The 72089-nt window shown below is 40.3% G+C and overlaps 2 protein-coding genes and 4 long non-coding RNA genes across 21 annotated transcripts; 4 read left to right on the top strand and 2 right to left on the bottom strand.

Annotated features, from left to right (window-relative positions):
* The first annotated feature begins 1633 nt into the window (after positions 1–1633).
* On the top strand, positions 1634–6222 carry LOC133734536 (uncharacterized). Of its 6 annotated transcripts, none has more exons than XR_009858390.1 (12): positions 1636–2122; positions 2210–2285; positions 2449–2556; positions 2702–3008; positions 3520–3639; positions 3792–3863; positions 4106–4216; positions 4375–4494; positions 4651–4794; positions 5044–5130; positions 5587–5781; positions 5974–6222. It is a non-coding gene; the product is annotated as an uncharacterized LOC133734536 (long non-coding RNA). The 6 variants fall into 6 exon arrangements; XR_009858391.1 differs by having other exon boundaries at positions 3761–3863; XR_009858389.1 differs by lacking the exon at positions 3792–3863 and adding an exon at positions 5444–5491 and having other exon boundaries at positions 1634–2122; positions 2702–3639.
* Positions 6223–8831: 2609 nt separating this feature from the next.
* LOC133732587 (uncharacterized) lies at positions 8832–10765 on the top strand. 6 transcript variants are annotated; one of them, XR_009857198.1, is made up of 5 exons: positions 8832–9070; positions 9281–9407; positions 9495–9556; positions 9915–9984; positions 10499–10765. It is a non-coding gene; the product is annotated as an uncharacterized LOC133732587 (long non-coding RNA). The 6 variants fall into 6 exon arrangements; XR_009857200.1 differs by having other exon boundaries at positions 9915–10310; XR_009857196.1 differs by having other exon boundaries at positions 9915–10765.
* A 16055-nt stretch (positions 10766–26820) lies between these two features.
* Positions 26821–27686, bottom strand: LOC133733739 (heavy metal-associated isoprenylated plant protein 47-like). The gene is made up of 3 exons (XM_062161379.1): positions 27532–27686; positions 27354–27432; positions 26821–27233 (listed from the first exon to the last, which is right to left on the bottom strand). The coding sequence occupies exons 1-3, from the start codon at positions 27535–27537 to the stop codon at positions 26992–26994; spliced, it is 327 nt and encodes a 108-aa protein (XP_062017363.1). The 5' UTR covers positions 27538–27686; the 3' UTR covers positions 26821–26991.
* A 7054-nt stretch (positions 27687–34740) lies between these two features.
* On the bottom strand, positions 34741–35625 carry LOC133733738 (heavy metal-associated isoprenylated plant protein 16-like). The gene is made up of 3 exons (XM_062161378.1): positions 35452–35625; positions 35271–35349; positions 34741–35154 (listed from the first exon to the last, which is right to left on the bottom strand). Exons 1-3 carry the CDS (start codon positions 35518–35520, stop codon positions 34937–34939), a joined length of 366 nt encoding a protein of 121 aa, XP_062017362.1. The 5' UTR covers positions 35521–35625; the 3' UTR covers positions 34741–34936.
* Positions 35626–44044: 8419 nt separating this feature from the next.
* On the top strand, positions 44045–46068 carry LOC133729186 (uncharacterized). 2 transcript variants are annotated; one of them, XR_009856289.1, is made up of 5 exons: positions 44045–44253; positions 44534–44578; positions 44668–44787; positions 45567–45629; positions 45965–46068. It is a non-coding gene; the product is annotated as an uncharacterized LOC133729186 (long non-coding RNA). The 2 variants fall into 2 exon arrangements; XR_009856288.1 differs by lacking the exons at positions 45567–45629; positions 45965–46068 and having other exon boundaries at positions 44668–45093.
* Positions 46069–53028: 6960 nt separating this feature from the next.
* On the top strand, positions 53029–56671 carry LOC133732403 (uncharacterized). 5 transcript variants are annotated; one of them, XR_009857103.1, is made up of 5 exons: positions 53029–53685; positions 53794–54945; positions 55235–55304; positions 55830–55907; positions 56115–56671. It is a non-coding gene; the product is annotated as an uncharacterized LOC133732403 (long non-coding RNA). The 5 variants fall into 5 exon arrangements; XR_009857104.1 differs by having other exon boundaries at positions 53794–54949; XR_009857101.1 differs by having other exon boundaries at positions 53030–53497; positions 53608–53685; positions 53794–55304.
* Positions 56672–72089: the final 15418 nt, after the last annotated feature.

The following is a 72089-nucleotide window of genomic DNA, read 5'->3' as shown; positions in this document are numbered from 1 at the left end:
GCCACCAACACTAAGAGCCATCTAAATGACGCTTTCAAAGCGCCTCAATCAATGGAGTCTGAGCAAAGAGATGTATGTTCTCGATGTAGAGTATCCGGTCATTGGGCACACATTTGTAGAGATTGTGAAGAAATTATCACCACCTACAAAGCATATTGTGAAGCAAGAGAAGCTCACTATGTGGAACAAAAAGATCAAGAAGATTATCTAGAGTGAATGGTTGAAGACTACAAATCTGCTGAGATCAATAGATCGCCAATTCTGTTTAAATCTCTATTTTTCCAAGAAAAGTAATAGGCAATTGCCATATACTTTGCAGTAAATGTCATTGGTTTAGTTTTTCTTCACATAGGCTCATCCAAAATGAGTATAATGTCTAGGAAGGTTTTGAGATAAGTGGTACTTAAGCGAGCTTTGCTCCACCGACATCACTCTACTCACCTGGTCATATTTACTTTGGAGTTACCGAAAGAAGTCAAACGACTACCTTTGTTTTGCATTAGCTAGCATTTGGATTAGATTCTCCTAATGGTTAAGAGACAATGATGTACTCCGTTGGCTTATGAATAAAATTTTGAGTTCTTTTCATTATGACTCAATTTTGATTCTGAGCAAATTACTTTGTGACTACGATGGCTGGGTCATCAGTATTAATTCAAGGACATGGAATAGCCCAAGTCCCCCCTGCCAAATGACAACTTGATTACTGTCACAAAAACTCTCTACGCTCCTAAGGTAAATCGCACCTATGAATAGCCAATGGATTTCATGCAAAAACGCATGTAGAGAACCGAAATGAGTTCCTTTGTAATACCTCTAACAATTGTGAACAAATGCGCATCTTAGAGAAGTTTATGTGTCTCTCTAGTGGACCCTATGTAACTATTCGAGCTATTAAATCCAATAAAGTCATGAGAGAAGATCTCTTGGATTTAGACACATATTGGCTTAGTCACGACAGGATAGGTCATCCTGGTCATGATATGATGATCCGTTTACTAAAGACTTCACATGGACATCCTTTCTTTCGAGCGAAAAGAAGTATGAATCAAAAGTTGATTCCTGGACTAAGTGTGACCGCTGTCACTGCCTCCGGAGCCGCCGCCGTCCACCACCAGCCTAGGGCTGGCATAGTCCTTATCCATGACGTCATAGATAGCATACATCATTGTGATGACACCCTATCACTACACCAATTTAGGAATCAGACAACACATATCAGACGACAGCAAACATTTTAACTGTCGTCTGAAATAATCAGACAACAGCAAGAAATATTCTGTCGTCTAAGTTTTTGAATCCAACAATAGTTTTTTCTTGGCTCTTGTGCAAAAGCATTTCAGACAATGGTTGATTTTTTTGATGTTGTCTGAATGAGTCAATTCAGACAACAGTTATTATGTGATGTTGTCCAAGGTTCATTTATACAATGGTTTATTTTTGCTGTTGTCTGATTATTTTCAGTCACACAACTGTTTTATTTTATTTTAGGTGTCTGTTGTCTGATATCTTTTAAGTCAATGCCTGGTGAAAGATGTTGTCTGATTGTTCTGATTCACACAATAGTTTTTTAGTTGTCTATTGTGCTACTCTCTTTCAGACAATGTATTGAAATTGATGTTGTCTGAGTTTTAGGTTTCAATATGTTGGGGCGCGCTGGTTAATTGACTCAAATTTTTAGCCAAATTCTAATTTCCCTCTATCCTAGAAACTGACGCCAAATTCTAATTTAACTCTCTAGAGTCCAGATCAACTCTCCATTCTTCTCTTCTTCTGTGTTTTTTTTTTTTTTTTTGCTTCTCAGTCTCCACCAAAAATAGAGAAAAAAAAACCCAAACCCTCACCCCTGGCTTCGATTAACCATGCAAAAGCCAAGCCGGTGTCTTTTCCAGATTTGAATATATGCAAGTCGACTATAAGAACTGTTTACGGCGTCAATCTCTTCTCTTCGGAACCGAACTCGCCGCCGAGAGAAAAGACTTCTCCTCCGCTCAGATCTGCAGTCTTCGTCCCACAGTCCCACTCGATCTCAGCTCGACCATGCTTTCGTCAGCCTCATTCTCTGCAAAGCCGTCTCCAAGCTCGGTGAGGCTCGTTGTCCGCGCATTTCTGATTCTGATTGGTACGCCTATTTCTCTTCCCCTCTCAGAGCTTCGATTTTTCTTCGAACCCTAGCTGTTTATGTTTTCAATCTTCCATTTCTTGTTAGAGTTGGGATTGAGATTCTGCTTCGTACATTTAAGCTGTCTCACAGAGAGTGCTACTTTTTGCTGCTCGATCTTAAGGTATGTAGTGGCTTTTTTTATTTATTTAAATTTGCATTTCGTGGATGATTGGTTTTGGTAATAGTGGTGGTGATAGGATTGGGGATAAGAATTAACTGTTCATGATCAGAAACTATATTCAATTAAATTTATGAATTGATTTTTTCTTTCTTTTGTTCATTAGTGCAATCTGCAAGAAGGGATGGAGGGAAATCCTTCTGCTAAAACCATGAAGAATGTTTCAAGAGGCATGGCTGTTCTTACAGTTTTGTTTACCATGGGCTTTCCAAAGGTACTTTGGCTGACTTTTAGTTTCTTTCACGATGTATTCTGTACGAGCATCTTTCTTGTCCTTTTTAGAATATATGTGAATAAAGCCTTGCAATGTCAAGCTGATGGCTTTGAACTTAATGGCACCGCGTGTTCCTTGAAACCAGAGTGGAGCATGAGTTCCAAGGTTCAATTCCCAAGAGCTGCGTGCATTGTCAATTTATGTTCTCAAAGCATCTTGCACTGCCCGTTGAATTCAATGAATTGGCTATGTGGCTGTTCATATCTAGATAAGTATATGAAATGTTTCAGTTGTTATAAATATTGTTCGGTTAATCTCTGTTGGAAGTTATGCTAATCAAATGTGTTGAATGCCAAAATATTCCCCAAGGCAGTTTCATCTTTCAATCGCATGGCGGTTAGTTCCACAAGGAGGGCGATCACCTCGTGAAAATTTTCCCTGAAAATATGCAGGTTTATACGCCAGGAATTATCCTAAAAATTGTTAAATGTTGTTGTTCCTTTCTTCGATTAGTTTGCTTTATTTTTCTGTATCTAGCCATCTTCTTGTGAAAATTTGCAGGTTTATACACCAGGAATTATCCTAAAAATCGTCAAATGTTGCTGTTCCTTTCTTCGATTAGTTTTCTTTGTTTTTCTGTATATTTAGCCGTCTTCTCGTGAAATTTTGCCCTGAAAATTTGCAGATTTATGCGCGAGGAATTATCCTAATTCTAAAAATTGTTAAATGTTGCTGTTCCTTTCGATTAGTTTGCTTTATTTTTCTGTATCTTTAATTACTAAATTTAAGGGTCTTGATTTTCAAATGAAAAAAGAAAAAAGAAAAAAAAAATTGTTCTCTGTTTCTGGTTTATTATATATATGACTCAAATCAAGCCCTTCCTTGCAATGCTACAACTAGAATGATCCTATGTTCGTGTCTGGCATTCCATATGTGTAAAATGCTCTTTGGCCATTGCTGCAGGACATTCCACAGGATGAGAACTCCAAAGATCAGTTTCTAATTCAATCCAAGTCAGGGGGTACCCAGGTTTTATGGAATAATGTGCAGAAATTGAAATCTGAGCCCGTGTACAAGAATTCTGTGAGTTAACATCCTACCTTAGTGGCCATTAATGTCTTTTCCCATAAATCTGACTGATTAATGTGAGTTAACATCCTACCTCAGTCAGATTTGTCTTATGTATATGCATTTGTATGCCAAGGGTTAATGGTCGTATCTGCTTCCTGTTACAGTTCGTGACCGAAAGCGATAGTCACATAATGGTCTGATACAACTCTTGAATTCTGTTGCATGCATTTTTAAAGGTTGTAGTGGTGTCCATTCTGGTATCTGTTCTATAATATTTCTCTGTTAAGTCACTTTGATAGTATTTTATTGGTGTCATAAGCTGCAACAATATCATTTTTTTTTTGTTTTTGTTTCCAATTAGTAACAATATCATGCAATGTACTAATTGATAAAGTCACCAGAATTTGATTAATTACTACATCATTGGAAACATTAGGCATTCATTCTGTGACCTGATTAATCTCATTTTCTTTTATAGGCTTGTGGTAGTGGTCGGAGTTTATCAGTTTGGAACCTTCCTGCTTCTGAATGCATTTAAAGGACTTCAACTTGTGCATATGTACAGGATGTAGTATTTGATGAAAATCAAGTAAGGTTCCCCCCCTCTATTATAATTTGCTGCTATTGCTACTATCTAGTGTTATACAAAAATAGAGTAACTTTCTTCCATATTTCTCTGAAAGAAAATTCCATATTTGTATAGGCTTCATTTTACTCACTAGGCATTGTTGCTTTTCTCCTTCCCAGATATTAGTAGTTGGAGCAGAGCCTCTACTTAGCCGTTTTGAGATAAATGAGGCGATTCTTTCACAAATGCAATGTGCTCCTCCCCAGTCAGCCTTTTCTGTCTCATTACATACATCTGGGGTAAGAACTTGGCTTGATCTTGCACTTTTACTTAAACAATCTTTGTGCCTGCTCATGTTTCAAAATGTTGGTCACTGTGGTAAGATTACAAGAATACTTGTTAGTCATGAAAATTTGTTCTCTGGTCTCATGCCACTGCACCATTCTTCTGTTCAGGTTACAACAATAGGAGGTTATGGAGGAGTTGTGGATGTTATTTCCCAGTTCGGAAGCCATTTGTGCACGGTTGGCTGAAATGTGTTTAGATAGAGCTCACTCTTGTCTTCAGATATGGTGTGCTCAAAACCTGAAAGCAGCGGAGTAAGCCTAAAGAATATTGAAAACTTTCTTGCTCCGGTGTTGATTTGTTCTTAAGCCTAAAACAATGCTCTTGCTGTTAATGAACCTTGAGCTCTTCCTTGGAGTGGGCATCAAACCACCCAAGACATGTTTTATATAGTATTGCTGACTTCATACTATTAGTGACATGTTCAATAATTTTATCATGCTTACCCTAGTAATGTTATCATGCTAAGAAGTCTTCTTTCTTATTTTATTGAATTGTTCCAGGGTGTTCTTCTCTATGGACCCTCGGGAACAGAAAAGACATTGCTAGCCAGAGCAATTGCAAGCAACATAGATGCTAACTTTCTAAAGGTTAATTATTCATGTCTGTGGATTTTATACTGAGGTTTTACTTTTTATGCAACAGAGTGCTTATTATTTTTGTTTGCTCGTGTATACTATTTCATATGAGAGCTAAATATACATGTAGAATATATATTTAGCTGTGTGTTTGACGTAGAGTTATGCAGTGATTTGCAGGAAATGAATTGCTATGCAGTATGCAGTAAATGTTTGGATATTGATTAATTTTGATTATCAACATTCTTTTGTTTTGTTTGTTGTTCCAATTGAACTCTGTTTTTTTATGAAGTTGAGATTTTGATGATGATATTTGATTTCACAGAGTTCTGGAACAGTGTGCACTCAGATTTTTGTAATATTTCAAATTCAAGTATGGTTATATAAAAGACTATCTGATTTATTGTGTCCGCTCTGTTTGTTTTCTGAAATTGAACATAACTTTATATCTACTGGTTTTCGATGTAGTTATGGCACTTGATATGCGGTCCAGAAGAGCAAAGAGATTATTAGAAGAGCATGATGGTGAGAATTGTAAAGGTGAAGAAGAAGTGCAAGCAATGGACAATTGTCACAGACTTTGTCCACTGATAGCTGAAACTGGAAATATTGGTTTTGCTATGCAAGCAATGCATCAGAGTAAATCAATGAAATCAAGAAATGGTAAGTAGATATTAAAAGTGAATGTATTTTAGTAGTAATGAATTGAAGCTGAATAATGTTGTTTGGTATATGCATTCTCCTTGATTGCTGAAAAAATGTTGGAAATACTTGCCTAAAATATACTTGCAGCTGGTATATGGATTCTCCTTTATCATTAGTCTTTAATTGCAACATCTTTGCTATCGTTTGCAGATGAACCACTTATGGGAAATTTTGTATCAAACTGCTCAAGGCTTTGAACTGAGATGGTGGAAATGAAAGGCAATGTGCAGTCATTGGGAGATCAAGCTTGGAACACCCAGCAAGTTGTATTATTATTTATCATTATGTAAACCTTATGAAATTAGAAAGCTTGTTAAGCTAATGAAATGGATTAATGCTTTATGAAATTGCCTTTGTTGAATCTATTGGAATTTATTATGAAAGTTGCTTTTAGTAAAATATTAGAGTCACTTTCATACCACTCTCAACTGAGTAAAAACAATTGTCCAAGGGAGCTAATACAACTAAATGGATAGCATAAACTGTTGTTGGAGCCATTACAGCACAATAAGACTCTACATCGAAACCATTGTCCAATAAAAACTCAAACAACAGTTTTTTTCAGAAACACGCAGTATCAAATACAAACAGATAATGCTTTCTTCAGTATTCTGTTGTCTTGTTTAAATCCAGTCCATAGAAAACAACTAGTTAGATGATGTACAACCTTCATTCAGACAACAGTTTATTTACAAGCTAATGTTTTCTCATTGTTCTTCACAAGTTTCTCTCTTCTAGCAGCTGTTGTCTGAAATTGATTTGCACAAGAGTTAAGATACTCATTGCTGTTGTTCTTTCTGGTGTTCAGTCAATAGTTATGTAAGTCGTTGCTGTTGTGCAAAATTTCCTCAGACGACAGTTATGTCCTATTGTCTGATTCACCCATCAGACGACATTGAGATAGACAACAGCAACGTGCCTTATCAGACGACAGTGAAAAACTGTCGTCTGATTCATTTTTTGGTGTAGTGTATGTGATGTTACAATCACCAACTTTGCTTCAAATAGCGTTTCAGACGCTTAGGCCCCACCAAAATCCTCATTGATTGATTATAAGGTCTCTCACTCGTTTTACAAAGCCCGTTCCTTAGGGAAATTAGGACTGAGACGGTCCTATGAAAATGATATGAAAATACTCATTCTGTTCTTACATAGATCCGTCGGGATTTTGTGGACTATTTCAACCAACTTGGACGTTTAAATATCTCATGATGTTGGTTGACAAGCAAACACGCTGGTCACATGTTGTGCCATTGTCCACTTGTAAATGCTGCTTATACTACACTCCTAATACATATCATATGACAACGGGCTCACTCCCCGAATCATCCTATTCAGTCAATTGGATTTGACTATGCTAGAGAGTTTACATCGAAGATTTTCTATGGTTATTGCAATGAGACTGATGTTGGACATTATATTCCCATGTACACACCCAAATGGTCTCACGAAAACAACTACTATGGTAGTCAGGACATTGATAATGTGCACCAATCTCATTATATCTGCTTGGGGTGATGCAATATCGCAAGTAGCTATGCTAATTCGTCTACGACCCACCGCCACTCAATCTACCTCTGCATTACAGCTAGTGACTGGGTACAAGTATCGTACTTACGCATATTTGAGTGTGTCATTTATATGCCAATTGCGCCACCACAGCGCTCTATGATGGGTCCTTACAGACGAATGGGCAACTACGTTGGATTTGAGATTCCAACAATCATCCACCACTTAATGCCCTTGCTAGGCGATCTCCTTACCGCTAGATTTGCGGATGTCACGTTAATGAAACAGTCTTCCCGTCGTTAGGAGGAGATAAGAACACGAATGTTCAGCAGGAACGACAAGAATTGTAGTGGCTTGTCCCCACTATGTCTCATCTCGATCTCTGTTAAAGTGACGAGATCACACAAATCTGCTGCAAATATGTCTACAAGGATGGACGTTCCTAAGAGAGGACGTAGTGCCACCCTACACGGAGGTAGGCATGGCGCCAACGCCAAAGAGAGTGACACTCTGGCATTATAGGCCATGACCCCAGCAATATTGCATGGGAGTCCCGTGCGTTCGAAGGATACTTTGGCACAACCCAAGCCTTTGATCATCGACACTCAAAATCCGTCTCATGAGAATCTTTCGGATTATGGTTATCGTTGGGGGACGCCTCAACGTCAGAACCTATTCCTGAGAATATATAGCTCTATGAAAATTACACTAGTGTACATGAGACGTGGGATATAAACTCCATCATAATTGATGATGTAGTTGCGCATTTCGTTGCGCAGAGTTTGTTGAGTCCGATGATATCGAACCACGCTCCGTTGATGAATGAATGTCAACGTAGAGAGATTTAGCCTAAATGGAAAGATACGATCCAGGTTAAGATAGATTCTCTAACGAAGAGGAAGGTTTTCGAGCCAGTGATGCCAACACCTCCTAACATAAAACCTATTGACTAATAGGTCTTCGTTAGAAAGCTTGATGAGAAAAAGAGATGGCAATCTCGCCTTATGGCGCAAGGCTTCTCACAAAACGCCCTGGAATCGACTACAATGAGACATATTCTCTCGTAATCGATGTCATTGCACTCCACTGCCCTGTCAGTTTGGTAGTTTCCGATTAACTGAACATGCAGTGTGAGCCCCGAGAAAAATTTAAGGAATTAAGACGAGATTAATTTTTTTATTATTATTATTTCTTTTTCGATAAGTGATAAAGACACGGGGAATTTTTTCGGAAAGTTTTACGGAAGTGAATCTTCAATTTGTTGACTCGAGTGTAACGTACGCGTCACGACGAGTTTGTGGTAATTTTCATGAAATTTTTCAGACGTCAAAACTATTAGTTACGAAATTTGGAAGTCGGGAATTGAGAAATTCATTTTTCGAGTAAAGGATTTAATTTCGATGCGATCTAGGCCGTTGGTTTGACGCCACTTCATCCTTACCTTCAATCTGAGTTTATAAATTACTGGAGGTCAGATCAATAGGTCGAGAAGGCTCCAGATTTTCAGAGAATTGGTGACCCATTTCTTAGACCCGCGTCCCGCGACGAAGACCCGACAATATCTCCTCCTTCCGGCCATTTATCGACGGCGTACCACTGGCGCTAGGATCGTCTCGACGTCGCGACCAAGCCTATAGCTTGGGTTTCCACCGACGAGCTCCGACGAAGCCAATTCGAAACCAAGAAGTTTCTGCGGTTTTCTTGAGTTTCCGACCGGCGACCGATGATGACATGCAAGGTATGAAATTTGGTCTACTCGTTGAGCTCTACGTGAATATATAATTGCATATTGGTTTCGGTTGAGATTTGGGAAATTGATATATTTGGTGGGTTGAACACCGTATGTTTTACTGTGCATGGCAATGGGTTTGGTTCTTACCCAGTCAATTCCCAATCTTAAATGAAGTGTCTGAGCTAGAATTAATTCTTGAGTATAACTTAAATGCAGAATGATCAAGATGGTGAGAATCTCAGAGTTAAGCTATCTCTGTTTATGTAAATAGAGAACAGAGTAGCTTTTGTTGGCGTTAATCAGAATGGATGAGATACACCCCAACTTCTCAAATTTGAAAACTGTGGGTAAATGGTTCTGTCCTTGATTATTTGGGTTTTGAATATGTATGGAGGTAAATTATGACGTTGGCCTATGTTTCTTTTTCAAGAAAGCTGGAGGTTGGAATAGCCAGTGCACATGAGGAAAATCTCCCTCTGATAACTAGACAAGGTGAGTAAGTATTATATATACGTTGTATTAAATAACAACATGAGGAAAGAACAGTGAGTTGAAAGAGTGGAAAAGAGTATGCACTGTGATATTGGTATCAAGTGTAGTTATAAAAGTATAAACTTGAATTATGTCTTGGAAATGGATTCATTCTAGTAATGGTTGTCAAAATACAATGAAGGTGCTGGGTTTGAAATTTATGTCGTAAAGGTGAGTTGGGTGTTTGGATTAATTGTAAAGCTTGAGTTCGAAACATATTTGGGTATTGAGTAATAACGGGAAAGGACAGATTGTTGCCATTCGATAAGAGTTATTGGTCGGAAGTGCTAACACTAGTTCTGTCGGACTAGGACTCCAGTTACCCAAAACATGAAACGTGGTGGTGTTGGCCTAGGAAAGCAAATGGAGTCAAAGCTGCAATATTCCAGGTAGGGGATTCTAGACCCGCCTCAGTAACTTTTATGCATATATTTTAAGGAAATTAATGATGCATGAAAAAGAATTTGGTTTTTATTGCATTTTCTATGAGTTATTGTTTGATGACCTGAGAGTGAGAGGAGCATAGCGACTTCCTTGGGCTTCGATCCCCTAAACCTCCGGAGGGGCTGTATGGACTGAAGAGTGTCTGACATCCGTTGAGGTGTGACACTGCTTTTAGGTGATACGGCGTAAGTGGACACTCTCGCTACACCTTGCCGGTGTAAACGATATTAATCGTGGTAAGGTTGTAGTTGGCATAGCGATCGGTCATCAGGTCTGTTTCATTCTTTTGGGCCCTACTATATTTTTATAAACGAACTACAGTTTATGGTTTCGAACATTTTTATCTATACGCATTGTTTCTCACTTACTTTGCCGGCACCTATATTTTAAATTATTTTCGCACCTAGCTGGGGTAGAGTCTTATTGAGCAGCGAGGACGAAAGCTCACCCCTACAACAGTTTGTGGATGCAGGTACTGTGTACGAAGACGGGACAGTTGGATGATGCTAATTGTGGCTTAGTTAGCTTGTACTTTAAATGGTCATCGACGGAGTTAGATCCGCGTGACAGGTTCTCTTAATTATTTTCTTTACTCCCGTGTAACTTGTTTATCGAGGTTGTGATTATTTGTAAAGTACCACTTTTGTATATTTTTCGGACTTTGGACTTGAACTGGACGAACATTCGATAATTGTTTTGAAATGACTTGTATTTGTTTTCTTCAAAGGATTTCTGATGGTTTTATAGTTTCCATCTCACTTAAACAACTGCTTCCATGCTCAAGTTTTCATAATGTATTTTCTAAAGCATTTTTAACTTCCGCGTGTTGCCTTGCGGGTTCTTAGGACTTGAGTTAAGTATCTTAGCTTAGGTTCTAAGGGCACGCGGCACTGTAATGTACTCGGTTTGAAGAGGTGCAAATCGGGGCGTTACATGCAGCTTATAAATGTGGTCACGACGTATCTCTCTGAGGATCTAGATACGGAATGTACATGAAGGTTCATGATGAACTTCATTTACCCAAGTCAAGTGGCTCTAGACCATGGAGAGCGTTTATAATAAGGTGAAACGCTCACTAAAGTGACTACTTGATTGGGAAGGGATATGTCTGCGCGTTTCCATAACAAGTTTCGGATTCTATCACAGTTCATGTTCTTCATTGGAAGCCCTTAAAGAGTTAAAGGAAACCGCTGAACACTTGAAATCTGAGTTTGAGAATAAGGATTTTGGGAGAACACGATTATGCCTCGGTTTGGAACTTGAGCACCGTGTTGATAGATGCTTAGGCATTTTGACAAGATCAAGCCTTCAAGCACCCCCATGATTGTCTGTAGTCTTGATCCTAAAAAGGATCATCTTCGTCCGAAGGATGATGATGATTAAGATGTGCTAGAGGCAAAAGTGCCCTACTTAAGTACAATAGGCGCATTATTGTACTTACCCCAATGCACAAGACCGGACATCTCATATGTTGTGAACTTGTTAGCTAGGTATAGCTGTGCGCCAACGTGACGCCATTGGATTGGTGTAAAAGATATCTTTCGGTACTTGAGATGTACGATTGATATGAGCTTGTTCTATCCCTACAAAGAGACGATGGATTCGGACCCATCACATACCAGGAACGCCGCCAACACTGGCCTGCGTCCTCTATCCCCATCCCAAAACAACATGTGTTTTGGAAGGTTTTGCTGATGTTAGGTATCTCTCTGACCCACATAAAAGTCTTCCCAAACTGGTTAAGTGTTCACTATGGGTAAAGACCGTGATATCTTGGAGGTCTACAGAACAGACCCTAGTCGCTATATCTTCGAACAATGCAAAGATTATTACTCTTCACGAAGTGGTTCGTGAATGTATATGGATTGTATCCATAATTACACATGTTCGAACAATTGTGGTTTAAAGTCTACCACAGATGAGCCTACGAGCATTTAGGATAATGCTGCTTATTTTGAACAAATGAAGCAATGCTACATCAAAAGCGACAACACCAAACATAATCAGCAAGAATAGACTCTCCTCAAGATCAAAGTGAACTAGGTTCGATCTGAGGACAGTGTGGCAGACTTGCTCACTAAGTCATTGTCTAAATTCCACTTTCGAGAAACGTGTCGGTAGCATCGTTTGCGAAAGTTATCCGAACTCCTATGACCGTAGTCATCAGGGGGAGATGTCTACATGTAAAGTCTTGAAACGTGAAGGGTGTGTTGTGCTCTTTTTCCCCTTCGACCGAGGTTATTTTTGTCCCACAAGGTTTTTGTTACTCGGCAAGGTTTTTAATAAGGCAACTAGAGGAGCACCACATTTGGGCGACACAAGGGGGAGTGTTCAAGTAAATCCAGAATATGTGTCTGGCCCAAACTCTAGGTTACTTGACCTAGTTCTTGACCTAGTTGTAATAGAGTTTTGAATTAGAGATATTCTCGGAGATATTCATAGATATCCGATTAATTGTACTATTATCTTTCCTTGAACAACTCTGATTCTATGTTTTGTAATCCTCTATATAAAAATGCCCCTATTATCAATGAAAGTACGACTCAATTCTCTTCCAATTTCAATTTTCCTTAAACAATTTTGACATTATTTATTACTTGTTTCTGAACAATATTACATGTCAAGAAAGAATGTGTTGTTAATATAGTAAAATTTATTTTTAAGAATGACACATGTCAACATTTAAGTGGGCAACCTGTTAACCGGTTCAATAGGTTTCCACTATATTAATTTATTAAAAAAAAAAATAATAAGGGTATGACATACATCAAGGTACCCTAGACGACCCCTTGAAAATAAATATATAGAAAATTACAATTTTAGGGAAGCCCTTTACAGGGTATGTGTATGCAAAATATTGTCAGAGAATATATATATATCGCGCCCTTAATGTTTAATTTGCTTGTTGCTGGTTTCTCTTAGATCTCATTTGGTTCATGAAATTAGAGTCTTAGAAAAAGAAAACTCATTCATTTCTTGTGTTTGGGATGCAAAAGGAAATGAAATATTTTTTCTCTTCCTTTCAATATATAAGGGAAGGTGGCGCCTGTTAGAATACATTTAGTTTGTAGAGACTCCTGATATCATTTCAGAATGTTCTCTAGATACTTATTGTAACCAGGAGTACAGTTTAGGCTCATTGTCCCTCTCTTGTATTCGGCAGTTCCATTAATCAAAACTTGAGAGCAGCCGCACCAACTCTTTATTAAAAAAAAAAAGTGGGAAAGTAGTTCCTTTCGTAGACCCAATGATTCATTTTCTCCCCTTATTTTCTTTGAATTTATTACTCACTTTCTATTATCTTATTGCATTAGCTACAAATTTTTTAACAACTTCTGATAACTTTTTTAATGTTACCAAACACCGAAAATGAAATTTCGTGGGAAGTTTTTAAAAAAAAAAAAAAAGCGAAAACGAAACGAGGCCTTAGAATGGTTTCGACTATTTTTCAGATCCTCTATCTTGCTTTGACCAGTTTGCATGTTATGAAGTTGGGCCATCTAAATCAGATTAGTTTTTTCTTTCCAAGCCCATTTTCTTTTGGACAATCAAGTCCGTGTGGGTTGATCGGCCCTTCTTTCTCAGGCTTTAGTTCTTTATACTAGCCTTCTTGCACGCGCATACACGCGTGCAGAAGGACTGCGCTCGCGCGTACGCATTATTGTTTCTGATTTTGAGTTGTACTTATTAAATTCGTCTCTCTAACCTTTGTTTTTTATTCCAAATTTGTCTCTCCGCATGTTAAGGACAAATTTTTAATAGTAAGTTGGAAAAACTTATCCTATTGTGTATGTTAATGGTATTACATAAGTTGGACAAATCTTTGCATTTCATATCAAGTATTATGTAACCAAAAAACGGAAAAAAATTTCATTTACGTACATAAGTAACAAAATAAAAAAGATACAATTGATTGCCTAGTACCATTTACCACAAAGAGCATAGATATCTTATAAGTTTGACTACCAATACATTGCTTTAGTTCCCATCTCCAATAACTGCTTGAAACCTTTTCCCTTGGCTCCTTGACTTGATTATAAAAATATGATATCAAATGGTTCCAAACCATATCTTGACAAATACAATAGGTAGTGTGCTAACAAATCTATTAACAGAATTCCAAGAGACAATTTGTACTGAATATACAGTATATACGACACAAATAATGTAATCTGTGACAGAAAATAGTTCTTCAAAAAATAGAACCAAACTTGTGGCACAACGTCTACATTCGCTGCGCGGCTGCAGTAAAACCTAAGCATTACAGTAATGCCATGGTCCCAAAAAAATACAAAAAAAGAAAAGAAAAGAGGATCCTTAAGCTTTTCTTAGAGAACCCGATTGGGACGAATCCTCTTAGCTAGAGAGATCGTGAATATGGAAAAAGGAAAAACTATGACCAAAAACTATCAATCTTCTCTAAATTTGTGAAGCTGCTATTGAGAATAAGAGAGAAGGAAAAATTGGAATCACCGTAGATAATTACAACACTACGGTATCTGACAGGAATTTCATAAAAGACACTACAGTATCTGAAAGTGATTGTTCAACTTAATCAAACACTAATTGATGTTTGAGAAAAACAAAAAAAAACAAAAAGAAGAAGCTATTTGAGCCAAGATAAATAAAAGAACAGACTCAAAATGAAAAGAAGGGAGCAAGTTTTATCACTCAGTTTATGCTTCTTCTTCCTTTTTTTTTTTTTTTTTGGTCTTCAAATTCTTTGTTCCTTCCCTGCAGCATCATAATAAGCAAAAGCTCTTTGAAAACCAAGAACCAAGAACCGAACCCTTTATATCTGAATTAGTAAAAAAGAACAATTAGGAAGCAAAGAATTAAGGCAAATTACTACTTGCAGAATTTGAGGAAGCAAAGGAATATACCGTTCGAATCCAGTTCTTTTTTTTTTTTTCCGTCGAAGGACATTGAATTTTCAATGATGCACGAATCAATAAACTGTCATGAACAACGAACCCAGATATTGCGAACAATGGATATTGAATATTAAGGACATGAAGAGAACTCATGTTTCTCCCCTCCCACAGCTTAAAAATATAATTCAATAAGCGAAAAAAAAAAAAAAGGAGACTCAAATCAGCAACACTAAGCAATTACATACACATTCATCAGATAACCTTGTTTTTTCCTTCCGCATAGTGATTGCAATGGATCCATTGCTACACATGGAATCAAAATCATTCAGTAAGCAAATCCAAATCAATTGCTAAACTAATCTCTTTCTTGCAGTGATATATATTGTCCATTCACCTGGTTTGAACCCCTTATATAAATTCCAAATCTTCAAGACCTGAAAAAAAAAAATGTTAAACCTTCAATTGCAGGACTCAAACTTTAATCTGCAATCTGCATAAGCATGCCTTACGCCCTTACCATTGTATTGCTCAAGTCTTCCTCTTTCTGTTTCAGTCATGACAATTGCAAGTGAATGGACCCCTGCAAATACAGACCAATGCATAGCAAATCAATTGCATACTAAACCAAAAAGTATAATGTAAAAGCTCAACCAAACAGCTTAGTAAGAAGGGAAAGACTAAGCTAAAATGGGTCAGGATTTGTTCAAATTGTTCAGGAATTGAGACCAATTGAAAAAAGAAACCACAGGTCTTTGGGAAACCAAATTTAGTTCAATGGAGAAGAACAGAGGGGTTACCTGGAACCATAATTACTCAGATCCTTGCAAGATTTAAAGAAAACCACAGGAAAACATCAATCTCCAAAATCTTTTGAAAACGAAACCTCAAAAGTTTTCCAAAGAACAAATAGCGTGCAAAAGAAATAATACCATATGTATTTAGTTTTGTATGAAAAAAAAAAAAAACTATAGGTAGAGTAATGTCCAAATCAAATGACAGGGGAGTTAATTGAATATCAAAGGAAGAAGATATGATAAACATGCTAAACACAAATGAGGTTTCTGATTCTTCCCTTGCAGTTCTAAATGCAGCAAAACTTGACACACTTGTTCAAATTTGATTAATTCTTAATATTTTTGTGGAATCACCTCATAAAACAAAATCTACATCCAAGTAATCTGCAAGCTAATGAAGAACATCTTAACTGAGGAATAGACTGAAATCTCAACCCAAAGCCTATAAGCCATATTCAACCCCAGCAGTTAATAAACTTTCAACAACAAAAACAAAGGAAGAAAACTAAGTTCTATGAAGTTCAGAAACAAAGCAAACCAAAATTTCAAAATTGAAGCAGCTAAGAAGTTAGAACCCAAGAGACTATCCATACATTGGCCAATCAATTCTTAGTTAAGATAGCCACAAAAAGGTAATACGGTATGGAGTACTCTGTGAAGAATTGAAGAAATTAAAACAAAGATGCGAGGACAGTGATGATCGTGTATTGTGTAAACAAAATGAAATTAAATCATTTAGAAAGAACAAAAACTACCTTTTACAGCAAAATATGAAATCAATAAAAGCTTACCTTCTTGCAACCGAATACCCGTAACTCCAAATCTTCCAGTGCGGAAGCCTGCTTCCCACTCAAATGGGTTACCAAAATATTACTTGAATACAAAAACAAAAGAGGAAAGCCAAACATACCTGGAATCAATAATAGCTAGACACCAACTTCCACGTTATTCAGAAATTACTCATATATTCAACATATATACCTGAGAAAGTTGAAAGAAACCCATACAAAACGAAAACAAAAATCAATCAGCAAGGAAACCCATATCAAAGGAAAAAGATACCACACAATTACCGGATAACAATTAGCTAGGTTCCTCCGTTAGGTAAAATCTTTAAACTCTGTACCGATTTTGATATCTCTATTTGGGTTTAATGTTGCTTTTCTGCCGTTCCGGGTCGTGTTTCTCCGCTTGTATTAACTGTAAACTGAGATACGGGTGATTGGGTGAATAGAAGTGAGGCCATATCTACTCCCACAGTCCCATGTTGACACAATTCTCGTTTCTCTTTGAGATCGTGCGCCATGGGCAGTTTTCTTCTTCTTTTTTCGCCGAATGGTTCTCTTAGTTGTTCACGCGTCCTATATTTTCACGCGTCCTAGTGTTTGGAGACTGAAAGAACGTGTTTTGATCTGGTAGGAGGAGGGAGGTTTTTTAGTTTTCCAGTTCAAGGAGCAGGAGGGGAAGACCCATGTCCTCAATGGCGGCCCTTGGTTTTATAACAATTTGATGTTGTTGGTGGCGGATTACGATGGTGTTCGTGCTGTAGAGGAGGTACCGCTGTGCTACCTAGAGGTTTAGGTTGCGGGGCTTCGTATTGCTATGTGCAATGAACGATCCCTAACCATACTTGGAAACGATTTGGGGCGGTTTATACGATTTGATCAAGCGATGATGGTGAGGAAGGATCCGATGCAGAGGATCCGAGTGATCTATGATGTACGACGTTGGATATGGGCTCGACGCACGTACAACTTTTCATCGGAGGTGGCGGTGGCTCTGGAGTTTAGGTACAAGAGGTGTGAGTTCTTCATCTATGGGCAGGATGGGTGTGACAAAGGTCTTGAAGGGATGGCAGCGGCTCTGGTGGCGGTGTCAGACCGAGATGGCCTGGAATCAGGCTTTAAGTTGGCGCCCAGTCCGCAGGCTTCTGTGGCGGTGGTGGCGGGGCCGGAGATGCTCCCTATGGAGCCTGCAGAGCTGGGCTTGATGTTGGAGATGGCTAGAGATATGGTGGAGGTGGATGGACCGGCGCCGGGTGCTGCAGCAAGTGCATATGTGGCTGCTCCGGAAAAACCGACTGGAAACCCTAATTTTGAATTAGGGTTGACCGCAGGTTTGACTGGGCTGCACACCTTTGGGCCAGGCGATTCTAATATGGTTGTGGGCTCTGATGGGTCTTCTACTGGGCTGGCGGTTAAAGGAGTCCCAATGTTGGATTTGGGTGTGAGAAAGAAGATCTTTAAGCCTAGTTTGGCAATTATACCCCAGGTATTCCAGCTTGGTGAGGGTGGAGGTTCCGATTTCGATGTGGTCAGCTCCAAAGAAGAAGAGGGGTCGTCCGTCTAGTCGTAGAGTTAAGAAAGTGGAAGGTAAAAATGCAGGTGTGGAAGGAGCTTTTTATTGCTTAGCTGTTCTGTTTAGGGTTTAAGCCTATGCGAGGGTGAGTAAGTTTCTATGAAGTTTCTAGTTTCTCTTTTGTACCACAATTGCGTGATTGGCAAGTGAGGGCTAGTTGCATGATTTCTTTATGTATGAGGCAAAGCTTTGTCATTCTTGGATAGACTTGCTTAATTGTGAGCTTCCCAATGATATTAATTAGTTTGCTTTAGTTTGAATAAGTTTTACCGGATTTTCTTGGCGGAACTCTTATGTAAGTTTTGTAAGCTATGGCCTATTAGCTGTTGGTTATTGAATAACAATCAACTTCTATTAAATCACTTTTTTTTTAAGTTCAAGGCACTATTCTCTCTCTCGTGGAAGAGGAGGCCTACGGTTTTTTCCAGTTTTCCATCTCTGCGTCTCGTCCGGCGGCTCCCGTCCGAGGCAAGCCTCTGGCCTTGTCGAGGTCTGGTGAGTGCAGCCGGACGGGGCTTCTCTTAAGGCTATGGCTCGGCAGGTTTTCGTGGGAAGGTTGTTGCTCTATCTCTCGGCTTGGTGGTTGGGGTGGAGTTCTTGACACCTAATCTCTGATGCGCGGGGCTGTGGTGTACGGTGGTGGAGCTTCGGCGCTAGTATCCAAGACTCGTTGGCGATGAGATTTGGATTTGGCAGGTCGTGAAGACGATGAGCATGACGGTGCAAATGGCGGCGCAGGAGTGGCGGCGCGGTCGTGCCGGCATGGTCGTGGGGCCTTGATCGATCGGAAGTGATGAGGCAGCTGTGCGTACAATCGTCGTGCAGAGGAGCTTGGTTTCTGGGCTTGGGTCAGACCATGCTTATTGGGCTGGGATGGTGACTTTCCTGGGGTCTGTTTTGTTGGGCTTTTCTAATAGTTAGTTTTTACTTTCTAATAATTTCCTTTGTTTTAGGAAGCTATGCTTCTAGGTTTTTAGTAGCGTCATCGAGTCTCGTTTACTCTGCCTATTTACTATGTAGTAGTCAATAGTCTATAGGCTTCCTTTCTGAGCATGGAACCGTCAAATGATTGGACCTAATCTATGTATCACTGTGCTACTACCACAAACTCTTTATCTACCCCATGTTGGTAGAGGGAGGATATGTAATGGCCCTTTCTGGCTTTCGATGAATGACAGTCACCCTATTTGGGTTTATTCAAAAAAAAAAAAAACAAAAAAAAAAAATCAACTTCTATTAAAAAAAAAAAGATAATATTTTCAATTTTTTTTGTCCAGACAATTTCATTTAAAGTAGTGGCCTACGATTAAAATGTGGGGTAAAAACTCCAAACGGTACCTGTGAACTTCTATTCATACCTCTAAAATTGACATTTAGACCTCCCCACTTAATAGACTTCAAACTCATTTGTAAAATCAAATAACTAATATGTTGTCAGACATGCAATACAAACGTGAGAGAGACGGTAGAGACGAATTACAATAACTTGAATACAACAACAACAAAAAAATTATCACATGGTTGTCCACTATGAAATATCAATTGCAGTTTTAACAAACCTACCATAGCAAAACTCAACTTTGCTTGCTTGTGATGTATACGGAACCAATGGGACGAGCCCAGATTGCACATGTACTGCAAGCATCTAATTTTTCTTCTATCCTTTGAATCGAAACTTGTATTTGCTCAAAACTTGTATTCCAAACTAAAGGTACGGAACACCATACCTGCAAACTACGTATAGTTCGTAGAGATAAAAAGAGATGTTTTGTTTTTTTCCCCTTTTTCGTGTCCTTTTTGGTAATTTGATATAAGTTGTCAAAGTCGACTATTACTTAAAAAATGAGAGAGGTCCAAATGATAATTTTGGAGGTATGAATAGAAGTTTCCATGATATCTGAACTATTGCGAAAGGTATTATTTGGTATCTACAAATTTTTTTACCCCAAATGATACCGCAAGTATTGCGCAGTTACCAAATATAGTGCTGCCATTAACTTTTCTGTTAAAGTGGCCTACGTGGCATTTATAAAAAACTTCAAATGGTACCTAAACTATTACGAAATGTATTATTTGGTACTTACAATTTTTTTCTTTACCCCAAATAGTACCTCAAGTATTGCACTATTACCAAATATGATATTTTCGTTAACTTTCTCGTTGAAGTGGCTTACATGACATGTATTTGGAGGAGCAAAATGATATGTGCAACCACACATACTAATAATCCAAGCCATCATTTGCTTACCAACTCAAAATTGGGGGGGGGGGGGGGGGGGAGCTAAAAATTACTTTTTGTTAAAGTAGAATGACAATTGGAATTGGTCTACTCATTTCATTTCATAGTCCCTTTATATAGGGATAGAATTACAACGGAAATATTGATTACATTAATGATACTAAATGCTGATTCATCCGTAATTGTGCTGATTGATGGTAATCACTGATTCCTTGATTCCCTCTTCGTCAGTTGCTTTGATGAAGGCACACAATATGTTTTTCCTTTAACACTCCCCCTTGTGCCAAGTCAAAGCAAAATGGTGCATGAGTTGTTGCCTCACTAAAAACCTTGCCAAGAAACAATAAAAACCCTGTGGGACAAAAAATACGCCTTGGTCGAAGGAAAAGAGCACAACGCACCTTTTACATTTGAGGATGACATGTGTGTGTGTTAGACTCCCCCTGACGTCTTCACCTCCCCCTGATACTTACATTAATCAGGGGAGCTTGGAAAGTCTTCGCATTCCTATGCTTTTAACATGTTTCTCAAATATGGCCTTAGGCAATGATTTGGTGAACAAATCTGCCATATTCTCCTCAGACCTTACTTGATTCACTTGAATCTTGAGGAGGGTCTGTTGTTGCTGATTGTAGAAAACTTTAGTGATATGTGTTTTGTATTATCACCCTTGATATGCCCTAGCTTCATCTGTTCGATGCAAGCTGCATTATCTTTATTAATGCAAGTCGGCTCTTCAGTGGTAGAACTCAAACCACTAGTCCCTCGAATATGTGTGATGATAGCTCTTAACCGTACACACTCACGAACCGCCTCATGTAGAGTAATGATCTCTGAGTGGTTCGAGGAGGTAGCCACATGGGTTTGCTTGGTTGATCTCCAAGATATCGTCGTGTTCCCATTGGTAAATACATAACCAGTTTGGGAACGACCTTTATGTGGGTCAGAGAGATACCCAGTATCAGCAAAACCAACCAAAATGTCATTTGGCGTTTCGGTGTAGGGAGTGGCGCTTTCGCCATCAACATTTCCTTTAGGGATTGCAGTTCCATCTGCGGTCCCTCTTGTCTCTCGGTAGGGAAAGAACAGTCCCAAGTCAATGGTTCCTTTTAGGTATCGAAGATGTTCTTGATACCATTCCAGTGACGCTGCGTTGGCGCTGAGCTAAATCTAGCTAACAAGTTCACTGAGAATGCAATCTCTGGTCGAGTACATTGGGTTAAGTACAATAATGCGCCTATTGCACTTAGATAGGGAATTTCAGCTCCCAACACTTCTTCGTCATCTTCCTTTGGACGAAATGGATCTTTCCTTGCATCCAAGCTTCGACCGATCATGGGAGTGCTAGCAGGATGCGCTTTGTCCATGTTATATCGCCTGACTTTTGGACATGCGCAGACTGGTGGATTAGTATTCCACAAACTCGGTGTTCTAGTTCAAGGCCTAGATAGAATCGAGTTTTCCCAAGATCCTTCATCTCAAATTCGGATTTCAAATAGCTCGCGGTTTCTCTTATTTCGTCAAGAGTACCTATTATGTTCATATCGTCGACATATACAGCTACAGTTGCAAATCCGGAACTTGTTTTCTTTATGAATACGCAGGGGCATACTTCATCGTTCTTATATCCCTTCCCAATCAAGTAGTCACTTAGACGGGTATACCACATCCGCCCGGATTGTTTCATTCCGTAAAGTGAGCGTTTCAACTTAATTGCAAACGCACTCCGTGGTTTAGAGTCACTTGACTTGGGTAATGTAAGGCCATCAGGCATTTTCATATATATCTCTGAATCTAGATCCCCATAGAGATATGTAGTAACCACATCCATGAGCTGCATTTCCAGTCCTTCGGAAATTACTATGCTAACTAAGTAGCGGAACGTTATAACGTCCATTACGGGAGAGTATGTCTCCTCGTAGTCAATTCCAGGGCGTTGTGAGAAACCTTGCGCCACAAGGCGAGCCTTATACCTCAGGACTTCATTCTTCTCATTACGCTTTCTGACAAAGACCCATTTATGTCCTACAGACTTTACACTTGGTGGGGTTAGCACTACCGGACCAAATACCTGTCTCTTTGTCAGAGAATCTAATTCTGCCTGGATTGCTTCTTTCCATTTAGGCCAATCTGCTCTTTGTTGACATTTTGCAACAGAGCGTGGTTCGATATCATCGTGCTCTATGATTCCTTGAGCGACAGTATATATCATCAATGTGTATGGAAGATCTTTCTATCAACTCATACGCACTCTCATAATCCTTTGAGATTTCTTTGTTCTCTGGAATCATTTTTAACATCGGAGCGTCCTCCAGTATTGATTCATGGACATAACTATAATCAGAGACAATCTCATGAGAGGGATTGTATACATTGATGATTGGTTTGTGCCTTACTCGCCCTCTTCTTCCTTGGGTGAGTGTCAATCGAACCAAGTGGCCTCCCCCTCTTCCTTGGGGAGCCACGGCCTCAACCATACCTCCACTAAGTGTGGCTGCAGTGCCTCTATCTGCGGCACCGTGCCCCTTGTTGGGGACTTCTAACCTTGCAGGCACATTTGCAGCTGGTATATGTGATCTCGTCACTTTTGCGATATCAGTAAACGCATCAGGCATCGAATCTGCTACGTTCTGAAGATTGATTATTCTTTTCACTTCACTTTCACTTTGTGAAGTGCGGGGATCAAAATGAGACAGAGTGGGGACAAACCACAACAATTCCTGTCGTTCCCTTGGAAAATCCTTTTTCCTATCTCCCCCTAACGACGGGAAGACTGTCTCATCAAAGTGACAAACCGCAAATCTAGCGGTAAAGAGATCGCCTGTCAAGGGTTTCCAAATAGCGGATAATTGTTGGGGATTCGTATCCAACATAAATACTTAATCGTCTCTGATGACCCATTTTGGTGCGCTGTGGGGGCGCAATAGGCACATATACTGCTCAACCAAATATGCGTAAGTGTGAAATGTCAGGCTCATATCCAGTTACCAACTGGTACGCAGAAAATGGTTGGCTAGCAGTGGGTCTGAAACGAATAAGTAAAGCTGCGTGCAATATTGCATAACCCCATGCAGATATAGGCAGGTTGGTGCACATAACCAATGCCCTTGCCACCATCTGTAGCCTTTTGATGGTGGCTTCTGCGAGACCATTTTGTGTATGCACATGGGGTACAGGATGCTCTATAACGATCCCAATAGACATGCAATATTCATCAAATGCTTTTGATGTAAACTCTCCAGCGTTATCAAGCCTTATAGACTTGATAGAGTGATCAGGGTGGTGAGCCCTTAAACGTATAGTCTGTGCTAGGAGTTTTGCAGCATTTCTTGTGGACACTAAAACGACATGTGACCAGCGTGTCGAGGCATCCACCAGAACCATAAAGTACTTGAATGGTCCGCATTCTGGATGGATAGGTCCACAGATATGTCCTTGTATCCTTTGTAAGAATGGAATGTTTTGTTTTGTATCTTTAGCATAGGAAGGTCTCGATCCTGTTTTTGCTAAAGAGCAGGCTTTGCAAAATGAGTGATGTGCCTTTGAGATAGTCAATGAGGCATAATGGGAGGGAGGTAGTGCTTCTGGTACTTCAGAAGGCAATGACTGCATTTGAGCAATACTAGAACCGACACCTTGCAGTGTGACAGATTTTTGTCCCATTTTATGTTTCACTCGAAAGAAGGGATGTCCATATGAGTTCTTTAAAATACGGATCATCATGTCACGACCGGGGTGCCCTAGGCGGTCATGTCAAAGCCTGTATGAGTCAGTGTCCCACATTTCATTGTTGGTGACAGCATAGGATTCAATGATCCGAATCGTAGTGAGGTACAGTCCACTAGATTGACTCATAAGTTTCTCTAAAATGCGTTTCCTTCCACATTCATTAGAGGTAATATAAAAGTATTCAGTTCCATTCTCACAGTTTGTTTTTACATGATAATTGTTGGCATGAATATCTTTGATACTTAACAAGGTTCGATTAGCTCTTGGTGCATACAGAGCGTATCTCATATTCTTTAGAGTATTTGTATTTATGTAGAATGATAATTTTTTCATCCAAATCATTTTTTCTTTTTCTAGATGTATTGCTTTACATCTTTATAGTGCAATTTCGAACCATATAAATATGTGTAGTAAATAAATTTGAATAAATTCAGTGCTTCAGAATAAAATTCAAAATTATTAATAAGCCAACGATAATCAAATCAAGGTCTTGTTCTAATTCATCAAACCAGTATTGAAATAAACTTTAAGACCAAGTTGTAGTCTAATTAAAAATGAGGCATTATGCCTTCACAACTGTCTTTGGAAAATAAATAAATAAAGCAGATCAGTCAAGATTGAGAGCATCCATTGACTTAGCAAGTTCCTCTTTGCCATTGAAGTCTGCAATTGTAAGGTTGACGTCTAGGTCATGACCTCCTTCTTCCATATAGTGAGCCTCTTGTTCTTTAGACTCTCTATACCTCTTGTAATTGGCTGCTACTCTGTTGTTTGCTTGGCAGTTCTTGTACCAATGTCCAATGATTCCACACCTATAGCATGGTTCATTGCCAACTCTATCCTATTTGACTGAAGGGTTCTTAGGTGCCTTTTGCACCTTGTTAGATAGTTCATCATCTTTGGGGTCGGTAATGGTGGCAATGTAGTCTTTTGCCACAAAGGCAGTTTCCATATCGGAAACCCAACGATGATACTCAAGTCCTTCTGAGTCCAAGATGTCAAATTCAGGTCGAGTTGGATCAGCCATTTGGTTTTGAGAAAAACAATCCTAACGCACGCGCGTGTGATGCAGGCGTGCGTAGCGATGTTTTTTTTTTTCGGGTTCTGCTGGGCCTGCTGATTTGTTGGGCTGCAGGGCCTGTTTTTTTTTTTCGTTTCTGGGCCGCACAATTTTTCTTTTCTGGGCCTGCAGGTTTTTTTTTTTTTTTTTTTTTTTCAATTACCACTTTTTTTTTTTTCTAGGCCAAGGGCCTTTTCTTTGGCTTTTTTTTTTTTGTGTCTGGGCCGCAGGGCCTCTATTTTTTTTTCTTTGGAGCGGCTATTACTTTGGGCCGGATAACCTTTTCTTTTTTTTTCTCTCTCTCTTTTATTCTTCTTTTCTCTCTTCTTTTAATTCTGTTTTTTTTTTTTTTTTTTTTTTTTTGGGCCGGGGGGGGGCCTCCTCTTTTTTTTCTCTGGGCGGGACCTTTTCTTTGGGCCGGCTCACTTTTTTCTCTTCTTTTTTTTTTCTTCTTTCGCGTCTTCTTCCTTCTGGGTTTCTGCTAGTTTGCTGGGTTACAGGTTGCTCCCTGGAGGTTGCAGCGGCGACGAGGTCAAGGCTGAGGCTGCTGCAAGGCGTGGTTTGGCCGGCTGCAAGGCGCGGGTGGGCAGCTGCAGACGCGGGGTGGGCTGCCGGGAGGATGAGGCCTGCTGTGAGTGGGTTGCTGGGCTCCGTGTGGGATCTGCGCAGGCGGTAAAGGGCAGGGGCCGATCTGACCGGCTGTGGAACTTTGCGGTAGTTGAATAGGAGAGGCCGGTGCAAGCTGGAGTCGGCTCGGGCTGCGACAGGAGATGCAGGCAACGTTCAGGCCGACGCAAATGAAACCGGGATCTTGTTGGGTTCAGGCCGGTATAGGGCTGTAGGCGGGTGGGCTGACCGGTGAGGTGAAGACCAGCTTGAGAGGGAGACGAAGGCCGATCTGCAATTTTCTTTTTTTTTTGAGATGGTGGCGGCAGAAAAAGAAGAAAATATTTTTTTTCTTCTAGGGTTTTTAGTTTTTTTTTTCGACGGAAATAAACAAGAAAACTAGAGTTTTTTTTTTTCTTGGCTATTGGCTCTGAGCGTGCTGATAACGTGTTAAAGTAGAATGACAATTGGAATTGGTCTACTCATTTCATTTCATAGTCCCTTTATATAGGGATAGAATTACAACGGAAATATTGATTACATTAATGATACTAAATGCTGATTCATCCGTAATTGTGCTGATTGATGGTAATCACTGATTCCTTGATTCTCTCTTCGTCAGTTGCTTTGATGAATGCACACAATATGTTTTTCCTTTAACACTTTTTAATAAATGAATAATGGCATAGGCTTAAAAGTGTTATTGACATCATGTACTAAAAGTATGTCGCGTTTTGAAGGCCATGTATCATTTTGAAATTTTAGAAACTGAATGTACAAAAGTTCAGAGTGGCCCATTTGTCGTATACTGTTCTTAAAATTTTCCCTTTCGTGAAAGTAGCTTATGTGACATGTATTAAAAACTCTAAACGATACCTAAACTATTGCAAAATGTATTATTTGGTACCTACAAATTTTATTTTACCCTAAATGGTACCTCATGTATCGTGTCCTTACTAAATATAGTATTTCCGTTAGTTTTCTCGTTAAAGTGACCTGCGTGACATGTATATACTGTAATCTGTAAACCTTGGTTGTACATATATCATCACAAAGGTTCAATAACAAAAAACTGAAAAAGTCAGAGAAGAGCAGATCATTCATGGAGGAGACTGGAGAGATGTACAAAGATCGGTTATTCATCATTGGACACTTTCTACTGGCATCGTATATGATGGGCCAGCGAGAAAAGTAGAGTAATATCAAACATGCATATACCACGAGTTCATGGAAAAAAATTGTATTTTGACAGCGGAGAAAAATTGAACGTTGCTAGAAGTGCTTAAATTTGATCACCAACGGTACACAACATCATAGTGCATGGGATAGTGGACATAGCTAGATGTCCATTGAATTGGAATACTCTCAACTTCTGGCTTCTTTTTTTCATCGGGCTTTTTCACCTCTTCAACACTTACTATTTCGACGTATCGGAGCTTCTTCCTTAATGACTGGGTCAAGCAAACCGAGTCAACTCCATCTCCGATCACCACAACTTGGTCTTTACCTGCTTCTATAGACACATCGCTCACACCTGCTTAAACAATTAGCAACTCATCAGTATTTAAATAATTGCTTATCATATATATCAGTACTTGGGTTTGTCTACGTACTTTTACCATTAAATGTTTGATATTTGGTTGATGATGCATACCTTTAGTGCCGGCAGCAATCTTGAAGGCATCGGTTCTGCGTTTCTCAGAGCTAAATTGCACCTTCATCACAATCTTTTGCTGCGTAATTTAACAACAATAGTTAAATTAAGCCTTCTGTTCAAACATGTTCGAAATTAACTTCATAAGATTAATCCAACTAGGGATTAAAAGGCTTACCTTCATGGTGGAGACAGGAGAGTGTACAAAAACTTGGAAGGTGATTTTGAGAGAAAAACCTACTAATTGTCTTTCTAGCTAGGACTTGAACTCTTTGAGGTTAGTTGCAAAGAAACAATGAAGCTATGTTCTATTTATAAGAACGAAGTCTTCGTAGGAAATATTATCCCCTCCTACTTGAGTCTTGACTCGTCAATACTCGGTTTCTAGGAAACCAAGATTTCAGAGAGACCGAGTCAAGTCAACCGCGCCACAGATTTGAACCCAAAATACTGACATTCTTTATCTGAGAGCGTACTATGAAAAGTTAGTAGAGAGTAATCCAACGCGTTGAGTGCAATGCAATGATTGATATAAAAAAAACTAGTCCAATAAACAAATACAAAGGCAATGCTGATGTATACCCAGATAATACATATGGAGAAGTCTGGAATACAACGGCTGTAACTTACAACCCAAACGACCGTTATAACGGAGGGACAATGTGGACATTTCCAAGCGCTAAAGACAGAGGACAGTAATAAGGTTAAAAAAAGTTTACCACACTTGCTCCCTCTCACGTGACAGAGTCAGAAAAGAAACTCAAGAATTCCAGAAGGATTCTGGAGGAAACTCAAAGAAACTCTAGAAAGGATTTAGGAATTAGGACCCGTACGGGTCGGCAATCTGTTTACGATCGACATTGTGAACCCGATCGATTGTATTATTGTTCTTTGTTCCTCCTGAAACTACTCTCACATCTCTTTTCTTACTCTCTCTCAGAAATTTACAACGTTTTGGGTCTAGTCGAACTGATATCATCATTTCTCTCTCTATGTTCCCCTAATTTCTGTTGCAAAATCAAACTCTTCCAAGTAGAATTGAAGAAACTAAAACTATTAATTGATCAACTACGAGAATCAATCTTTAAGTGGGATTTTTAAATTTATTGCTGCTATTGGCTTCCATTAATTTGGACTTTTAATTTTAAACATCACCAGCTAATAATTAAGCCCCATTTGCATATATTTGAAAACATGGTGATGGTGCTGGAAGGAAAGAGGAAGAACTGGAGGCGATACATGCATGTGAGTGATGAGAGAGAGAATCCCAAGCGGACTGGAGGCCACTACACCATTCTTCGGACTGATCTTCACGAAGACCTCGTCGATATATGTTTGATCGACCACTTTCCTTCACTCTGGATGTGCTTTCTGCAGAGGAAAAGTCCCTGCTGGGTTGATGAACACGGGGGCTCCATTTGATCGATGAGATGAAGAAGAGACGTTTTGTGACAATAGACCAATCACTCCCTCATTTTTTTACCTTAACGACCACCACTTTAATCCCTAACGACCGTCGCTTCGGAAATTACTAAATGCCCCTAATTTGATTGATCATGTGGTTCTGCTTCTGCCAACTAAGCATTTGTCAATGGCAGTAACCTACATCATGCGCATTCCAGCCTCCTCCTTTTCATAAAACCATAGTGTTGCAGTGGCATTACAAAGGATAGTTAAATTTCAATCAAACTTCACGTGTGAAAGCTTCATAATCAATTAGTTCTTTTAGGATCATTATGGGAAGATTCTCCACAGCGAGTCAAGTCAGTCAACAATATAATAATCGAAAGAATAAAAATTAATTTGATCGATGGATCAGTCACATCCTTAGTCTTCGTCAAGGCTAGACCAACTATTTTATTTCATGTGGATGCGGACGAGTAAGCTTTAAGTTAAAGAATGCAAGTAAGTCCTCTAATAACGCTGATGAACGTATACGAAACGTCAAACATAAATGGAATAGCAAGTCAATCTAGCTACTGGTGAAAGACAAGGGTGTTCTGCCTACGTAATGTCATATCGGTCTCAATTTAATCCATTGCTTTCGATTTTAAGTAGAGAGACCGTCTGGAATGCACCCAGGCGGAAATGTATCGAACGTCGAATTGACTATTTTACCATTCGTTTCTCTACCTCTCCTTCAATATAGAACTCTCTGCAATGAGATAGAAACCAAGCCAATCTCTCCTCTCTCTGTTCCGATCCTCATCAGTTTTAAGCTTTTCTCCCATATATATGAGAGGCAAACGCCGTGTTGGTGTTGGCCTTGACCGGGATAGAAACATGAGCGTTGTGGTGGCTCTTGGATACTAACAGGTGATGGGGGCAAAACAAGAAGATGAATGGGTGGTCCAGATATTGCCACGTCATTTGGGCCCACTCGGTACATTCCCGCTTCGGTGCATTCCAGAACTCGCCTTGAGGAAGGAGATTCCACAAATGCCTGTTAACGGCTGTAATGGAGTTTTTAATTAGTAATTACATACTTACATAGTTCTACGCAGAATTAGTAAATTGGATGTCTATTTAATTAGGGCTGGGTGAATTAAAACCCAAACAAAGAAATTACTCGTCCTTGCAATCTATAAAAGTAAATGGGAATTGGTCTGCTCATTTCATTTCAAAGTCCCTTTATATATATAGAGATAGAATTACAATGGAAATATCAATTACAATAATGATACTAAATGTTGATTTTAGTGTAATTGCAATTCCCTGATTCTCTCTTCGCCAGTCACTTTGACGAAGGCACATAATGTGCTTTTTCTTTAACACTCTCTCTTGTGCTAAGTCAAAGAAGAAATGGTGCATGAGTTGTTGCCTCACTAAAAACCTTGCCAAGTAACAATAAAAACCATGTGGGACAAAAAATACACTTTGGTCAAAGGACAAGAGCACAGTGCACCTATTACATTTGAGTATGACATGCATGTGTGTGTTAGACTCCCCCTGAAGTCTACACCTCCCCCTGATCCTTACATTAGTCAAGGGAGCTTGGAAAGTCTTTGCATTCCTATGTTTTTCACATGTTTCTCAAATATGGCCTTAGGCAATGATCGGGTAAACAAATCTGCCACATTCTCCTCAGACCTTACTTGATTCACTTGAATCTTGAGGAAAGCTTGTTGTTGCTGATTGTAGAAAAACTTTGGCGATATGTGTTTTCTATTATCACATTTGATATAACTTAGCTTCATCTGTTCAATGCAAGCTGCATTATCATCATAAATGCAAATAGGCTCTTCAGTGGTAAATGTCAAACAACTAGTCCCTCGAATATGTGTAATGATGGCTCTTAACCATATACACTCACGAACCGCCTCATGTAAAGCAATGATCTTTGAGTGGTTCGAGGAGGTAGCCACAAGGGTTTGCTTGGTTGATCTCCAAGATATCGCCGTGTTCCCAATGGTAAATATATAATCAGTTTGGGAACGACCTTTATGTGGGTCAGAGAGGTACCCAGCATCAGCAAAACCAACCAAAACATCATTTGGGGTTTCGGTGTAGTGAGTGGCGCTTTCGCCATCAACATTTCCTTTAGGGATTGCAGTTCCATCTGCAATCCCTCTTGTCTCTCTGTAGGGAAAGAACAGTCTCAAGTCAATGGTTCCTTTTAGGTATCGGAAAATATTCTTGGTATCATTCCAGTGATGCTGCGTTGGCATTGAGCTAAATTTAGCTAACAAGTTCACTGATAATGCAATGTCTGGTCGAGTACATTGGGCTAAGTACAATAATGCACCTATTGCACTTAGATAGGAATTTCAGCTCCCAACACCTCTTCGTCATCTTCCTTTGGACGAAATGGATCTGTTTTTTGCATCCAAACTTCGACCGATCATGGGAGTGCTTGCAGGATGCGCTTTGTTCATGTTAAATCGCCTGAGCATCTTTTGGACATATGCAGACTGGTGGATTAGTATTCCACAAACTCGGTGTTCTAGTTCAAGGCCTAGACGGAATCGAGTTTTCCCAAAATCCTTAATCTCAATTTTGGATTTCAAGTAGCTCGCGGTTTCTCTTATTTCATCAAGAGTACCTATTATGTTCATATCATCGACATATATATATATAGCTACAATAGCTAATCCAGAACTTGTTTTCTTTATGAATACGCAGGGGCATAATTCATCGTTCTTATATCCCTTCTCAATCAAGTAGTCACTTAGACGGGTATACCACATCCGCCCGTATGGTTTCAATCCGTAAAGTGAGCGTTTCAAGCTAATTGCAAATGCATTTCGTAGTTTAGAGTCACTTGATTTGGGTAATGTAAGGCCATCAGACACTTTCATACATATCTCTAAATCAGGATCCCCATAGAGATATGCAGTAACCACATCCATGAGCTGCATTTCCAGTCCTTGGAAAACTACCAAGCTAACTAAGTAGCGGAACGTTATAACGTCCATTACGGGAGAGTATGTCTCCTCGTAGTCAATTTCAGGGCGTTGTGAGAAACTTTGCCCCACAAGGCGAGCCTTGTACCTCAGGACTTTATTTCTCATTACGCTTTCTGACAAAGACCCATTTATGTCCTACATGCTTTACACTTGGCGGGGTTAGCACTACCGGGCCAAATACCTGTGTCTTTGCCAGAGAATCTAATTCTGCCTGGATTGCTTCTTTCCATTTAGGTCAATCTGCTCTTTGTTGACATTCTGCAACAGAGCGTGGTTCGAAATCATCGTGCTCTATGATTTCTTGAGCAATAGTGTATGCAAATACATCATCAATATGTATGGAAAATCTTTCCATCAACTCATACGCACTCTCATATTCCATTGAGATTTCTTTGTTCTCTAGAATCATTTCAAACATCGGAGCGTCCTCCAGTATTGATTCATGGACATAACTATAGTCAAAGACAATCTCATGAGAGGGATTCTCTACATTGATGATTAATGGATCGGTTTGTGCCTTACTCGCCCTCTTCTTCCTTGGGTGAGTGTCAGACGAACCAAGTGGCCTCCCCCACGGCCTCAACTACACCTCCACTAAGTGTGGTTGCAGCGCCTCTATCTGAGGCGCCGTGTCCCTTATTGGGGACTTCTAACCTTGCAGGCACATTTGCAGCTGGTATATGTGATCTTATCACTTTTGCAATATCAGTAAACTCATCAGGCATCGAATCTGCTACGTTTTGAAAATTTCCTCTATAATCACGAAAGATAGCTCCATAGCCACCAACACCAGAGTCACTTTTCCACGCACCATCTGAGTTTATCTTAACCCACCCAAGAGGAGGAGGGCCAAATAACCTCATTTATCCTTGGAACAGGACGAGGATTACATTGTGCACCAAAAGCTTTCAGCACTCGCAGATCTTGAATTAAGTTGTTCATAGAGCCTTTCGCAAGCCGACTTGCTGCTTGTATATGTCCTGTAATTAGATGGAAAATCATTGATACATGAATTGTCACCCCATCAAACCTCACCTTATTCCTTGCTTGCCAAATGAACCATAATACTGTGGTAAAACAAACAATCCATAATTCTCTTAATTGAGCACTACGTCCCTGAAGACCAAATTGCAAGACTTCAATTAATGAGTTAGGAAGAGAACCCAATTCAAACCTTAATCCCATGAATCTCCAATTACACGCATTTTTATGCATGTAATTGTATCTAAAACACTAGAAATAAGCTAATCCTCAAGTCAATTATTATGTAATTAATCCATTTTTATTTATTGTGTAGCAAATAAGCGGAATTGCATAAACGAGATAATATGATCCGAAATTGGAGCAAAATGGAGTTTCCGACAAAAAGACGAACTTGTCAATGCGAGTCAACTATGGTCAACGCTATCAAGGGAACGGAATCTAATTGCCTCCGATAGTACTTGCGGAAATGCATTGAGAAGGGAGAAGAAAGAAGAAAGAAGAAAAGCGAAGATAAGACAAGAAAAAGGAAAACAAAAAAACAAAAAACAAAAATCAGCCTTTGCTGACGTCATCATGAAAAGGCAAATGAGCAATTAAGAAAAATATGGTCCACAGATTTGCAAAAAGTCATCAGCAAGCACACGACCGTGTAAAACCTTCCATGTTAATAAGGACATTCTTGGTGTTATATAATGAGACCACATGATCTTACCCCAGTTCAAAGGAAGCAATGGCTGCCTTAAGAAATGATATGCAATCTTAGCAGTGAGCTAGCTCACCTGATGAGGAAGAAGACCAAATGACCTGGTCCTTAGTGGTTGGATCAACAGCAAATGGAACTTGACTTATCAACTCACATATAGCCGGAAAATGAGATTGCAAGAGTTCAGGAAAATTCCAAGCACCATTAATAATATAAGGGCTAAATACTAGTTAGTACCATGTGGTTTAGGTCCAAAATCAATTCAGTCCCTGGACTTCTAATTTCATCAAAAACACCCCTGTACTTTCAATTTTGATCTAATAGGTCCAATTCGTTAATATTCTGTTATGGGTTCAAGTTATAGTTGGATTATTTGTTGAAAATCTATTTATTTTTAATAGTAGGACTCACTCCTAAATTAACTATGCAGACCACCTCGACACCACATCATAAAACATAGGCCATATATGAGCCACATTAACAAGTTAAATAACTCAATTGTTGGAAAACTAACAAATTGGACATATTAGATCAAAATTGAAAGTGCAGGGGTGTTTTTGATGAAATTAGAAGTTCAGGGACTGAATTGATTTTGGACCTAAACCACAGGGTAGTAATTTGTATTTAGCCCATAATATAATCAGAAATCCGTGAAGGTAAGCATAGTTAAATTTAGCTCTGAGAAACGCAAAACTGAAGTTAAATTTAACTTGGCTATAGTTAGGCTGTTGGAGTTGAATTTTACTTCAAAAATAGTTATATATAGCTAAAAATCAAATTTAGCTACTCTGTTGGAGATGCCCGCCTTACATGAAGTGTATGTGCTAAGTCGAATTTCAAAGAATATCCTTGCTATAGTTCTTTCCTTTTTTCTACTCTGAAAGCTGAAATTACAAGATTCTTTATTTCAATTCTAATGTAGATCGATGCTGATCCTGACCTACGAGATTGTACTCACTTTCTAATACTTGGTCAGAAAAATGCTCGTCTAGAAAATTAAAATGAAAGGAACACAGTTTTGCCAAAGACTGATTCTCAATAAAATCCTCCCACAAGAAAATGAAGGGTTAATTTTAGTTTCTAACACCCCTAATTAAGCTTTCCGGCCGGTCGACATCATGGTCCCTGTTTGTTAGCATGTAACTTCAGTTTGGGTTTCGATTCTGTTCGACATGTGCCCAAAGGTAGCTAGTTCGATTGGATTCATATATCCTGCTATGTGGCAGCGTTTTAAATTGATAATTCCGGTAGTATCATTGGCCAAAGTGTATCGTGAAGACAAAAGAGAGACATCTATGGGTTCAACAAAAATGGAAACCTTCAACAAGGATTATCGGTTATTTTAACTAATTATGGCTTTGTATATAATATGGCCAGTGAAAAGAAAAGAGAGAAAAAAAAAATACCAAACATATACACTAGTTCTTGGAAGAATATTGTATTTTGACGGGGGAGATAAATTGAACGTTGCTAAAAGTGCTCAAGTTCGATCACCAGTAGACAACATCACAGTGCAACGGATATTGAACATAGCTAACTGTTTCAACTTGTGGCTTCTTTTCTTCGGGCTTCTTCGCTTCTTCAACACTTACTATTTGGGCGTAGCTGAGTTTCTTCCTCAACGATTTGGCCAAGCAAACCGAATCAATTCCGACTCCGATCACAACAACTTGGTCTTTGTCTGCTTCTATAGACACATTGCTCACACCTGTATAGTTATCCAATTTATTCTACATATCAGCACTTGCGTTTGTCTACTTTTACACAAAAGATATTTGATATTTTGTTGAAAAAGATATTTGATATTTGGTTTATGATGCATACCTTTAAAGCCGGCGGCAGTCTTGAAGGCCTCAGTTTTGCGTTTCTCAGAGCTAAATTGCACCTTTATAACTATCTTTTGCTGCGTAAATTAACGACGTTAATTAGTTAGAGCTTCTTCACAAACATTCTTAAAGAAACTTCACACTTTACAAGATAAATCCAACGATGATCAAATGCTTACCTTCACGGTAGAGGCCGAAGAGTATACAGAATTTTGACAATCTGAAAAACAAAAACATAAATTCCACATTGGATAAGCTGGAAGGTGTGTTCAGAGAAAAATCTACGATTTATCTTTCTAGTAGTACTTGGAGTCTTGGAGCACTTCGAGGTCAGTTGCAAAGAAACAATGACACTAGGTTCAATTTATAACAACATAGTCTTCGTAGAATAATAATTAATATCCCCAATTGACCTGTCCCTACAGAGATTGCGACTAATTTTGTGAGACAAGATTTCTTATGTGATACTCAGTTGCTAGGAAACCAAGGTTTTCAGAAAACCCGATCGAGTCAAGTCAACCGCGCGTTATAGCTACGATCATATTGTGCACCCAGAATATATATACTATGGTTCTTTGTGCACCCAGAATATATACTATGGTTCTTTCATTGAGACAGATAAGGAGAATACTAAAGTTAGTAGATTACTCTAAGAGTGCGTTAAATAAAAGTTGCAATATACATATAGTCATAGACAATGCAAATGTTTTCACAAGTAGACAAATGTTTGTTTGGTAAGCATACCGGCCATACGGACCCTATTTCATTACAATCATATATAACAGCATGGTGGTACGTACTTTTAACTTTTGAGAAAAAGTCGGAAGTTGTTGCATTTTGTGGTATAAAAGTTAATAATTAGATAAGAACAATTCATCAAGAAGGTGCGGTGTGTGTGTATATATAACTTTTCTCTGTTAATAAGGTCCTTAGATATTAATATTTAAGAATTTTCTTGATAGATTTACTTTTTGATCGGATATCCACATCTCAACCGTTTAGTTTTTAGGTCCTAATGTATAGATCATTTATGAAAATTTCCAGCCAAATTGATCATCATGAAGGTATCAAACTAAATTGATCATCATGAATGTATCAAACTAAATTAAATCAATGAACAAACCGAATCTGGCCAACTTGAACAATTTGTGTTCATAATTGTAAATCGCAGTTTTGAATGCCTTAATGATTATCAATTTGGCTGAAAATTTACAAAGATGATCTACTTATATATACCTTAAAACTGAACAGTCAAAATATGAATATGCGATTGAAAAGTATGTATATCAAGGAAATCCTTATATATTAATATGTAAGAACCTCCTTAACAGAGAAAGACCACACACACACACACACACACACACACACACACACACACATATATATATATATATATATATATATATATAATTACGCATCAGTACATTAAAGCATACTCTAGATAAACAACTTTTTATCATTATGTATCGTTTTATGTAGTTATGTTGCAAACTTGCTCGAAACCAGGCCTGAATTAGTCTAAAGTCTAAACACTACATGGAGTCAATCTATTAGTATATGAAGTCAGTTTACTCACTAACATATTCTAGACAAACCCACTTACGTACTGTCCATGAACTGATGAAAGCATATAGTGCGTTGCAGTAGGATACAAGAAATGAAGGATAGTAAACATACTCTAGAGTCTAGACAAACGTACCCACTTACGTACTGTCCATGAAAGCATAGAGTGCGTTGCAGTAGGATACAAAGAAATGAAGAATAGTAAACATACTCTAGAGTCTAGACAAACCCACTTACAAAGAAATGAAGAATAGTAAAGCTTCAAATTTCACGTGTGAAAGCTTCATAATCATCATGAGAAATTTCTTGAAAGCGAGTCAGCGATACTACTAATTAATCCCTACATAATTATTCAAAGAAAAAGAATTAATTAAAGTCCATCGATCACATCTTTAATTAGTCTTTGTAAGGCCAACTATTTTCTTCATGTTGGACGGGTAAAAAATAGTTAAAGAACGCAAATTAATTAGTCTTCTAGTAATGCTGATGTACGTGTATTAATATATATGTTCGTCATATATATTTATATATAATAGCAAGTCAATTGGTGAAAGACATGGATGTTCTACCAATGTCATATCAAGGATTCAACAAGCAAGAAATTTCTCGATGGATCAGTGGTCGTTTTGTATGCAATATTATAACGAAAGAAGCTTCAATCGAGCAAATAAAATAATTTCTGAGGAACAAGAAATATTGGTTATTATCAGTGAGAAGTAGACGTTTATGTCTGCAGCTTAAACAAGTGGATTGCGGTGAGCGACATATTAAGAACAGTCATAGTCTGTTATCTGATCCACGATAAAAATATCGTGCTTGAGAGAGAGAGAGAGAGCTGACCAAGCTACTCACCGTATTGGAAGCTGCACAACATGATAACATCAAATCCATGGCCAACCTTACAAGCACAGTGAAGAGAGAAGAGACGAAGATGGAAGAACAATCTGGAGCAAAATTCTTCAGAGATTTTTCTGATTAATGCAAAGTGTACCAAATTATTACAACAAACCCCTATTTATAGTAACCCCACACCTTCACTTATTACAGACGGGAAAATATAGAAAATATCTAAAATCTCTGTGTCAGCAAATGACTAGTACATGCTTGACAGCTGGATGCCACACCATTGGTCAAGCTGACTATTCCATGCCGAGCCCACGTAATAGTTAAAACCTCCCCTCAATCTCAGCTGGGAATACCACACTGAGATTGACACAATGTTGTTTGAAGATTGGACTATGTCCACCTTTAGTGAAGACATCTGCAGTTTGATGTTCAGTGGGAACATATTGCAGAAGAAGATCTTGTCTCTGTACTCTTTCTCTTACAAAGTGAAAGTCATTATCCAAGTGCTTAATCCTTGAATGGAATACAGGGTTGGAGCATAAAGCAAGAGCAGACAAGTTGTCACACTTCAACAGAGGAGGGGCAGGTACTCTTACCTGCAAATCACATAGCACATGCCTTATCCAAGATATCTCTGCTGTAGTGTTTGCAAGAGCTCTATATTCTGCTTCTGTTGAACTTCTTGACACTGAGCCCTGCTTCTTTGATTGCCAAGATATAGGACAATGGCCTAGGTACACAATGAAGCCAGTAGTAGATCTCCTGTGATTAATCTCTCCAGCCCAATCAGCATCACAATATGCATTAATGTAGGGTATACTATCACCATATTTGTAAAACAATCCCTTGCTCAAAGTTCCTTGGAGATATCTTAATATTCTCTTGACTGAAGCATAATGAACATCAGTTGGAGAGGACATGAATTGACACATAGTATTAACAGCATATGCAATATCCGGTCTGGTAAATGTCAAGTATTGAAGTGCTCCAACAATACTCCTGTAAAGAGTAGGATTTGGCAAAAGATTACCCTCATTTTTGAGCAACTGGACATGGGGAAGACATGGCGAGACACATTCTCTGCAAGCAGTCAAACCAGCCTTAACAATTAACTCTCTTGCATAAGTTTCCTGAGACAGAAAGATACCATTCCTCTTGTATTGAACATTGATGCCAAGAAAGTGAGACAGAGGTCCAAGATCTTTCATATCAAACACCTCACTTAATTCAGACACAACAGCATTAATTCCTTCAGTATCAGATCCAGTTATCACAATATCATCGACATATAACAATAAGGCCATCACACCTTTTTCACTTTGCTTGACAAATAGGCTAGGATCTGAATGTGAGAACTGAAAACCTATAGATGGAAGAAAGTTAGTGAACTTTTCATTCCAAGCTCTAGGTGCTTGCTTTAAGCCATAGAGTGACTTCTTTAGCAAACAAACATAATCTGGATGAATGAGATCAACAAATCCTTGTGGCTGATGCATATAAACTTCTTCTTTAAGTTCTCCATGCAGAAAAGCATTCTTAACATCCAACTGCCTTAATTCCCATTTGTTCATAGCAGCCAAAGCTATCACAAGTCTAACTGTACTGTGTCTTACAACAGGACTAAAAGTTTCATCATAGTCCAAACCTTTTTCTTGACTATAACCCTGAGCAACAAGTCTAGCTTTGTACCTAGAAACTGTACCATCAGGATTCCTTTTCACCTTGTATATCCATTTACTTCCCACAATGTTCTTACCTTTAGGAAGAGGAACAAGAATCCATACAAACTTGGTATTATCATCAATGTAGGTGACATAGTACTTAAAGCCTTCCAAAGACAAACAAGGAGCAGCACCCCAGACATTAGAGTGAACTTTCTGAAATGGAACAACTGACCTAGAGACTGATTCAGTAAAAGGTAACCTATGCATCTTTCCACTAAGACAAGAAGAACAAATATGAGGACTAGGATCATTGCTAAACTGCACTCGAGAAAGTAACAGGGCCTTTGTTGCTTTGTCCTGTACACAAATGTCAATATCATCCATAGTTATGTAGCAATGATTGTCTTTTGCACAGTTTATTGAAGGACAGAAGATTCACAGCAAGACTAGGCACATGTAAAACATTTTTAAGTCTAAAAGAATGCTTGTCAGGAGTAATAGCAGTGGAACCAATATGCTTTATATTCAAACCTGCACCATTGCCAATTGTGATGGAGTTGTGAGACTCATAGGGACGAGCAATGGTGAGATTCCTGAGGTCAAAGGTCATGTGATGAGTTGCACCAGTGTCTCCAATCCAAATCTCACTATGTTGTGTTCCAGATGTGCTAGCACCAGAAGATTGTGCTGACATAGCAGTCAAGGTAGCTGGAGGTTCAGCACCTTGATAGGCATAGTTGCTCCTGTGATGGCAATCCAGTGCTGCATGACCCTTTAGGCCACAAATTTGGCAAATTAACACAGACTGAGAAGGATGATTAGGTGGGACATTACTTCTGTAAAAGCAATTAACTGCAGTGTGACCCTTTTTTCCACAAATCTGACACTCAGGTGAGGCACCAATATTGTTTCTATATTCACCATTGTTGCCCTTGTAATCTGGAGAAGCAGGATTTTGGAAGCATTTGCTTGCAATGTGGTCTCTCTTGTGACAATACTCACACTCAGTATTTTGATAGCAGTTACTAGCATTGTGACCTCTTTTACCACATATCGGACATTCAACACTGTTGTAACTCCTGAAATTTCCTCCAGTTTGATCATTTTCAGAATTGAGTTGCTTGCTAGTACTCCAATCAGCATGTCTTCCAGTGTTGTTATTCCACACACCTTTGCCTTTATCACTGCTAAATGATCTAGTGGAACCTTTATTTCTGTCATCAGCATTGAACCTGTATCCATTTCCTCTAGCTGCCATTGCAGTCATAGATCCTGTAGAGATGAACTGAGCTTCAATATCTCTTTCAGCAGCTAAGAGTTGAGCCCTGAAGTCCTTAAGTGAAATGGAGCTGTCACGAGCACGAATGACAGTCTTTATCATTGAGTACTCATCAGGCAAACCATTCAAGGTGACCACCACAATATCCTCATCTGCTATAGCCACTCCAACAGACTGCAACTGATCTCTGGCATGCTTAATACGAAGTAGGTACATGTCAATTGAGTCAGCACCCTTCTTGATGGTCTGCAGGTCAGTTTTGAGCTGAATAATGTTGGCTCTTGAGACAGTAGAAAACCTTTCTTGCAAAGCTAGCCAGGCTTCACGAGATGAGCTACATCCAACAATGATTTCCATGATATCATCATCAAGAGTGGCCATTAACAAACCAAGTAAGGCCTTGTCAGTCTTCTTCCATTGCTTATAAGCTTGAGTGATCTCATTAGTCACAATCCCATCCTCAGTAAGAGCAAGACGAGGTGGACATGGATAGGTTCCATCAAAGAAGCCAAAGAGATCATTTCCTTCGAGAACGGACTGGAATTGAAAGCTCCACTTGACAAAATTTGTTTCACTCAGGCGAACAGTAATCATACTCAGCAGTGAGTTAACATCAGATTGTGTAACAGTCATGATGGCTGATAATGAATCTACAGATTATCAAACTCTTTGATTAACCAAATATTATCAAACTTGTACCTACTGCAGTATAGTCTCACAAGCAACCAAACTATAAACCGCGTTTTATCACAAATCTCACAATATCATATCGATCATAGTCTCACAAGCAATCAGGTTATCAATTTTGTCTTATCACAGATCTAACAATATTATACTCATCACAGCATGATTTTCCTTCAACAAATCTCTTTATCATCTCAGTTATATCTCAATCACTATCAATTTTACCAGATCCATATATCTCAAAGGCTCAACACCTCAAAATTAGAACAAATCTCACAAGAGAACGGAGATCTAAACCACAAGTCATAGATTGATATGAAAAGTTTGGACGAAGTAAAATCGCAGCACAATAAACCATTTCACAAGTGAAAACAAGTAGTCGAAGCCAGAATCAAAACCTCAGAAGCAGAAAGCAAAGATCTAGGGTTTAGTTGAAGCACAGTGAGCTTGACGAAGACGAAGTGTGAGCTGCAGTAACAAGGAGTAACAGTAAGATAAGTTCAGGATCATGAGCCAAAGCTCTGATACCATGATAACATCAAATCCATGGCCAACCTTACAAGCACAGTGAAGAGAGAAGAGACGAAGATGGAAGAACAATCTGGAGCAAAATTCTTCAGAGATTTTTCTGATTAATGCAAAGTGTACTAAATTATTACAACAAACCCCTATTTATAGTAACCCCACACCTTCACTTATTACAGACTGGAAAATATAGAACATATAGAAAATATCTAAAATCTCTGTGTCAGCAAATGACTAGTACATGCTTGACAGCTGGATGCCACACCATTGGTCAAGCTGACTATTCCATGCCGAGCCCACGTAATAGTTAACACAACATACCTTGCTGTTTATATCACCATATATACTTTACTGTTCACAGCTTGCTCTCTTACTCTGTGCCTTACGTTGTACATAGGTGTGACCGTGTGATAGAGTAAAATTTGAGTTAAGTAGGATTATGGTTTGTTCTTTAAATCAAGGGTAAGTTGTTGAGGGTCTTTAGGGATCATGTTTGAACACTCCATCTTCTTTATATAGATTAGCTTGTTATCTGTTTCTTCAAGGAAGCAATATCAGAAAATCTTCTACAAGTATTTGTCTTTCATTTTCTACACACCAAGACTGCAGCAGCATATATACATGGAACCTGGGCACGTAGCTCATGATCAAGTTCTATTTCGGCGTATCGGAGCTTATTCCTTAACGACTTGGCCAAGCAAACCGAATCAACTCCATCTCCGATCAAAACAACTTGATCTTTATCCGCTTCTATAGACACGTCGCTCACACCTGCTTAAATCACTACTAGAAAAACTAGCCAATGCACACAGATGAAGTCCACACAGATATTCACACGGTTAGAAATCTGTGTGAGAAACACTACAATACATACAGATGTCTGTGTGAAAACTATATTCACACAGTCATCTGTGTGAAAAAAATTCTAAAAGTGGAACAGCAAAAATTCACACAGATGTCAGTATGAATTAAAATTTACACACAAAAATATGTGTGAATTGTATTTCAAAATAAAACTAAAACAAAATAAATACATAAAATTTAATAAATATATTTGATTTCACACGGATATCTGTGTGATTTTTTTTCTGCAAATTTCAATATTCCTCATTATCTAACTTCAATTTATCAACTTCCTAACTTCTTTTGAATTTTTGAATTTTATTGTTTCTCTCTTTAAAGCTTGAATGGGTAGAGTTTAGGTTGGTATATATTATTAAATCTTTTTTTTTTGACAGAGTAATAGAGATTTCATTTAATCCCAAAGCCAGAACGGCACATACAAATAAGCCCTATATGCTTGTACCCTAAATCAGTGGTCAAGCAGTTAAGGGAATACGGGTACCATCCACTAGTACAATGAAGCTCACTTATTTAGAAGCCTACAACCTATAAAATTCCATCAACACAGAGAAAACTACTGTGAATCTCCCTTCGTCAATGCACTCAATTGTGGTACTACAGGAGATTCATTAACTAGGTGTAAAAAGAACCCATAGTTTGTAAGCTAGAACAGAAATAAAACTGAAAATTAAACTTTCCCCTTACCCTTAGAAATAGGGCAAGGAGAACAAGTAGGATAGGTCAACCTTAATGGTTCCATAACAGCATCAGACTTCTTATTTTTTGGTGGATTCTTGTTCTTGGCTCCAAGAGGCCGGCCCCGTTTCTTTTTAGTCTCCACATGTTCCTTATCTGCCCCAGTTTGGGATACCATCAAACCATCCGGAGTTTCCATGAGACCAAAAGACTTAGCAGAAATATGGGTGGGGACACTATGCCAAAAAAGCTATCAGACGACACGCATCAGACGACAGAAGGCTAATATTCTGTCGTCTGATTTTTTCAGACGACATCAGACGACAGATAAATTAAATGTGTTGTCTGAATACATAGAGAAACCATACTTTGAACTTTTTGAAAATATGGTCCGATTCAGACAACAGTTATATGTTGTCTGAATAGATGGAGATTTTCTATATTGAAGCCTAGCAAAAATTTTAGAAATCCCTCCAAGAAGTTTAAATCTTTCCCTCTCAAGTGTCCAAACCCTATAGCTGACTAGTTAATGGGGTGATATTCAGACTACAGAATTATGTCGTCTGAATAAGGTGAGTTTGACTTTAATTGTTTCAAGTCTTGCTCTTGGGACATAACACAAAACTCCTCTTCGTGATATTAACTCTATCTAAAACTCAACCCCTTGAAAAACCTGTCTAGAACTCTATCCACTCTCTCAGCAACCAAAGACTCAACTGAGATTGCGATCTCAATCTCTCAAACTTGAGAATACTTACCCAAACCTAGTCTCTCCTTCAACCCAGGAATCATTTGCATTCGCGTCCGGCTCTATGGAGCTGTCCAACAACCACTCAAAAGATTAGAGGAAGCTTGACTATTTTCGATTGGGTTATTGGCCGGTAAGCATTTTGCTTCATTAGGTTAGGGCTTCGATTGGGCTCAATCTTCGATTTTAGGGTTTCGATTGTGTTGAATCTTCTATTTTAGGTTTTTTTTTTTCTTCTGAAAATTGATTTGGGGTTTTGTAAAATTTTCCTTGTAAATCTTATTAGTTGTTAGGTCTTTCTTTGATTTTCATTGGGGGATATTGAAATAGATTAAGGTGTTCAGGTTCTGTCGTAGTGGTGAAATTTATTGTTTTTGAATTTATGGATTTCTTGCTCTGGTTTATGAATTCAGGGATTCAGACTTGTACTGTTGCTTGTTATAGCATTGCTGTTGGAGGTGAGAAAAGCTTGAAACTTTATTGTGAATTTTGGTGTGGAAGGTTTTAGTTTTCGTAGTATTTTGTACTGAAATATGTGACATTGTAGGAGGGTTTGGGTCTTACTAGTTGGGTTTGAACAGGAAGACTTATGAAATTCTTCACAGTTTGAGCCTCATCTCTGGTACTTCATTATTGGTCTCATTTATTCCGCCCTCTCTTTGTTTGGGTAAGTTAGATTTTCATTCTTCTACTTAAATCTCGAGCAACCTTTCTGGGAAAACTAAAATCAATTTCACTTCTATCTGTTTTGGGGTATTCTCCTCTTGTAATACCTCTTTGTTTCTCATGGTTTCTATGTTATAATGAGCATATGGCTTATCGAATTGTTCAATTTCTACTCAAAATGAGGGTTTGTAGTAGTAATTTTGGATTTTACTTCAATTTCTTTAAATTCTGCACTCTTTCATGTAGAACATATTTTACCTCTTTCTGCATTTTTGGGGTTTCTTATTAGTCTTTCTATTATCTTGATATGGGATTAATCTCTTGCTTTTGGACTCATGTTTAGTATTAATTATGGGTCTTGGTTATGCTTGGTTGATTTTCATTCAAAACCCCATGAAGCATGCCCATTTGGTAATTGTGATTCAAGAATATATGGCATATGTTGTCCTGGAAGTCGGAAGCCGTCTTATTAACTTTCCCTAGTGGCAACGCCGATCATGTGGATGGGTTAAGACCTAAGAAAATAGTACTGGGTTGAGTATGTTTTAGTTGGAAGCCTTTGGCAGGTTCTGCACTTGACACCATGGCTGTTCTAACTAACCTATCCTTCTCTTTGAAGTCATTCTGATCCATTTATGTTACTTTGCTTTATTTAACTTAGTCATGAGATACTCATGGTTATGTAGTGATGATCTTTTGTCTCACTTGGTCTTAGAATAGTATTGCATAAGGTGCACTTATATATTAAGTATACCTCACCATTCGTTTGGTCTTGTTCAGATAAATGCTCTATTGAATGACCGCTTAAGTGGAATTCTAGGTTGTGGAGTTCTTTGCATCTTGGTAAGTATTTTTTCTCTCTCTATTGTTTTATGATATCTATAGTCATTAGAAGAAAGAACATTTAAATGCATTCATTGCCTTAAATGGTTAGTATAAGCCTTGGAACACTTGTTTTCCCTTGTATGTCTCTCAAACAAGCCATTGGTACTGACTAACTTTTTTTTTTCCTTATCTTATATAAAGATGAACACTAAATGCAAGTACAAACTCTTGTTGGGTTTTGCATACATGATCATATTGTTTGAAGTAGTTATAAAGCACTTCTCCAATCAATGAGTGCTTGATACTGTTAATTAGTATTATTTAAAGAATATAATGTAACCTATATTATGCAGGTCAAGAAGATTATAACAGATTGAGGCCTCTTAATTACAGAGGAGCTGATATTTTTCTTCTTGCCTTTTCTCTCATAAGTAGGCCTAGCTATGAGAACATATCAAAGAAAGTAAGCTCCTTTTTCTCTACCAAGATTCTACCCTAAACTCAAAATTCACTTTTTAAATTTGTACATGCACCAAATGTATAATACTAATCAGATTCTATGTGTTCTGTCTTCTCTTTTGACCTGTTGCATGTTATGTTGGAGAAGTGGGTTCCAAAGCTTAGACATTATGCCTCATTAGTGCCCATTATTCTCATGGGAACTAAACTAGGTATCCATTCTTTCCACTACCAAAACCAATTCAAATTGGATTTGATAGATATGCCTTTATTTTCCCTTAAGTTTCACTCTATGCTCACTATAATATATCTGCTATTTGTTTTCAAATTTATTGCTTCTTTCTTTCTTACATAAAATATTGAACTTTCTTTTACATAAAATATAGAATTTTCTGGTGGAGGCTAGTTAGAAAGTTGCCACATTCTTGCCAAGGCTTCTAGAAAGTGGAAGCAAGAACTGTATTAGTTATTTTTTTTCTTGCTCCCCCTTCTTTCTTTCTTTCTTTCTTTGTTATTTTTTCCAATGTTTCTGCCTTCTTTGACTTATTTTGTTTATGTTCCATATTCTAGATAAGTGATACAAAAAGAATAGGTTTGTATGAGCAATTAGGAGTGGCTAAGTGACAGATTTTGTTTAAGCAAGGTATGCACGGCTTCTTTCTCTTTTGTTTTTTTGTTATTCTTAATGCTGCTCATGTTACTATTGAGATTGGTGTGTAATTTCCATTGTGATCCAATAACATCGTTCTGAAATGTATGAAAACTGATCAGTTAATGGGTTGTGCATCTTGAATTGACACTGATCAGTGTTGTTGTGCATATATTCATATATATCAGAGCAAATACTAATAACTCCTGAATTCATCCCTTGAAAACTGATCAGTATCTGCCGTGCATCTTGGTAATTTATATTGGATGGTACGTAAAGGGTGAGAAGCAGATTCGTATTGAAAGACGTTATTAGACAATCAATAGCAGTCGGTGTATACACACACAAATAGGATTTATATCATGCTCATTAGTAAGAGCTCAGTCAATATATAACGACTTTTCAATAAGCTATATATATATATTAAGCTAAAGTAATTAGCTGCATTTCTTGAAGTTTTCATTTTTATGGTCAAGAATGAGAAAGAAATCATGTAGATATATATATAAGATGCTGATGCTGATCATAATATTCCACCCATTTACATGAAAACGGATTAAATTTGTGTACGCAACTGAATGCTGCATTTTTGTGATATTATAATTTGCACATAACATCAAAGTACAAGGAAATACCTTGCGGGTCAGTTTATGTAGCAAGACCAGGAATTTTTTGTTGCTAATATTTTCTCTATGATATGTCTTTCCTTTTCCAACTATTTACCAGGCATATTTCTTTCTAGTGTTCTTTCTATATATACCTACTGCACTTCACCCTGTAGCATTGTGATATGAGATAGCAATCTTTCTTCTAGTGCCTGCTGGTGTGCATACCTTTACTCAGGGTCTGGTGTGCATACCCTTACTCAGGGTCCGTTGGAAAACCTGTCATGAAAGACCAAATTATTTTCAGAAGGGCATTGAAATTGAGGTAAAAGAATAAAAGCATACTCAAATCTTAAAGGAAGCAGTTAGTTGGATGTACAAGGCCTCCTAAAGTACTTCCAGAACTGTAATTGAAACTGTGAAATACTGAAATGCTTCGAAGACTTTAAAAAGTATGCTTAAAGTAGCTTTTGGGCAAGTTCTTCTCTATAAGTTAGAGCCAAATCAGCATATCCAACTGGTTAACATTATACACATCCTCGTCTTGGAATTAAGCTTCTGCTGGTGTCATTGCTCCTTCTGACTTTGTGAATCATTCACTGAAAGAATCTTTTCCATACTTGGTTTTCAGCTAAGAAGTGTGCCCAGCTTTTTTGTCGATTATACTAGATGTTTCACAAACTAATAGAACTAATGAACAAAAGTTTTGATCATGTGGGAACTGCATTTGTAATTTGGGCTGTTTTGTGTCAAAGGTTCTTAATCACATGTCAAGAACCTTGTTTCTAGTTATTGTATCGCCACTGTACTAATTATGCAGATCTTTGGCTCAATCTCATGCTTTAGGTGAAATGTTTACTCGCATTCCTTGTACGGAATGAAAATTATTTTCTCAAACTGTAATCATGCGTTCCTCATATGAACTGCCATAACTGTGCCCCAGCATTGTCTGATAGTTGTTGACTTGTTGTCGTCTTTCAGATCAGTTGAGCAGCACCGTTTCGCCACCAAAAAACAACACCGTTTGATTCTGTTGTTCCCCATTCTTTCAAATTCATCATTCTCCAATGTTATCTCAATACTGTTACTCTACTTGGTTCTCTATGCTTAGTAATAAATGTGAGTTGATGTGGTAGTACTAGTGACTTGGTTTTCAAGTGGGAAATCATCTGCATGTAAAATGTGTATGTTGCTGTCAATACCTGTTTTGTGCGAGTTGGTTTACTGTTGTGCTACAGATGTGGCCAGATCATTGGCCTGTAATTTGGTTGCAACCCTCTTCATTCTTCAAATCAATATTTTTTTTTGGAATAAACATTAATTATTATGCATTTCTCACTTAAGGAAAGTATTCTTTTTCTTTTTACTATACTTCTCTTTATTATTTACATGTACACTATAACTTAAATTGTTCCTGAGTTCACTATGTATTGCTGCAGTATTTGGACGAGAACAAGTCATTGATTCTGAAGATTGTTGAGAGCCAAAATTCAGGGAAATTGAGTGAATGTGCAGAGTGAGCATTTATTTCTTTTATTCTCCTACTTTGCAATTTATTAGCACCACGCAGTAAGTTGGACCCTCTAAAGCCTAGGATATTGGAAACTGCTTTGTGGGGTTTAACCTATTAGTTTCTAGTAAAATCAGAATTCTTGTTTTGAAAGTTAGCCCTATTTGGCTTGGAGGTAAAACGTGTACTTTCAGAATTCTGATTACTGTTGTGAAACATATCCATTCACATTAACTTGTATTTTTTTTTTAGGGCAAATTACTGGTCACTCCCTCAACTTTTGGGGAGTCGACAGTTCAGTCCCTCGTATCATAATTTTAACAAATAACTCCCTATACATTCAAATCTCACACAATTTGGTCCAAAATGACCATTTTACCCTCACTTTTTTTTTTCTTTTCTTTTTTTTTTTCTATCCTCTCTCTCACTTCCTCTTTTTTTTTTTTTTTTTCCTATCCTCTCTCTCACTTCCTCTTCGACTCAGAACCCGGTGAGGCCGGATGGGTGGTTTGTTTCAGGTTTGTGTCTCAAGCTCGAAGTTTTGGATCAGTGGGTGTTCGGTGTCTTTCTGGGTCGAAGGGAGTGGATGAGTCGGGGAGTCGGGGAAGCGGGCTGGGATTGGAAGAGGAATTGGATTCTCTTGGGTCGGAGCGGCGTCTGTTGGGGGTCGATGGTTGGCCGGCCGGATTCGATGGCTATCTGGTGCAGATCGAAGGCCGGTTGGGATCGGTGGCTTGCGGAGACGATGGTTCCGGCTCCTTTTGCAGAGATTCCATGTGCCGGCGGGTGTTGGGTGGCCTGAAGCTGTTCGCCGTTGCTTGGACGACGTTGGAGGCGTGAGGGTGGCTCCACGCCGGTGGGAAGGCGGTGTTGGTGGCGGGGTGGCGACAAAGCTGCTGCTTTGGGTCGGGAAGGCTGGATGCCTCGCTGCTTTGGGTCGGGAAGGCTGGATGCCTCGCAGAATGAGAGAGAGAGAAAGAGAGGATAGGAAAAAAAAAAAAAAAAAGAGGAAGTGAGAGAGAGGATAGAAAAAAAAGAAAAGAAAAAAAAGAAGTGAGGGTAAAATGGTCATTTTGGACCAAATTGTGTGAGATTTGAATGTATAGGGAGTTATTTGTTAAAATTATGATACGAGGGACTGAACTGTCGACTCCCCAAAAGTTGAGGGAGTGACCAGTAATTTGCCCTTTTTTTTAATACTTGCAGTGGGAAAGGAAAGCAAATCACTTCTACACACAAAAAGACATTGATCAGGTCCCGGCCGAGTGGGCAAAGTATGTCAGCCAATTTCAACAAAGCTAGTGTGTCGAGAACATTCTAATTTTGGACATGCATCATCTATAACCCATATTAACTAGTTATGCAGTTGGTCTAAGTATCTATTTTTGGCCTGCAAGTACAGTTTATGATCAGTAGTATGAGATATCAGTGTTTTTTGGGTTACATTTGTTGATCATGCCAACTGCTATGGGTTATTGAACTGATGTTTATTAAGTTTAGCTCCATGCTGGATGTATGTATAGCTGCAGGAACAGATTGATGAAATATTGGTATTTTTGTGAATGGATTTCATATTTGATGAATGCATTGTGTTGTTCCCAGATTTACATGATTATGGCACAACAGGGATACGAGTATGACATCTGGAATAGAAAGCAACAACAAAATGATGTTGTTGGACGCGTCAAAGAACAACAAAAACAAGAAAAAATGTGTTCATATTTGGACACTCAAACAACAGATAATTGTCGTCTTCATGTCAAAACAAAGACAGAGTCGAAAATGAAACAACATTTAACTGTCGCTCAAATTAACTTCAAGCAACATATAATTGTCCTGTCTGTGCTCTTCAACCTTCACTTAATTGTTGTAGAGTATAAACCACAACAATAGATAAATGTAACCTTAACAACTTTTAAACCACACTTAATTGTAATTCCAAGTTATATGCCACAACAGATAACTATTACTATAAGTTAATAAAAACCACAGACAACTGTTATTTGTATTCTCTTTAAACGTCATTTAACTGTCATATGTGACTAAACTCAAAAGGTAAATAAATGTAGTATTAACTAAGTTCAATGTACACTTATCTGTGACTATAATGCATATAAAACAACATATAAATGTTACCGTAGTCGACTAAAGACGATAGATAATTGTATTTTAAACTGAATAAGAATGACAGTTAACTGTTATTGAACTGGAATAAAACAACACTTAACTGTTATTATAAGTCCATTCAGACCACAGAAATTATAAGGAACTGTTATTTGTTTCTAGTTCACACGACATTTATCTGTCGTTTGAATTCACCAGCCTCATATCTCGATTTCATCAGACAACAGAAGACCTAACAAATTTCTGTCGTCTGATAAATAAGACGACAGAGGAAATCTGTCGTCTGATGCCCCAAGAGACGGCACCGTACTAGACAACAGAAAATTTTTTAATCAGACGACAGATCTCCTCTGTCGTCTGATTGCTTTTCTGGCATAATGGGAATTCCGGTAATTTCACTTTATTAGGAGGCAAAAAACAAGCTTGCCTACCTTCCAGTACTGCCTCCAGACCATACTTCATCTTCTTCGGGGACACATTCGGAGATACTGGTTTGTCCCTCTTCTTTGGCATGGAATCATCCACTGGTACCACTGCCAATGTATCATATGTACTCACGGAAGCCCTAGAAACGACATCCCTGATGACCGCAGACCTCTTGTCCTTCCTAGGCCTGACAAACTGCACGTCCGTAAATAGCGACCGTGCCACAGGAGATGGAATAGAGGACTGAAACTGAAAAGTTGTCCCGCCCAATTGGAACCTACCTTCAGCGATCTGGAGCACAGGACCAGTCCTAGTTTAAACAATTGTTTCCAAAGAGGGAAAGATCTCTATAGCTCCTTGAAATTCTGCCGAACAGAAATTCAAAAACTGGGTTGCAGACTATCAAGTACACTTCCAGTCCCTATTTCCATTTCTTCTCTTTTCACTCCAATCACCTATTCCCAGTCTCCCTCTCTCTCCCAACCCCTCCTTTCTCAACCCCCACCGCCAGACTCCTCATCTCCTCCGGCACCACCGCAACTAGGAGCTATGAGAAGAAGAAAAAAGGAGAACTGATGGAAAATGCTCAGATCTCTCTCTCCCTCAGTTAACCTCATATATGAACTCGTGATGCCAAATCCCCAGGTAACATGGGTTTCAATTTTCTCTCTTTACTAACTCTTGTAGATCTGCATGATGTTGTTAGTTGTTATAGGATCTGTCAAACCTAGCAGAAAATTGAGCCAAGAAGTTTCGATATTTCTCAACAAATTAAACACACTGTAAGTCTCTCTTTCTCCATCTCTCCCCAATTTACAGTATTGTGATTGCCTTCCTAGATTTTCTGCACTTCTTATTACTTCTTTGACTCTCTTCAAAACTTTGAAATCAAACAAATTTCTCTTTAAATTTGGGGTTTTTAGAGCATTTTTAGCAGACTCTCTATTTTGGCTCCTTAGCTATTTTGGAGAGCATGTTTAACTTTTTATATATTTTAGCAGCTGCACCAGACTCCTAAGTGGCTCTCCATTATAACTTTTAGCTATCTCGCTCCGAAATATAGAGAGCGAGATGAGGCTTTCTATAATTTATAACATTCCTTTTGGGTTATTTTATGTAATTTATAAATACATTTAAACTATTTAATCTTCATTTAAAAAATAATATAAACTCAAAATTAGCTAAAATAGAGAGCACTGATACAGACATATTTCTAAAGTGGCTAGCCAAAATGACTTTTTAGCTATTTTGGCTAAAATTTGACTCAAAAATGGCTAGCATTGCTAAAGATGCTCTTATGGTTAGTAAATCCCTCAATTCACTTGCATCATTTGTCATTTTAAATATTTCCCCCATCTTCTTTTCATTTCCCAATAATCTTTCTCCTCTCTATTTTTCTGTTCTTCTACGGTGAGTAGACATACACTACTAGAATTTTGGCCTTAGACATCACGACAATTACATCGGTGAGGAATTCACGCGATGTAAAAAATTATCATTAACATCGATTCCTCAAATACCGATTTCTATGCATATAATTGACATCGTTTATTACTGTTGACCGATATCTACAATTTGATTCTGAAATTTTAAAAAACGCGGAACGGATGAAGTTAAAAATTTGAACACGCGGGGAACAAAATTTCCATTCCACCCACACTTTGTCAGTTTTCCCCCTTCTATCTCACTCACTATTATCTCCCAATTTTCGCACACTCCCTCTTCCTCGAAACCCTAGCTCTCTCCTCCTTCCTCTTCCGCTCTCTTTCCACGGCCACCACCGCCTCCCTCTCCTCCGCTCACTCCCGCTACTATCTCTCTCTCACTAACCGCCTCCGCCCCCTCGGCGGCGCCATCATCTCCACTGACAATTTCTCTCTCTACAAATCAAACACATTTTCAGCAAAGCAAACTCAAACAAGTGTCCTTCTCTAATCCCCATCCCTTCCGTCAAGCCCTAGTTCCAGCAAGCCAAGGAGAATGCACCTCCGCCTTCAGATCTAATTCATCATCCTTTTGATTCTCACAGACGGAGATTCCCAATTCATTCACACGGATTCTTTAAAGAATCGATTCACGATGACCCCTTTTTATCTCGATTCAATTTCCCCAGGTAGTGTTTGTTTGATTTTTGGTACATGGAAATGAATTATGTTCCATTTTGTGTGGTTTCAGTTTTAGATTTCAATTTTAATTTTTTTTTTGTTTGGGGTTTCATTTGAGGGCGATGGCTATGACGGTGAAGCAAATGGCCTTTTTTGGAGGTGGATTACCCCTCGTGAACCACCTGGCAAAAATGTGGTAAGTATCTTGGTTGATTAATATTTGTACAAATACATTACTAGAATAATTTTGTTGACAGGTTCTCTGTTATGATTCATGTTCTCACCATTGGATCTCCTTCATCAGGAGGAGTGGGGAAGTGGTTTTGATACTTGAAGATGACCATGAATTGGTTTCACTTGATATTGTGAGCAAACAGCTTAAAAATTTTGGGATTTCTACATATCAGGGTTGTCATGTTGGCTCGTATGAAGAGAGCCTACTCTTGCTTGACAGGAAGGATGCAATTTCTTACTGAGGGGAAAGAAGAGGTTAAGGTGATAAGTTATATAACTAGCTTCGTGTTTAAATGCATATGCAGCTAAGTTTATTTGACATGTGACTGCTGAATTTTAGCTCAAAACAAAGTTTAGTATTCTACAAGTGTTAATTTTTTCTTTGTATACAGTTGCTCTATTTTTAGATTTCTGGGTGTCTTGTTGTCAGCTTGCTTTCGATATTGTTTTGTAGAATTTCCTGTCTTAGGTAGTTAGTTGATTGGATTTCTTGCTTATGTTGTCTGAAAATAGAACTTTGTAACTAGTTTAATAGGAATGATGCAATCCTACTCCAATAAACAAGCTCAGAGCGAAAATAAAAAAAATTTAAAAATTTGGACAAGATGTTAAAGGTGATACATGGTTATGCTGCACCTATTATCACTGCTTGCAGTTTCATGTTTTATGTAGCACCGCTTGGTAGTGCCATGCAAAGGACTATGGTCTCTCTGGAGCTGCTAATGCTACTTAAGTGTACTTGATATAACACATTATTATTTGCTGTTCTACTAAAAGTCTAGAACTATAAAAATGTTCATGCAATGGATGCTTTAATCAATTTAGCTTTGCTTTATACTACATTCCCATTTGGATAGACATCAGTATAACATAACCTGATCAAATGAGCACTAGACCAGCGGGGATAAGGTGATACTTTGAAAACCTGCAGCATGAATTAAAATAGGACACGGTAGTGGTATAACTTATAGCTCTAATTTCTGCAGTTTTAAATTCATTTTTAATATCTAGACTCTATGTACATGTAGTGGTTTTTTTCTTTCTTTTTCCTTTGTTAGGTTGAAGCATCTCCAAGTTATCTTACAGGCTTCATGCTTTGGAAATCTTGAGCAACTATTCATTCTACGTCTGTCTTCAAACCATAAACTGCACAAGTTACCTTTACGTCAATCTTTCATGCCTGTGTACGAAGTGGACTCATAGTAAGAGTATGCTATCAGATGTATGTAAGAACCATTGAAACTTGTATGGTTGCATACTTGCATCCATCATTATTGGACTCTCCTCTTTCTATGTATGCATAAATATATGTATGTGGATAGTATGCTGCTGAATGTGAAATTGAAATCCTTATGATGGATGTTAATTATATATTTTGTTACATTGCTATGAAGAACCATTTTAGTGTGCTGCATATGTGGGTCAATGTTTATCTTTCATGTTATATATAGACGCTGCCATAGTTGATGGAAGAAGCATACATCTAATTTGTATATGGTATGGATATGTAGGTTGTAAAACTAAAAGCTTTCTCCAAGTTTGAGAATATGTCGATACAAGCTCAAGTTCAGTGCTGATAAGGTGTATATTCTGTAGTCTTACCATCTAACTCTTGAATAATTTATTATTAGAAGATCATTTTCCTCTTAATAAAAAGAACGATTTTGAGGAATAGAGAAGATTCATTGATACATAGGTTTGTGCATTTGTATGCCCCATGATTGATAATACATTATTGTCATAGTATATTAATGGTGCTAGGTGGTGGTTTAAGATGTTGATTAAATCTTTAGTTCATTATGAAGGCCAACATTTGGTGAATTTTAATATTAAATGGTTAATTTATCTAAAAACTATGCTTATAAGGTTTTGATTTTAACAAATTGAATTAATGGTTCTTGTCAAATACTTCATATCTGATGTTGAGTTATTAAGAGTTGTCATAATTCACAAGTCTGTGTAATACTTGGGTAATGAAAATTATTAATCCTTGCTTAAGAAGAACTTTGGGTGGCAATGTTCTAATGGTTAGTGTTCTTCTTTATCCTTTAATTTTATTTTTGTATATGCTATCATGTTTTTAACCTTCTTCTGACTATTCTACAGAAGTGACAGCAACATTTCTTGTGTTGGTCGTATTGCCATTCAATCATTCTGTGTTCCACAGTGTGGTATTCCAGCCTGGTGAGTGGCAATTGTTAGTTGGTCTTCAACTGTTATTCTGAGGCTTTGCTTTGCAGTTGCCTCTTATTTCTTTTCTCTGCTGTTTTGGTGATTCATATGGGTTGTGTATGTCTTTTCCTTGCTCAAATCAATATATTGTATTACTGAATCAAGCATATATTGTATTACTGAATCAAGCATAATACAGTTAATACTGTTGGATTGCAGGAATGGGACATGCTTTCCTTCCTTAGATCTCTAAAAAGCATACTACAATCTTCAATGCAGTTGTTGTGACATTCCCGCCTAGTCTTCTTTCATCATCATCCTCCTCTACAAGATGGTAGCACATGGCATCCTCCCTTTAATACTATTACATGCGCACTCTCGCGCTGGTCAAGAGATTCGATTCTGTTAAGTCATTGCCCTCTACTTTTAACTACTTTTTGTGATTTGAAGTTGCAATTTAAGTGGATATCTGTGAAACTAGTTCTCAACTCATTGGCACATGTTTTTGCTAGGTTCATTCGCAGCTACACCAAGGACTGGAAATTCAAGTTACAAGTATTTTTATCTTATAACAAACTGCTATTTTTTTCTCCTTTTCTTTTTATTGTATCTACAAACAGAGCAACTTGTCTTCATATGGTTTATTTAGGAGACTTTAATCTTGTTCTTTTCTTTTGCTATTGTGTATGGAGAAGTTTAGGCCATATGTCCCCTTCTCCCTACTCTTTGTACTGTTTTCATCAATAATATTAATGAGCATTTTCTTTTGCTTACCACTGGTATTCTCATTGTGATACGTTTCTAGTGTAGAAACTGATTTAGTAATCACTTCTAAACTAGAAATTGAAGCAAAAAGAATGAATACACAACAATTTGAAATAACAAACTGATGTTATAAATGACTCATGACATCAGTTCTACTTATAGAAACTATGTCTAATACTGATATATAAATCACTTTCTTATGTAAAACGATGTCATAGTAGGATACGAAATCAGTTTTTTTATAAATCAAACGATGTCTATAGTCATTTTATACATCAGGACCTTACAAGAAACTGATGTCCAAAGTCATTTTTAACATCGGCTAAAAACCGATGTCTGAGATTTCCTGATCTTTAACATCACCCACTAAGACATCGTATGATTTTTTTTTAACATCGGTTTATGGCCGATGTCTAAGGCCAAAATTCTAGTAGTGATATTTTTTGACATTCCATGATGCAGGTTGAGGTATAGATCAAAATAGATATTTGGTGTTCTTTATTTTTGAAATTTTGGATATTAGAAATTTTGTTGCTTGTTTTTTGTGGTTTCGTTGATTATTCTAAAAACTTGTCATTAATTTATAATTTTTCGAAGTCGAATTAATCTCAGAATCATCAACAAAAAAAAAAATCTCAGGACCGGCCCTAGGCATCAAAAAAAATTTCGCCCTGGGCATCAAGAACCTCAGGACCGGCCCTGGCTAAATTGCACCTTCAACACTAACTTTTGCTGTGTAAGTTAACGACGATATATAGTTAAAGCCTTTTGTACAAACATTTATCTTAAAGAAACTTCATAGAAATATCCAACGACGATTAAAAGGCTTACCTTTATGGTGGAGATCGACTGGAGAGTTTAGGTAAAATTTGGTGCTGTCAAAACGTTTTGAGAGGAAAACCTACGAATATGTATGTATCTCTATTCTAGTACTTGAACACTTGGAGCCTTAGAGGTTGCTTGCAGAGAAATAATGACGCCATTTCTATTTATAAGAACCTAGTGTTCGTAGAATAATAGGGAGAATATCACAAATTGTCACTAAATTAAACTTGTTCGACACTTTGATCACTCAACTTAAACACCGTCCATCACTTTAGTCATTGCCGTTAAATTTACTATTTTATGCTGTTAGAGTGAGGGCAGTTTTGTCTAATCACTACTTTTAATAAGAGAAAATAAAATTAAAAAAATAAAATAAAAAATTCTAAAATATCTGTTGTCTTTGAGTTTTTTTTTAATTTATTTTTGAGAAATTTTAAATACACACCCCAAACTACTTAATACACATCCCTATTATTTTATATTTCAAATCAGATTTTATAGGTAGATTAAATGACCAAAATAGACATCTATGTATTAAAAGAATAATAATAATAATAATAATCATATGTTCCTTATATTATTCTATAATTATAAACACAATGAATTTCTATACATGACATCCTCATTTAAAACAAGAATAAAGTTATATGGTAATTTAAATTTTCCATAAATGAATTGTAATTAAATGGGGTGAGATACCATGTAATTTAGAATTTCGAAATCAATAGCATTAAATGTTTTTAAAACATATCGCTTTACTCCCACTTTTTAGTTCTTTTTTTTTTTTTATCTAAAAGTGATTATTAGACAATTTATTATCGAGAAATTTTAAATACACACCCCAAACTACTTAATACACATCCCTATTATTTTATATTTCAAATCAGATTTTATAGGTAGGTTAAATGGCCAAAATAGACATCTATGTATTAAAAGAAAAATAATAATAATAATCATATGTTCCTTATATTATTCTATAATTATAAACACAATGAATTTCTATACATGGCATCCTAAAAGTTAGAAACCACCTAATTTAAATTTTCCTTAAATGAATTGTAATTAAATTGGGTGAGATACCATGTAATTTAGAATTTCGAAATCAATAGCATTAAATGTTTTAAAAACATATCGCTTTACTCCCACTTTTTAGTTCATTTTTTTATTATCTAAAAGTGATTATTAGACAATTTATTATCTAATATAAAACATCACAGGTATAAAACTTTGTAATTGTTAATGTGTTTGACCATCCAATGACAACTTCGTAGTTCCGCCATTGTGGAGAAACTACTGATACAATTTTGGTTGAATGTTCGACTCAAAATTTTATACTTGATCAAAAAGATGTTTAGTGGATGAGAACTCAAATAATATAAAACATATTTCTAAGCATCTATTTGAACTTTGAAGGGAACAATAATGAATCCTTATGGATTTCCCAATAACTAACACAAGTAATTAATATGGTCAATTATATATGCTAATCAAATGTTAAAGAGAAATTTTAAATACACACCCCTAATCACTTAATACACATCCATATTATTTTATATTTCAAATTAGATTTGGTAGGTAGGTTAAATGACCAAAACAGACATCTATACATTAAAAGAAGTTATTGGGTTATAGTCATATTTTCCTTATATTATTCTATTTATGTATAAATAGTTAGATAAGCACAACAAATTTCTATACATGGTCTCTCAATTTAATACAAGAATAAAGTTAGAAACTATCTAATTTAATTTTTTTCTTAAATAAATTGTAATTAAATGAGGTTAGAGACCATAATATTTAGAATTTCAAAATCAATGGCATTAAATGTTTTTAAAACATATCACTTTACTCCCATTTTTTAGTTAATTTTCTTTTTTGTTCTAAGAGTTATGATTAATCAATTTATTTTCTAATATAAAATATCACAAGTGAAAAAAAATTGTAATTGTTAATTTGTTTGGCCCCTCTAACGACAACTTTTTAGTTTCGCCACTGTGGTATAGCTTTGGTAGAATGTTCAACTCATAATTTGATATTTGATCAACATGGTGTTTAGTGAATGAGAGCTCAAATAACACAAAACCTATTTATATGCATCTATTTAAAGGGAACTGTACATACATGTACATTTGCAAGCATAATTAGCTATAATGGGCTACGCTCATTGTACCGCTAAAGGTATTAATTCCCGCCAAAGGAATAACATACAGATGCACAGCCAGGCGGGACACATCCTGGGCCTCGGATCACCCCCAGATCACCGCCGACGCGCCGCCACGCGCCGCCACGTGCCGCGCCAAGATAGCATCAGAAGCTCCCAGAGCTGGGGACTGAAGCACATCAGTCCCACATCGAAAACAAAGAGAAGATCAACCTCTTCCTCACCTATAAAAGGTTCTCTCATCTCTCCTCATTAATTACGCATTTTAATACTTACCTACTGTTACTTTGTCAACATAAATACATTGACTAACTTAGGCATCGGAGAGTTGAAGACCGCCCAGCGCGGTCTCCCTCTGACGCCCTTTGTATTTTACTTGACAGGTAGCGGAAGCTTTGAGAACATCGCAAGTATCGATCCGCCCACCGGATTAGCGTTAACGAAGGTTCAGCTACCGCCGAACTTTTAGACATTAACATTGGCGCCGTCTGTGGGAACCCTTGAACAAAAGGCCATCCCACCACAATCACCATGACTAACGGTAGCGGGGGAAACGCTGAAGAGCAGGCAGACCATCCCGCCATCCCTCAACCCTCCGACCCAGCAGTAGGCGTTAATCGCGCACTATTCACAACCCCGGCCAACTCCGGCGGTGAGGCAAATCCAAGCAGCAGCCGCCCGCCGGGCCAAGTCTCGTCACTATGTACGAGCTAGCACTGGCGGATCTTCATAAGGAAAACAGAGAACGTGAGGAGGAACGCAAGGAGAAGGCTGAGGCCCAAAGACAGTTGGCTACGCTGATGTCACGCTTTGATGAACTGAAGAGGACGTTGGAGGCTACTGCCAATCCAGCACGAAGCGAACAGTCACGTAGCACCAGGCGTAGTCGACCCGGCACTGGCACATTGGTACCAGGGCCAGTCATACAAATGCAGGTACCGCTGGACCCACCTGAGTTATTGGGGATGGGAACACCGCCCATTCCCAACTAATGTTAGAGCAGGAGGCGGAATCACTACCGCACACCAACCGCTCGGAAGCTAGGGCGAGGACTGAGGGCAGTCCGCCTGCACCAAGGCGCAGGCCGGTCCGACGGAATGACCAGGCCGGTTCCGTCAGCGGTACAACCGCCCAGTTATTGGAAAGGATGCAACAGCTGGAGCAGAGGTTGATCCGGGCGGAGTCGGGCACCCCAGCGCCAACTCAGAATCCGCTCTTCGCTTCCAGACCTGGGCCCTTCACCGCTGCAATTCTGCAAGCTGTCAGACGGCGTATGCAAAAACCCCAAAGATGTCACATTACGGCGGCATGTCTGACCCCTTTGTGCATATGGACACCTTCAAGAAGGTCACCAACAACAAGGGATTTGACGACGCCACCCTATGCCACTTGTTCAGCGAAACGTTGGATGGTGAGGCGATGAACTGGTTCTTCGAGTGTCCGCCGGAGTCCGTCAGCTCATTCCATGCACTATCACACGCCTTCCTCTCTCGGTTCATCTTATTGTCTGCCGGACATCACAACACAAGTCAGTTGTTCAGCGTCAAGCAGGGGGAGGACGAGTCACTGAAGGCATTTGTCACAAGATGGCGGGTGGCAGCGTCTCAGTGCCGCGACCTGGACAAAACAATGGCATCAGCGGCCTTCAGGAAGGGACTTCTCAAGGGACCATTCCTCTATCACCTCAACTACAGTCATCCAAATGCAACGTATGACCACGTCATGAGTGAAGCGGTCATTCACGCCCAGGCGGAATTCATCACATATGGAGAAACCCCACCGCCACCAGCAACTCCAACAAAGTCAACACAACCATCCTCCAATCATCAGGAAACCGCTAACAAGATCCCTTCAGCAACGCCAACTGACAAGAAAAGGGAGTGGCAGCAGGGCCACCACCAGAACAAGCGGCAGAAGGACCAGATTACAACAGGGGCAACCGTCCAACCCATGGGGATAACCGCAACAAGCAAGCGGAGTCCTCGCAGCGGTATGCAGTATTCACGGTCCTCACGGCCTCATATGAAGACATCTACAATCAGTGCAAGGATCAGATCCCACCGCCACCCCTCCAAAGTACCCAAAAACGGGCAAACCCAGGAACACCGGCAAGTGGTGCAAATACCACGAGGACAGCGGCCACAATACCAACAGCTGCAATGCTCTGAAAACTGCCATTGAGACCTTGTACCGTGACGGCAAGTTGGAGCAGTTCAAGGTGCGCCAACCGCCACCTGTGATCGCCAATATTGAGACTTTGGGCCGTATTAACACCATCGACGGCGGTGCCCCAATCACTAACATGTCCCACAGGGCAAGGAAGCGCTATGCACGCGCTACTCACCCAAAGGAAGTCTGCAACATCCGCTACGAAAGATCCGCCAAACTCCCAAGATCAGGTTGGGAACCTATTACCTTCTCAGAGGAGGAGGAGCGCGGAGTGCATTTACCCCATGACGACCCATTCTTGGTCGATGCCATTCTTGGCAAATTCTCAGTGGGGAGAATCTTGGTGGATAGCGGGTCCGCTGTCAATGTCATCTTCAGCGGTTGCTACGACCATCTCAAGCGGAACAAAAAACTACTCCAGGATCACGAGCCACTGCTCAGCTTCTCCGGTGACGTCACACAACCGCTAGGGTCGGATTACATGCGACTGGTTATTGGCACTAGTCCATGCATGGCGGAGGTACATACGGAATTCATTATTGTCGACTGTTTCAGTTCGTACAACGCCATCATTGGTCGACCAGCGCTTAACAAGCTCAAGTGCATCATTGCCGGGTACATGCTTCTCATGAAGTTCCCTACGCCCAACGGCACGGGCTGTGTGAGGGGAAGCCAGCAGCTGGCACGAGAATGTTATTCAACGACTATAGCGCGGTCAACGCGCCGCCATGAAATTCTGACGGTGGGTAATGAGGCACCGCCACCAAACATCCTTGAGGATCCTAGGGATGAGGAGGAGAAATATGTAAGGAAGGAGCCGGTCAACCCAGACACGTCGTTGAAAGTTGTCTGCATCTCAGACGAGCACCCTGAGCGGACAGTCCGCATAGGTGCCCAACTAGACCCAGAGGTGGAGGCAGAACTCACTCAATTCCTACGTGATAACGCCGCCGTCTTTGCATGGTCCTACGCGGACATGCCAGGTATCTCTCCTGAAATTATCACTCATAAACTGACCATCAAACCCTTCTTTTATCCCATCAAGCAGAAGCGGAGGGCCTTTGATGAGGAAAAATACCGGGCAATCGGAGAGGAGGTCGCCAAACTCCAGGACATTGGATTCATCCGCCAAGTCATCTATCCCCAGTGGATCTCAAATTTGGTAATGGTCAAAAAGCCCAGCGGCAAGTGGCGGATGTGTGTCGACTTCAAAAATCTCAACAAGGCATGCCCAAAGGATAGTTTCCCGCTACCTCGTATCGATCAGCTAGTCGATTCAACCGCCGGACATGAGCTCCTCAGCATGATGGACGCTTTCTCCGGATACAATCAGATCAAGATGCACCCCAGCGGCCATGAATGCACCACCTTCACCACCGACAAAGGCCTCTGCTGCTACAATGTCATGCCTTTCGGTCTGAAGAACGCTGGTGCAACTTACCAGCGGTTGATGAACGCCATGTTCGCTGAGCATCTGAGAAAAATCATCGAGGTCTACGTGGACGACATGCTAGTTAAGAGCATAAAGGCCAGCGGACATGTGGCAAACCTCAGGATCATAGTAACCATTCTCCTGGCCTATGGTATGCGCCTCAACCCAGAAAAATGTTTCTTTGCGGTCACCGCTAGCAAATTTCTGGGTTACATCGTCAGCGAGCGAGGCATCGAGGCTAACCCGGATAAGGTACAGGCCATCCTTAACCTGGCGGACCCCGAGTATAAGGTGGACGTCCAATGCCTCCAGGGCAAGTTAACCGCCCTTTCTCGATTCATCTCTCGACTCACTGATAGTGTGCCCCATTCTTCAAACTCCTCAAAACAACTCACAAGAAGGTCATTGACTGGAACCCAGAGTGTCAGGCGGCGTTTCAGGGCCTGAAGGAATACCTGGCGGCAGTCCCTCTCCTTTCTGTCCCTGTGCAAGGAGAAACACTGTTCATATACCTAGCGGTCTCAGCATCGGCGGTAAGTTGCGCCATTGTCCGGCGGGAAGGCCAAGACGAGCTCCCAATGTTCTACTCCGGCAGAGGCATGAACGGAGCAGAAACAAGGTATCCTCTCTTGGAGCAACTAGCCCTCGCACTTATCGTTGCCGCCAGACGCCTCCGCCAATACTTCCAGGCTCACACGATCCATGTGTTAACCAATCAGCCGCTGAGGCAAGTGATGCAGAACCCTGAACACTCGGGGCGCCTCAGCAAGTGGGCCATTGAGCTCAGCGAGTTCGACATAGAATACAAGCCAAGAACCGCCATGAAGGGCCAGGCAGTGGCGGACTTCATCGCTGAACTCACCGAGCGTCAGCCAGAACCCGGTACCGAGACAGAGCCCGGAACAGAAGTGGTAACCGCTGAGGAATCAATTTCCCCACACTCGGATTGGAACCTGCATGTGGACGGCTCCGCTAGCGCCAGGGCCAGCGGCGCCGGAGTCATCTTAACGGGACCCGGGGGACTGAACGCGGAGTACGCGTTGAAATTCAACTTCAAGGCTTCAAACAACATGGCGGAGTACGAGGCACTCATCGTCGGTCTGCTCCTCGCCATTGACTCAGGGGCTGACAGCGTCAACATATTCAGCGACTCTTAATTAGTCGTTAACCAGGTCAACGACAGCTTCCAAGCCAAGGACCAGCAGTTAGCGGCATATTTGGGGTACGTCAAAACATTGCTAAAAAAGTTCAAATTTCACACCATCACACAAATCCCCAGGGAAAAGAACGCCAAGGCTGATTCACTAGCGAGACTGGCAACCGCCCAACCACATCAGAGTCCAGCGGACACAAGAGTGGAGTGCCTTGACAAGCCAAGCATCACAAAGACCCTGGCGGAGATCTTCAACATTGAAGTCAACCCCAGCTGGATGGACGAGATCATTGCATACAAGCGCAGCGGCACATTGCCAGAGGATAAGGTCCAGGCGAGACAGCTCAAACGGAGAGCAACCCGCTACAACATCCAAAATGGCAAACTCTACCGCCAGGGATTCACTCACCCCAACCTCCGCTGTCTAACCCCAGAGGAGGGAAAGGTCGTCCTAGCGGAAATCCATGGCGGAGAATGTGGAAACCACTCGGGCGCCAGATCCTTGGCCAACCGCACAATGCAACAGGGCTACTTCTGGCCCACACTTGGTGATGACGCCCGGCGGATTTCGAGGTCTCGCCACAAATGCCAACAGTTTGCAGATCTCCCACATGCACCGGCAGAACCACTGTTAATCATCATCGGCCCATGGATTCACTCCACGTGGGGCCTTGATTTGATGGGAAAATTCCAAACCGCCAAGGGCCAGTTCAAATACATCATCGTTGCTGTCGACTACAACAGCAAGTGGATAGAGGCAGAGCCACTAACGGCAATAACTACCGCCGAGGTAATTCGCTTCCTCTGGAAGAACATCTACTGCCGCTATGGTGTCCCACATACAATCATTACAGACAACGGCACACAGTTCAACAACAAGGAACTCATATCGTTCACCACCAACCTTGGCACCAAGATGAGTTTTGCGTCTGTCGCTCACCCCCAAACCAACGGCCAAGTCGAAGCAGCAAACAAGATAATCAAGAAATTGCTAAAAAAGAAACTCGACGACGCCAAGGGTTTGTGGGCGGAGAAACTTCCAGAAGTTCTATGGGCCATCAGGACAACTTCAACCTCCGCCACCGGCGAAACACCCTTTTGTATGATGTTCGGAACAGAGGCTGTCCTACCTGTTGAAGTAACTCAGCCTACCGCTAGGGTCGAAGGCTACTGCCCAGAGACCAACAGCGACGGCATCAACCTGGACAGGGACCTCCTAGAAGAAAAAAGACACAAGGCCCATTTGCACAACTTGCAAAACAAACAGCTGGTATCGCGTTTCTACAACGCCAGAGTCAAGGCCAGGAACCTCCAATTAGGGGACTGGGTAATGAAGGAAGTCATTCCACCGCCAACAAAGCTCCGCCCAACTTGGGAAGGTCCATACAAAATTGTGGAAGTCGTTAGCCCAGGCACCTTCTACTTAATGAGCAAGGATGGCGTCACATCGACCCACCCTTGGAATACCGAACACCTTCGGTATTACTACAAATAGTCATGCCGCTACCCAGGAGCATCTTGACTTAGCTAAATTTTTGTTCAATATTTAGCTAAGGGAAGCTACCCAACGGGTACTACCCCACTTTTGTACATGCTGATCAATCAGCTATCAATGAAACGAGGAATTATTCAAACCATTGTTACCAAGTCTAGCACTGAGGGCAACTGGCAACGCTAGCAATCGTCAGCAGACTACGTCCGCTACGTGGTGCACTTGGACCAATCTTAATTCCTTTAATGTTTCATTAATTGACAAAAGAAAACTCTAAGTCAAAGTACTAGCGGTACAAACACATCATAACAAACACATTCGAAAAACTTCATCCCATTCCAAAATATCCGTTACAAGTTGTTATGCCTCAGCGGCTACAAAAGAAAAAGAAAAATAGTGGAGGTTCCAACATCAGGGGTTGCCTTCGGCATCTTCTGTTTCAGCATGCGGCGGCAGGATTGCGCAGCTCGTCTGATCAGACCCTCGGGCTGTGGGACTTGGAGTTTCTATCGTGCCGTCCGCCCTGGTGTGCGCCGCCAGGAAGCCAGTACGTGACACCTCTGACGGGGTAGGACGAGGAGTCTGCTGGGACCCTTCCGCCGGCCGTGCACCACTTTCTCCGCTACCTGAGCGGGCACCTTCCGCAGGGGCATGTGCGACGCCTTTCTCCGGTGGGGCACTCTTAGCCGGCGGCACGTCGGGCTGAGACGCTTTGGCAAAGTCGATGGCGCCCTTCCGCTTCAGCATGTCTATGTTTGCTAGGGCCCCTTCCTTCACCGACTGGGTCAGCGCTTTCTTGTACTCCGCCGACTATTTGAAAGCCTCAACGGCGGCGGCCGCGGCAGCACTCTCTTCAGCCCTCAGGCGGGTAACCTCACCCTCCAGCCGCTTCACCTCAGTTATTCTGGCGGCGGACTCCCGCTGCACAATAATGAGTTTTTTGTCCTTGGCGGCTATCCGCTCCTGCAGCAGGGTGATGTCCTGCTCTAACTTGGAGACGTGTTCATTCCGGTCCAAGTCCCGCTCGATGGCCACCGTCAGCTTGCCTCGAGCGTCCGCAAAATCACACTCCGCCTTCGCCAGGCGCCGCTCTACCTCCGCCAGTTTCTCCTTCGCCTCCGCCAACTCCCTCTAGAGACCTTGGATTTCCTCCCTGAGCTCCCCCTTGACCAGGGGCTGCTTTGACGCCGCCACGAACATGTCGTGCAGTCCCGCCGATATTTGACCAAACGCCGAGCTGTAGGGCGATTGGTCAATTGCCGTGGGGCGCGAGATACCCGCTAGGCCGCCGAACCCTAGCCGTTCGCAGAGATGGAAGAGGAACTCCCGCTCACCATCTGTCATGAACGCCGCATACTCGGCAAATGAGTCCAGCTCACTGACGGCGGGCGCCTCTCCCTCCACCACAGCAGTTTTCGGCGGAGCTTGTCGGGCCTTCTTCTGTCGGCGGGGCCCGATCGCCTCCACGTCCTCCCCCTCTCCCTCGTCAGGAGAGTCAATCTGCCGACGCTTTCTCTCCAGCGCCCTTTGGTTCCCGGCGGCGGTCCTAGTCACCCTCACCGGCGGCTCCTCCCTTAGCTCAATAACAGTCTCCGCCGGCTGCACCACCCGCTCCTTTTGGGGGCCACGCCTGTTGGCAGGCATCCGCTTCTTCTGCTGCCCAGCTGCAGCGCTTCCCCTCTTCCCGCCGGCCACTTGGGCCCCCGCCTGCACTACTGGCAGACCGTCCTCACCAAGATGGGAGTGGTGCGGCATTGGCAGCACCACCGGAACCTCGGACTGGCTCAGCGCCAATGTCTCGGGGTTCACCAACGTCTTCTGGGCTACCAGCCCCTCGGCGTACATGGTCTCCAGAAAGTTGTCTATCTCCGCGCGGTCCATTGCTTTTTCAAAAGCGTAGCGACTCGATTTGTTACCTGGCGGAGTTTCTAAAAAAAAAAAAAACCAATCAGCCTGGGTTGCTTATTATAAAACAAAAGCACTGTGGCAGAGATTTCTTACCAACGGAGCGAGTTAGCCGCTGATCGACCAGCAACTCCCAACCGGTCAGAAGTCGGAAGTCCAGCAAGTTATGGTTCCGCCAGCAACCTCTGATCCGTGCTACGCGACACTCTTCTTCGCGCGTTAGGTTATACCGCAGTCCCGCTGCACAAACACAATAGTCGTTAGTAACAATACAAGTCTGCAAATACAAGCACCCGCCAACTACGTTCAGCGGAAACCGGTTACCAACCTCGGATGGGTTGAAACTCCGACTTAATCCTAAACGTCGGCCCTTCCTCGTTCGACCCAGTGTGATACTCCCAACCCTCTGTGGCGACGCAGAAGGTCCCCCGCCAGTAGGACATTGAATCCCTTAGATTCTCGATCAGCTTGGGCGCTCCCTGGCGGCGGCTCAAGTTCACTTGCCCTCTGCAACCTTGGCTCTTTATATAGACCAGCTCGTAGAAATGAAGCACCTCCGCCACAGTAGGCCCTTCGCATCCGGACAACCGCCACAAAGAGTTTAGCGCCAGTATCAACCGCCACATGTTGGGGCAGACTTGACCAAAAGCAAGGCCAAACTCGCATACCAGAATCTGAAGGTTGGGCACCACCGGGAGTGTCACTCCTTGGCGGAATATCGCCTCGTGTACGGCGGCAAACCCCGCCGGGAGAATCGAGGCCTTCTCATCCACCGTCGGCGGGCGCAGTTTCATAGAACCAGGCAGCCGGAACGTCCGCTTCAACCTATTGACGGCGGCAACATTCATCCGCCCTCCTGCCTCATCAACAGGGGTGCCATCCTGGAGGAACCACGCTGACTCCGCGTCCTCCCCCGCTGTTTCTTCTTCCCCAGCGGAGCCGCTGGCAGCGCTGTTGCTCGCCAACCGCTCATCGCGCCTAGCTTTGGCCGCAGCGGCCTCACCCGCCCTAGAGCTCTCTGGACGTGACGCACGACCCATGGCTACTTCCCAGGGTATGGTCTGTAGCGGCTCAACCTCTAGCGGTTCTGGCAGTAAGGTTCCTGCATGGGCAGACGGACGCAACGAGTCAATAAATATTTTATCCGCCACGCTGAATGACACGTCAGACCCGGAATCCTCACTGCTCGAAATCTCTATGACGTTAGCCATCTGTTAACGTTAGTGATCCGTGGGGATCTCTAGTTAGCTATAAATAAAGAGAGAGAGACAGAGAGAGAGAGATTGACACAAGATGTATAGTGGTTCGCCTCCGCCTGAGCGGGAGACTACGTCCACTTGAAAGCTTATACTAGTGTGTCGAGCCTTGCGGCCTAACAAGATTACAAAGTATGTAATGGGATGGATGAATGAATGTGTTGAGTTGTGGGAGGAGGCATTCCTTTTATAGATGAAGGAATGCTTCTCTTTTACTTGTTCTTCGATGTGGGACAAGCAAAGTTACTATTCTAGTCTATTTAACATGCAGAAAGCTATGTTATGGAGGCATGTTGGCAAGGGCGGGAAGGTGGCTTCCCGGTGGCGGATTTGCGACTTCCGGATACCGCCGCGTAGCCTGAACATAGGGCTACACGATGTATATCTCGGTTGGGCCTTGCCATGTCTTGTGGATGTCCCAAAGTGGGTGTTACTTATGCTTGGTGACGTAGTAAATACTCCATATTATTGGAGGTATGTACAAGTCCCCGAAGTCCCCGAGTAAGAGTAGCTTCTTGGTTGGGGAGTTCAAATCATGAAGTCATCAAGCATAAGTAACCGGGCGGTACGGAGCCCCTACAAGTCAAGGGACTCGTTAACCTGTACAATCAAAGACAAGAAGACAGGCATATGTAGAATGCCCGTTGCATTGGGCAACAAAATGTGAGTTGCATCGATATGGGTTGGCATAAACGTATGGGGTGCGTGATACATGTTGATGTATACACGCGAATGGCGCTGAGTACGATCGATTATGACGTACAAACTCGAGAGCGCGTATGGTCGTATGAGCATATGGATTGCATATGATAAATGTAAGTTGTATGAGCGCTGCGAAGGTAAGCGTTTGTAACGTGTAAATGATGAGTACGTGAACGTTTGTGTTGGTTTGGGTGTCGCTCGTATTAATGGAACGCGAAAAGAATTCAATTTGTCGGGAGCGACAAATGGTAGAAGAATTCCATGTTCCATTAACGTGTGGTGTGTCGAGTAGACATGAATGTGAAGATTGGAAATGCCGGGAAGGCGTGAGCGGGAAGCTCGAGGATTGCCGGGAAGGCATGAGCGGGAAGCTCAAGGGGGATGAGCGGAAGCTCAATGGGATGCCGGTGAAGGCATGAGCGGGAAGCTCGATGGGTTGCCGGGAAGGCATGAGCGGAAGCTCAATGGGTTGCCGGGAAGGCATGAGCGGAAGCTCAATGGTGTGCCGGGAAGGCATGAGCGGAAGCTCAATGGGGTGCCGGGAAGGCATGAGCGGAAGCTCAATGGGTTGCCGGGAAGGCATGAGCGGGAAGCTTAAGGGGGATGAGCGGAAGCTCAATGGGATGCCGGGAAGGCATGAGCGGAAGCTCAATGGGGTGGGCCCCTGCTAGGCCCGCTAGAGAGTCCCCGACTCCCCAGCGATGACGGACCTCCGGATGGTCGGTAATTTGTTTGTTGAGGGGGAGCTGCACGGAGCAGAGGGTGTTGGGTAGCGATCCCAATCTTTAGTACCCAAGCGTCGGGGTTAACTGCCGGATCAATGGCTGCCGTAGGCTGTGTTAACTAGTCCCTTGCTGCAATGCCGCGTAGTGGTCAGTGCTATTATGAGGCGTTGCCTTACCGCGTGGCGGTTTGGTCGTAGACCGTAGACTCGTAAAGTATGTATCTGCATGAAAAAATGACAAAACACACAGAGCAAGCATGTACGATGTAGTAAAGGTGTTAATAACACGCCGTAGGCATGCGTAAGGGTTATAGAGATATGTATAGTCATGGCATCGGCGGTAGCTCAAATTGCAATAGCGTAAGAGATAAGATGTAGTGATTTATCTTATGCCGATTTGGAGGCTGGCGGAGTTTGGCCGAGCATGGCGGTCTATTGCCTGTGGCGGATAAAATATTCCGATAATGTTCGTCAACTCGTAGTTGAGGTTGAATGCTCAATAGAAATAGTTGAATTTCCTTGCAAAAATGGATGATTAGTGTGCGGATTTGTAAAATCGACACCAATAATTTATATGTGTTTTGCATATGTACTTTGATAAAAATTTTGAGCGAAGTGTATATGCAAAATTGTAGTTGGCAACAAATAGCATTTAATTATGTGCTCTAATATGCATTTCAATTTTTGCAATGAAATGTGCAAAGAAGCATGCTCAATATGCCACTGCGTATATACTAGACGCTGGATCCTATACATAGAGTTATGTATAAATAAATCACCTTGAAAGTAGATTGGGTATAAACAAGTATAATTGAAATTAGACTAATGAACGCTGGAGGACATGCGTAAATGAGTCCACCGAGAAATCAATTTGTTTATGCATTTCAAGGTCAAGAAGCCAAGGTATATACAGTTGGTAATGATAGTTGAGCTCCCAAAACATGCATATGTGTCCATGACCAAGTAAAGCTAGAGCATGCGTCCAATAGAGTAGCAGTAAATGTAATATATCCCAAGAGCTAGCATGCAAATCCAACATGGTAGTTGAAGACGTGAATTGACTGGCGGTAGCTATAGTACACCATTGTTTGATAAATAGTATTTGAGTAAATATAGATTACCATGCGTCCAATAGAATATGATGCTGCCAGCATGCGTAACCATGTGATAAGCTGGCCCACCTATGTGAAAGCATAGGCACGTGTGTACCAAATAAAGAGATAAGAAAGCTTATCTTTGTTTGATGCCTCTTTGTTTGATGCTTTTACCGCCACAAAGACTCGGGGAGTTTGAAGTCATAATTGCAGGAGCAAAGAAGCAGCTACTGGGCACAACGTCGGTGAAGGGGATTGCAAACTAATGATCTGACGACTCAGATGTAGGTGAGCGGAAGGTTTGCCGCTGATGGATGGCCTCACTGAGCAGGGTTTGAGACCATCCGAAGGTCTATCTTCGCCGGGGAGTGGGGGACTCCCTGGGGGGCCTAGCAGGGGCCCACCCGAAAGGGTATAAAGCGTTTGCTCAGTAAAATCCACGGTTGACAACGCACTGACGCTAATTATGCTCTTGCAAGTCTAGCGGAAGAAAACGTTTCAAACCGCCGAACAACT

This window comes from Rosa rugosa, chromosome 2 (genome assembly GCF_958449725.1).
Source record: "Rosa rugosa chromosome 2, drRosRugo1.1, whole genome shotgun sequence".
Classification (NCBI taxonomy): domain Eukaryota; kingdom Viridiplantae; phylum Streptophyta; class Magnoliopsida; order Rosales; family Rosaceae; genus Rosa; species Rosa rugosa.
This window is presented reverse-complemented; position numbering and strand designations above follow the sequence as displayed.

Coding starts and splice junctions, on each gene's coding strand:
- LOC133733739 (XM_062161379.1), bottom strand. Junction 27,234..27,353: donor GATTGCTGCCGGCACTAAAG/GTATGCATCATC, acceptor TTGTTTAAGCAG/GTGTGAGCGATGTGTCTATA.
- LOC133733738 (XM_062161378.1), bottom strand. CDS start 35,520: ATGTGGAATTTATGTTTTTGTTTTTCAGATTGTCAAAATTCTGTATAC. Junction 35,350..35,451: donor CTTCGGCCTCTACCGTGAAG/GTAAGCATTTGA, acceptor TAATTTACGCAG/CAAAAGATAGTTATAAAGGT. Junction 35,155..35,270: donor GACTGCCGCCGGCTTTAAAG/GTATGCATCATA, acceptor ATAACTATACAG/GTGTGAGCAATGTGTCTATA.